The sequence below is a fragment of the Moschus berezovskii genome, chromosome 6, assembly GCF_049115385.1.
Source record: "Moschus berezovskii isolate FMDL1 chromosome 6, NW_MosBer_1.0, whole genome shotgun sequence".
NCBI classification, from domain to species: Eukaryota; Metazoa; Chordata; class Mammalia; order Artiodactyla; family Moschidae; genus Moschus; species Moschus berezovskii.
In genome coordinates this window covers 71,650,690-71,722,778 of record NC_142465.1, presented here as the reverse complement: position 1 = coordinate 71,722,778, position 72,089 = coordinate 71,650,690, and positions in this window count along the sequence as shown.

The following is a 72,089-nucleotide window of genomic DNA, read 5'->3' as shown; positions in this document are numbered from 1 at the left end:
GTGTGTGGGCAGAGGTCAGCATGAGAATCTGATCCCAGCATCACTCCTCAAAGTGGTTCCACTACCTTCTGCATATACAACTGGACAGACCTCATCTTGGCAAACCACACAAGCTTGGCCTGTAATGTTATGTCCTTGGGTTGTTTTTTTAATCTTTTTGCTTCTTTTTTCATAGTGGAGGAAAAAAGATGATTCTTGCAAAGCATACTTTTGTCAAGTGGAGGAAAAATTAATTTCTGGAAGCATATTTTGAAGTGAGTTAGTTTTATTTTCCTTTACCATAGGAAAAGATCCGATCAATAATCAAAAATGCCTCTGAGACTTTCTATAGAAAATGTGTCCCATTTTTGTTCTTTGTAAACAAATGTATCATCTAGCCAAGGGTAGTGTTCCAGTGAGAGCAATGAGAGACATGAGAAGCTGACTTAAACCTAAGGTGTATCCTAGATACCTACTGGAGTCAAGTCCAGCTGAGCTCAGCCACACCCAGCAGACCCAGAACCCAATCTACAAGTGTTATTCAGTCACTCAGTCGTGTCCCACTCTTTGTGACTCTGTGGACTGCAGCACACCAGGCTTCCCTGTCCTTCACTCTCTCCTGGAGTTTGCTCAAACTCATGTCCACTGAGTTGATGATGCCACCCAACCATCTCATCCTCTGTTGCCCCCTTCTCCTTCTACCCTCAATCTTTCCCAGCATCAGGGTCTTTTCCAATGAGTCAGCTCTTTGCATCAGATGGCCAAGGTATTGGAGCTTCAGCTTTAGCATCAGACTTTCCAATGAATATTCAGGGTTGATTTCCCCTAGCACTGACTTGTTTGATCTCCTTGCTGTCCAAGGGACTCTGAAGAGCCTTCTCCAGAACCAAAGTTTGAAAGTATCATTTCTTCAGTGCTCAGCCTTCTTTATGGTCCAATTCTCACATCTCTACATGACTACTGGAAAAGCCATAGTTTTGACTATACGTACTTTTGTCAGAAAAATTATGTCCATGCTTTTTAATACACTATCTGGGTTTGTAATAGCTAGTCTTCCAAGGATCAAGCATCTTTTAATTTCATGACTGCAGTCACTATCCACAGTGATTTTGGAGCCCAAGAAAATAAAGTCTGTTTCTACAAGTTGGAGAGTGAAAAATACTGATTGTTGTAAAACATTGTGATCAGGGTTGTTTGTTACCTGACATTGTCACAACTGCCTGCTGTCACCCTGTTTGTTTAATCTATATGCTGAGCACATCATGAGAAATGCCAGGCTGGATGAATTACAAGCTGGAATCAAGATAGGCAGGAGAAACATCAACAACCCCAGATATACAGATGATACCATTCTAACGGTAGAAAGCCAAGAGGAACTGAAGAGCCTCCTGATAAGGGTGAAGGAGGAGAGTGAAAGAGATGGCTTAAAACTAAATATTAAAAAAACTAAGATCATGGCGTCTGGTCCCATTGCTTCATGGCAAATAGAGGGGAAAAGATGGAAGTAGTGACAGATTTCCTCTTCTTGGGCTCTAAAATCACTGCAGATGATGACTGCAACCATGAAATCAGAAGATATTTGCTTCTTGGCAGGAAAGCTATGACAAAACTAGACAGCATGCTGAAAATGAGAGACAGTACTCTGCCGACAAAGGTCTGTATAATCAAAGCTATGGTCTTCCCAGTGGTCATGTACAGTTGTGAGAGCTGGACCATAAAGAAGGCTGAGCACCAAAGAATTGATGCCTTTGAACTATGTCTCTGGAGAAGACTCCTTAGGGTCCCTTGGACAGCAAGGAGATCAAAGCAGTCAATCTTAAGGGAAATCAACCCTGAATACTCATTGGAAGGACTTATGCTGAAGTTGAAACTCCAGTATTTTGGTCACCTGATGTGAACTTTTGGGAAAGTCCCTGATGCTGGGAAAGATTGAGGGTAGAAGGAGAAGAGGGCATCAGATGATGAGATGGTTGGATGCCATCACTGATGCAATGGACATGAACTTGGGCAAATATCAGGAGATGGTGAGGGACAGAGAGGCCTGGCTTGGGGTTGCAAAGTGTTGGACCTGACTGGGAAACTAAACAGCAACAACAATTGTCACAATATATCTTACTAATCCACATGGATGAAGTGGGGGTAATTTTTGATGACTGACCAATTTGAGGACTATTGGTCAGGTATTTTGTAGAATGTCCGCCAGTTAGGGTTTGTATGATGTTTGGCTTAAGATTAGACTAGGATTGTGGGTTTTGAGGAGAAGGATCACAGAAGTCCCACTCTCATCACATCATGTCAAAAATAGATGCTATCAATATGATTTAACAATGTTGATGTTGACCTTGATCACTCAGCTGAAGTAGTGTTCATCAGTGAAGTTATTCTTTTTGTTCCCCTTTCCAGACTGTACTCTTTGAATGGAAATCACTATGGACAGCCCACACATAAGAATGGGAACACACAGTCCACTCTTTTAGGGTGAACACCATTTCTATGTTTTTGCTAGTGTAAGTTACTGATGTTTTAATTGATTTTTATATGTGAAATTTGTGAGTTCTAATAGTTTTTTGCATTTCTTGTGTTTTTATTATAAATCATAACTCCATCAGTTCAGTTCAGTTCAGTTGCTCAGTCGTGTCCGACTCTCCGCAACCCCATGAATCACAGCACGCCAGGCCTCCCTGTCCATCACCAACTCCCAGAGTTCACTCAAACTCATGTCCACAGAGTCAGTGATGCCATCCAGCCATCTCATTCTCTGTTGTCCCCTTCTCCTCCTGCCCCCAACCTTTCCCAGCATCAGAGTCTTTTCCAGTGAGTCAACTCGCCGCATGAGGTGGCCAAAGTATTGCAGTTTCAGCTTTAGCCTCAGTCCTTCCAATATGAAAATTCTGCCTTTTCTGTTTCAGCCCTTATATCTAATTTTTAAAAATGTTTATGTTGGAAAAAACCTCCAGGAGTGTATTGATCAACCCTCATTAGGTTACAATATGATAAGAAAGACTATCAAATCTCAGAGGTTTCCAAAATCAAAGACGTGATTACATCTACCTATTGGTAACAATTGGCTGTAAATGGATGCACTCTCGCCTCCTTTCTTTTGGAATTCAGTGGAAGAAGCAGCTCCCATCTGAGAAATAATAGCCTTCTGATGGCATAGGGGAAAAGGCAATTGCAGAACCACTCTTCAGCTCAGTTCAGTCACTCAGTCATGTCCAACTTTTTGCATCCCCATGGACTGCAGAACGCCAGACTTCCCTGTCCAGCACCAACTCCCGGAGCCTACTCAAGCTCATGTCCATCATTTTGGTGATGCCATCCAATCATCTCATCCTCTGTCGTCCCCTTCTCCTCCCGCCTTCAATCTTTCCCAGCATCAGGGTCTTTTCAAATGAGTTGGTTTTTCACATCAGGTGGCCAAAATATTGGAGTTTCAGCTTTAGCATCAGTCCTTCAAATGAATATTGAGGACTGACTTCCTTTAGGATGGACTGGTTGGGTCTCCTTGCAGTCCAAGGGATTCTCAAGAGTCTTCTCCAATACCACAGTTCAAAAACATCAATTCTTTGGCACTCAGCTTTCTTTACAGTCCAACTCTCACATCCATACATGACTTCTGGAAAAACCATAGCTTTGATTAGACAGACCTTTGTTGACAAAGTAATGTCTCTGCTTTTTAATATGCTGTCTAGGTTGGTCACAGTTTTTCTTCCAAGGAGCAAACATCTTTTAATTTCATGGCTGCAGTCACCATCTTCAGTGATTTTGGAGCCCCCCAAAATAAAGTCTCTCACCAAGACCATTTGTGCACCAGGACTCAGGAGAAAGGAGCAGTGACCCCACAAGAAACTAACCCAGACATGGCAACTCTTAGAGCTTCTCAATGGATGTGGCAGAGCCAGACTTGATAACAATGCCCTGGGAAGTCCACTCTGCTAATGGGAGGGTCCCAGGGGAGAGCTGGCTAGAGATGAGCCTGGTAGAGAGGACAGGGGGTAGTTAGGAAAGGTATTATAAGATTGCAAGCTTCCACAAACACTAGGGAGAATGATAATGACAATGTCACCCCTGTCTTTCTCCAGTGTCTAAGAAAATGACTGAAAATGTTCATTAAATATAATGCTTGCTATATGTTTTTGGTAGCTTGTTACCATGTTATCAAAGTTATCTCCTATTTGTAGCTTTAACTTTTTAAAAATTTGGCTTGGTATTGGAATTCATTAAAAAACATTTTTCTAACATACACTGAGGTGAACATGTAATTTTTAAAAAATGTCTATCTTGATTTTTGTAAAAAGACAACTGTTTGATTATGATACATTTCTTAAAAAATATTATTTGAGGGTTTTGCCTCTATTTTATTAAGTGAAATTAATTCTAATCTTCTTATATGTCTTTATCTAATTTGGGGTATCAACTCATAGCCTTGTGAAATGTATTGGGTTCCTTTCTGCATTGTTTTTAGCTCTGTAACAGTTTATCTAAGATCAGGATTATTGGTTCCTTTGAAATTTAGCATAGAACTACCTGAGCTTAGGGTTTTGGGGAGCAGAGGGAAAGGATCTTAGGCATACAATATTAATATCTTTAACATGTTGGTGCATTAGTTTTCTTTTTCTTCTTGCTTCAATATTGGCTTTTTACATTACTTTCCAAAACTTAATGTGGTTAATATATGTTTCAAAATTACTGGTATATAGTTATTCATGATATTCTTGTATAGTTTAAAAGGTATCTGTTACATTTTTTTAATAATTCTGTTAACGTGTTTTTTTCTTTTATGTCAGACTTTCCATTAAAATAATTATTCCTGAAGCTTTTAGATGAAATAACCATAGAAACAAGTTTCTTCTTTTCTGGATGATGGAAAATGGAATGTAGGAGATGCTGATAAAAATATGGAATTTAAGGATTTAAATACAACTGAACTTGGGTAAGGCATTTACTTTAAATTTTAGAAATAAACTATAGATGGGAAAAATGAGTGATTTTTTTTCTCTAAAGATCATCTCTTTTCTCATGAAAGAAAACTCTAAAATGGAATGGAGCAGTTAATATAGACCCAAGCAATTAAAATATCATGAGGAAAGAGAGTTCAACCCTGGCATATCAGTTAGGACCTTGGAAACTAAAAGAGATCAGTTTTGAATTGAGCATAAAGTGTTTGACTAGATCGAAAGAATAGCGGCTGGAAACTTCTGCTTATCAAATTTGAAGAGGGTGTAATTCTGGGTTTTTTTTTCTTCCAGACAGAAAATGCTAAACCTTGAGAAGGATTCATTTATTCCATCCAAATGAAAATATAGTTTAAAATAAGTGCGCGTGTGCACACACACACACACACACCAGAAAAACAAATACTTCTTTCTGCTTTCGAACTTTAACTTTCTAGTTAAAACAATCAGTATCCGGAGGAATTCTGCAAGTGTGTTAGTCTGAAACAGCACATACATTAGTGCTGCTTCAGACCCATGAAATAATCATGTAAGAGGCAAGGGCTTCTCTTCCCCTTTCCATTCCCGTCCCCGCCCCCCGCCACCTCTTCCTTGTCTCCCTTCTTATTCTCTTTCTTCTTCTTTTCCCTAATTTCTATTTTCTTTAATTATGTTATTCCCATACCACCTCCTTATTCTTACCTTTTAGACCTTTAGACACAGCACCCTAGTATATTAGTAAACTAGACCTATTTTCAGTCATGACACTAAGAATGAAAGAATCCAGACCTTTCATTTCGTAGATGAGAAAATATGCCCTGAGAGTTAAATTATGTGCTCAAGACTACAGAGTGGATGATGGAGTTAAAGTTCCAGTTAGGATGTGTCCTCTAGCAGAGTGGTACACTCTCCATTATCATAGATTATGCCCAAACATAATGCTATGTTCATTTTTAAACTGATTATTAAAAGCAATCATTTATGTCTATTGAATTTTGCCTATAGCTTTAGTTAGATAGTGTATAATGTATGCAAAACACATTCTTGTTTTTTTATTGCCTTTTTTTTAAACCTTAGTGATTCTACATGGAAGAGGAGGGTCATAGTCTTTCTCTTATCAAACTGAACCTGGGCAAGGTTTCCTAGTTGTCACCTAGTGGGTCAGTGGTGGGTCTAAACTGGAAACATGAATTTCAGCTCCCAGATGGTAGGAGACTGAGTCACGCCAGCATAGAAAGAATGACTAATGTCCTAACAGCTATACTTCATCAGGTGTTGGAGCAAAATAACCCGTGTTTAAAATATTCTTCTATTTCATGTCTGCTGGGAACACATAGGGAGCATAAAAATAAACTGGAACAAATGAGCAAACTAGACTTTACCTATGCATATAATGAATGTGTGATTTATTGGAAGCAGAGAGCCTGGAAAAGTACTTGAGGAAAAGGCTTGGGTGACCATTGACAGAGAAGAAAGTCATGCTTGGTTAGTCAAGGGGTCTGCCCTGTCCTCCCTGTGGCTTTCACTAGGTGTGTCCCTGGGCCCTAAGTCACTTCCCCTCCCTGGGCTTCAGTTTTCTCCCGTGTAGAAGGAGGAGTTCAGACTCACTGCTCTTTAAATTCTCTTTAGAGCAAGAGACTTTCAATGATTCAAGGCCTACAATCCGATCTAGTCTTGACCTTGTACTATTTCCTGGGAGTCTGTTTTCTGTCATTCTGTATCAGATATCAGAGGCAGTACAGTAGAGTTCTTCAAAGCTCTGTTGAATTTTTTTTCCTTTTTCTCTCTCTTTTTTCTTTCTCTTGATAGCCTTTCAGTAGATAGGCTATCTATTCCTTTTGTGTCTGGTAAACTCCTACTGATCCTCTAAAACCCATCTTAAGAGTGACCTCTTGAACTTAATTCAATCCATTCCCAAAGTAAATAACTGCTTTTCTATGTTTGCACAGTATTTACATTATTTTTCTATCAGAGTGCCTACTATATTGTATTGTAAATATTTGTTGCCAAGTGCTGATATATCACATAGCTCCCCTGCTCAAAATCCTTTAGGGACAGCTCATTAATTTCAGAATAAATTCCAAACTCAATCTGAAATCCAGAATCCTTTGTGGTATAAACCCTGAGAACCTCTCATTTCACATCTTGCCATCCAAAACTCTTTCATTCATAAAACTGGAATTTTGAAAAGGGCTACATCTCTAGCTCATTATTTCCCCAATGCCTTGAGTAATTACCCACCCCCGACTCTTTCCCACTGCAGATGTCACCACTCATAAGAACCTAACCTGAGTCTGCCTGGCTTCCCAGGGGCCCTCCCACGGTGTTCCATGGATCATTACCACCCTACTGAGGCCCCTGCACTGGATTTGTTTTTCCCCTACTAGACCATGACTTCAGAAGTTCTGGATCTTCTATCTGTATATCCCCAACACCCACCTGAATGCCAGGGACTTTCTAGGTGCTCAGCAAATGCTGTTGAGTTTAATAAATTAAGAACAGCCATGGCCAATGGTGATTCTGATAGACATTGCATGAATATTAAACACTGATTTATAAACCTATAACAAGATAACAGAAAAGATAACCTGTAGGTCAAGAGATGTTCATGGAACAGACATTCCAAAAACCGTGATTATGGTCATTACTATTGCGATTGTTTGATTCTTCTTAGTTTTGGAGGGTGAAACCCAACCTGAACACACTGCTGTGCAGTTTGACTTGGGGCAGAGCTCTTCCCAGGGATTCGGCCCAATTGTCCCTCCCAAACAAAGCTGCAGCCATGCAGCACCTTGGCTTTACCACGTTATTTGTCTATTTAGGGCATTTATGTGCTGTCACTGAGCTGTGTTCTCTCAACTCTGATTTTGTATTTGAACTCAGCAGCTGTAATATAATATTTTGAGGTGGTGTATAGTTGTTTTAAAACAGCACTTCATTCTGTAGGTTACAAAACTAACAGAGACCCTTAAAATACCGCAAAGATAATGAGGACAAAAAGCAAACACCTCCACAGTTGTAGTCAGAAGTCATGTCCCTCCTCGTTTCTGGTTACTCTCCCTCTTAATTCCTGGCAGCCCTGCATTCATAGAGCTCTGGTCGCCAGCACCAAATGGTAATTTATCATCTTTCTTGGCAGGCTTCCTGCTTCATCCTGCACCTGCCTTCTTGAAAGAAAACAAGACATCAGATACTTACTCAAATAATGGAATAGCTGATCAACTAGGTTTCCACACAATAGTGAGTTATCCATGATAAAAGAACAACTTTTTTTCATGTGTTATATGTGACATATGCATCCTTTCTCTTAAGATTTATGAACCCATGTCTATGAGTATTGTTAATATAATCAAACCTTTTACAGCCTCACTCCGAAGCTTAAACTTACTGTCAATTGGCTGCTAGAGGGGAGTCAATCAATTTCATAAATGCTTAAACACCTGCACTTTCTTTGGATCGGGGGTAAAAATCAATACCAAGTCCTGATTTTTCTCCAAGTATAATGCAACCAAATCTTGCTTACAAGTTCGGGAGGACTTGTAATTTAGACAGCCGCACTTAAAAGACATTGTGAGCCTAATCCTGAGTGGTGGTGGTGGTGTTTGTTTTTTTTTAAATCACTTCTTTAAAAAAAACGTCCTGAATCCTAATGAAAGAGCAAGACCCTCAGGAAAAAAATAAGTGAAACGGGTACTGCCACTACCATTTAGAATTAAGTTCCCTGTTTGTATGTGTGTGTGTATGTCCTGTAACAAACATTTATTACTATGTGCCTGTTAAGTAAATGTGATACCACTCCATAAAATATGCGAGACAGATAGATATGAGACAGAGGCCCAGCCTTCAGGATACTTTAGTCTAGGAATGGATGAAGACATTTAAACAACTTCCTCTAATTGTTATATAAAACAGAATAATTGCTGGGTATCCGGGAAAAGAAAAGAAGGATAAAAAGCAAAGGAAAGGAAAGAAAACGAATAAAAAAGAAAATAAAAGGAAAGGATTGTTTGTAATGCTTGTTGCTTCTAGCTAGGCTAGAAGTTCCATTTCTGTGATCACATTTAATTTTTGTAATATGTGGTGAAAATACAGAGGGAAGTATAAATATTCTTAAAGGCTGTTAATTCCTTTTTGTTGCCTATTTCTCCTTTTTTTAAAAAAAAGGTATTTCAAAATGCAGAAAAGCAAAATCTCAGAGGAAGAACTGTTTATTCATCAGAAAATATTAATTAAAATTCACCTTTTTCCCCTTCTGCTCTGTGTTTTATTGAAACGGTATAAATAGAATGTTGCAGATAAACTTGAAGCCACCTCCTTTCCTTTTTCCCATTCCACTCCTCACCCTTCCTGGCTCTCTAGAGGTAACCCCTCCTGGAATTCAGTGTTTCCAGTTCAGTTTGCATGTTTCTAAGTTGACCCCACTTGCTTACTCCTTGTACTTGTCATCTGTGAAGTCATGTTATTAAAACTAGCTATTTTTCCTACCCCACTGGGCTTTTTTGAGCACTGAATAAAATCCCGATGTGAAAGTGTCTTGTAAGGCTCTATGTTACTATTGAAACATTATTTATTGTTATTCTTAGAAATAATTCTAATTCTTTTCATAAACAACTGCAGTACCCTTTACATGCTTAGAGTTTGCATAAATTCACACACATACATATATTGCAGCTATCTTTTTGTTCCTCAGTAAATGAATCCACTGCAACGTGAGAGACCTGGGTTCAATTCCTGGGTTGGGAAGATCCCCCGGAGAAGGGAACTCCAGTATTCTGGCCAGGAGAATTCCATGGACTGTATAGTCCTTGGGATTGAAAAGAGTCGGACATGGCTGAGCAACTTTAACTTCACCTATACCCATGTGAATGAGCATTGTTAGAATCATGCCGGGCCCACACTGGGTACTGGATCAATTTGTTGTTCTTAGAATGCCTGGCATCTCTGTTTCCAAGAAATGCTTGGCAGCTTGAGGCTAATGTCTATTTTTATTTCTTCTGACCCCTCATTAGCTGGCACAGTGTTGGTGAATTGACTGGAACCAGATGTCCTTCCTTCCTGGTAGGGATGATGTCTTATTGGAGCCTGGAAAGTTATCCAGTGAAGCATGGATGAACTGGAGAATAACAAGAGAAAAAGCCAATGATGCTGAAAGCAGCTACCCCTGCCTTCTCCTCTGCTCTTTGCTGGCTTCTTCCTAGATATGAATCTGGAATTGTCCCTTGTTAGCTTATATCTGTTTCATAATCGTATTTTCTTTGTGGTCAAGTTGCAAAGCAAAATGGCTGCCAAGGGTTAGGAGAATCATTGTTTGGCCTTCCTTGGAATTTTCCCCAGGTACCCTAGAAGGTTATTTTTCCACTTTTTACACTTGGTGTGCTGTTTGATAGTGTGACACCTGGTGACTGGAGTTTTCTAGCTCTCCACCTGCTCACAAAATATGGTATTTCTTTGATCTAAAAATACTCTTCTTGTAAGATGTAAAAGAGGAAAAAAACAAATTAAAAAGTTTAAATAGTCAAATTAAGCAAGCAGCATTAAAGATTAACCTGGGCACCATCTGATGGCTGCTTTTGTTCCCCTCTCCTCCACATCCAGGAAGAGGAAGAGGCAGCCCCTACCTTTTCACATGTTTATCTTGACTGAATTGACAGTCCCTTGCTATTTTCTTTGTTATTTCTTTGAATTTCTTCAGAATTTAAAAACCACAAAGGGATACAAATGGAACTATTTTAACCATAGAGAGAAAAACATCTTGCTGATCAGACTAGATAACCAAATAGAAATTAGCCATTCTGACTCCTCTGGTAATGCAGTGCGTACATATGCTCCTGAATGGCAGTCCTCGGCTGGACAGTCCAAGGGTGGGCCAGCTGACTAATAACATAAAGACCCAGACATAAATATGACCAGTCCTACAGATTTTGTTCCATGGCATTTCCTCCTCCTATTTTGGATATCTAGTTTTCAGGACTTTGGTCTCCTTTCTATATAAAAATATGTTCTTCTATGTAATTATCATGATTTGATGTTTTTTTAGAAGTATTTTATTTATTTATTTACTTGGCTGCCTTGGGTCTTAGTTATGGCACACGGGCTCTTTATAGCTTCATGTGGGGTCTTCTGCTGTGGTGCAGATTCTTTAGTTGTGGTGCTTGGGCTCAGTCATTATGGCATGTGGGCTTAGTTGCTCCATAAGCAACATAGGATCTTAGTTCCCTGACCATGGATCAAACCTGTGTCTCCTGCTTTGCAAGACAGATTCTTAACCACTGAACCACCAGGGAAGTCCCCATGATTTGACCTGAACGAAACCTCTTCAAGAATGCACTTGTTATGTGCTTTTAGAAGCTTTTCGTAGAAGTTCATTAAAAAGAAGACACAGTGTCTGTGTTCAAGGAGTGTGAACACTACTGTAGAGGATGCTGGTAAACTTGTCTGGGCAAAGATCTTATCCTTTGCTTGCATGGTTGGTAGGTTTCCTGGTGAGAAGGGTCTTCTGTCAAAAGCTGGTGAGAAGGAGAGTTGTTTAAGATGAGTATCAAAGTTGGCCTTGATCAACAGACCTCCCAAAGCAAGAGGTTCAGGATGGTGATAAATAGAATTGTTGCAGCAGCATGAGTCCCATAAAAGTCAAAATGAATAAATAAACTAGCCTAAGAAATTTCCAAACAGTGATGGTGGGCAGTGTGTATGGACTGTCTTTTCTCCACTAGATGCTAGCTCCTGCTCTCTCCCCTGCCTTGTCCCCATGTGAGTCTCAGTCCCTTAGAAGCAATACCTGCTGATGTCATTTTGTTCAGTGTCTTGACAGTATCATCTGCAAAATAATATCAGTAAAATTAGTTCCCTTTCCTACCCCATAGGATGTTTTTTCATTTGAAGTATAGTTGATTTACAATATTTGTGTTAATGTCTGCTGTACAGAAAAGTAATTCAGTTACACACACATATATATTCTTTTTTAAAAAAATACTCTCTTCTATCATGGTTTATCACAGGATATTGAAATGTAGTTCACTGTGTTATAGAGTAGGACCTTGTTGTTATCCTTTACACACACACACACACATATAATAATTTGACTCTGTTAACCCCAAACTCCTACTCCACCCTCCCCCTTGGCAACCACAAATCTGTTCTCTATGCCAGTCAATCCATTTCTGTTTTGTAGATCAGTTATTTTAGATCCACATATAAGTAATATCGTATGGTATTCGTCCTTCTCTTTTTGATTTACTTCATTTGGTGTGATAATCTCTAGTTCCATCCATGTTGCCACAAACGGCTTTTTCTTTTTCACTTAGTCACTCAGTTGTATCTGTCTCTTTGTGATCCTATGGATTATAGCCTGCCAGGCTCCTCTGTCCATGAGATTTTCCAGGCAAGAAAACTGGAGTGGGTAGCCATTCCCTTTTCCAGGGGATCTTCCCCACCTAGGATTGAACATTGGTCTGCTACATTGCAGGCAGAGAGATTATTTCCTTCTTTTTGTATGTGGCTGAGTAGTACTCCAGTGTGTGTGTGTGTGTGTGTGTGTGTGTGTGTACCATTATCTTTATCCATTCCTGTGTCAGTGGACATTTAAGTTATTTCTGCATCTTGGCTATAGTGAATAGTGCTGCTATGAACACAGAGGTGCATGTATCTTCTGAATTATAGTTTTGTCTGGATATGTGCCCATGAGTGGGACTGCTGGATCATATGGTAATTCTATTTTTAGTTATTTGAGAAACGTCCATACTGTTCTCTATAGTGGCTGTACCAACCTACATTCCCACCAACAGTGTAGGAGGGTTCCCTTTTCTCCTTTTCTCTACACCCTCCCATGGCGTTTTCTTGAACATCAAATAAGATACTGGCTGTGAAACTACTTTGTCAACTAAAAATGCCTATTGAAATAATATTTATTGTTTTATTATATAATTCTAAGTTTATTAGAATAGAACAGAATGAAATGGAATCAAAATATATAAAGCGTTTACCTACCATTTTGGTAGAAGATAAACAGGGCAGGGACATTATATGTGCTGTTTATGGCTGCATTCCTAGCACCTAGAATAGTGTCTGGAACACAGAAGGAACTAGATAATGATTTGCTGAAGGAAAACAAGTGTTTCAAAAAAATGAGTGAAAAAATTTTGCTTGGGGCCATTTGCATAGGTATACATGGAGATATAAAGATAAATAAGGAAAAACTGTAAGAGATAAAAGTAATCATCCAATCAAATGAAAGCCCCATATGATCAGAGAGTGCTTTAGCTTTAGATTTTAATTTTGGAGTTTTAAATAAACGCAATTCTTTTTGCTTGTAAGTCCACTCATTTTCTATTTTTCTATGGGTTAGACCCTACAAATCCCTGACTTTAAGTAAACCAGTCAAATCAAAAAGAGCAAGTCACATGTTAAATTGTAGATTGTTGAACGGGAAATGTCAGGCTACAGAAATTTGTAGGTTAAACTAATTTGGAGTATATGGAATAGCATTAAAAACCATTGTTCAGTCAGCTAGTAAATACATCAGAGGGTCTGCTGTGTGCCTGGACAGTGCCAGGGACCACGGCTGCCGTGGTCCATAGGGCTTTTCCTTTGTCCATCCTGGATGGTTGGCTCGTTTCCTTCCTTCATGGGACATGGTAGTCAAATGGGTAGTATGCTCTGAAAGAAACCTCTCTCTTTTCTAACCATTTCAGCATCGTCTCTGGGAACATTTAGTTCATTTTACAAAGGACACCAATGACCTAGTTCATTTTACAGCCACAGGGCAGAAGCACAACTGTGACCTAAAGCCAGGTGAACCTTTTAAGTGTGGGTTTACTCTAGGCATGGCAACCCAACCCAGTATTCTTGCCTCGAAAATGCCATGGACAGAGGAGCCTGGCAGGCTACAGTCCATGGGGCTGTAAAGAGTTGGACATGACTGAGCAACTAACGCTTTACTCTAGGTATATGATTTAAAAGCATCGCCACTCTCAGATTTAAAGCTAACAGTGCAGAACATTAAATAAATATATTTCCAAGATAGGATATGTTTTGATGGCATGAGCTTCATGAGAACTGGTTTTTATAGAGAAGGGGAGGACAGCATTTTGCAGGTCCCCGTGAAATACACAGAGGACATATAACCCACCCAGGCCGGGTGGTAAAGGATGAGAAAGAAACTCCTATCCCTCTCTAATGAGGAATGCCCCAGGAGACAGGTTTCAGCTCAAAAGCAAAGTGTGGGAGATATTCAAGGAAGAGATTGGCAATGTATAATACTGACCAGGCAGCCCTTCCCAGGCTGCAGTAGAAGGATTTGGAGTCACAAAAGAGTGTGAGAAATGAGATCAGACTAGGGGACAGACAGAGACATAGAGGAATCAGAGTCCGGGTTATATGGGATGTCCTGGGATCATATATAGTTATGAAGGGGCATGCTGGGGTTCGCCTTATGATCCCAAATGCAGGTTAGGTAAGGCTGAGAGTGGGTGGCAGGGAAGGAGAGGGACTCCTGACTAGAAATGTGACCAGGCTACCAAGGGTTATTATCCTTTAGGAACTTTTCTTGCTCTGTGGGTGCCCTTCAAGTTCAGTCCAGAAAGGAAAGATAACTATGACAAGTGAAAAGAGCTCATTAAAAAGTTTAAAATAGAGAGGTATTATGGCTTCATTTAAACAACTTTCCCCCCACTGTGGATGTCAGTTCAGCTTGGCCACCTGCTGGGTCTACCTTGACTAAAAGGTATTCTTTTTACAGTAACATTCGTTTCACTCCCCTTAGTATATCTGCATACAAGTTTGTTTTATAAAATTGGATACACAGAAAAAGTAAAAGAAGAAAATTAAAATCACTGGTTGCTTACTCTGAAGTAGCCATAGTTATGAGTCTGCTTTCTTCAGACTAGAATGGACTGCCGCACACATCTAATTTCATTTTACTAAACTCTGTGCAAAGGAGAAAAGGAAAGATATAAGCATCTGAATGCAGAGTTCCAAAGAATAGCAAGGAGAGAGAAGAAAGCCTCCCTCAGTGATTAATGCAAAGAAATAGAGGAAAACAACAGAATAGGAAAATCAAGAGATCTTTTCAAGAAAATTAGAGATATCAAGGGAACATTTCATGCAAAGATGGGCTCGATAAAGGACAGAAATGGTATGGACCTAACAGAAGCAGAAGATATTAAGAAGAGGTAGCAAGAATACACAGAAGAACTGTACAAAAAAGATATTCACGACGAAGATAATCACGATGGCGTGATCACTCACCTGGAGCCAGACATCTTGGAATGTGAAGTCAAGTGGGCCTTAGAGAGCATCACTATGAACAAAGCTAGTGGAGGTGATGGAATTCCAATTGAGCTATTTCAAATCCTGAAAGATGATGCTGTGAAAGTGCTGCACTCAATATGCCAGCAGATTTGGAAAACTCAGCAGTGACCACAAGACTGGAAAAAGTCAGTCTTCATTCCAATCCCAAAGAAAGGGAATGCCAAAGAATGCTCAAACTACCACACAATTGCACTGATCTCACACGCTAATAAAGTCATGCTCAAAATTCTCCAAGCCAGGCTTCAGCAATATGTGAACCATGAACTCCCAGATGTTCAAGCAGGTTTTAGAAAAGGCAGAGGAACCAGAGATCAAATTGCCAACATCCACTGGATCATGGAGAAAGCAAGACAGTTCCAGAAAACATCTATTTCTGCTTCATTGACTATGCCAAGGCCTTTGACTGTGTGGATCACAATAAACTGTGGAACATTCTGAAAGAGATGGGAATCCTAGACCACCTGACCTGCCTCTTGAGAAACTTGTATGCAGGTCAGGAAGCAACAGTCAGAACTGGACATGGAACAACAGACTGGTTCCAAATAGGAAAAGGAGTACGTCAAGGTTGTATATCGTCACCCTGCTTATTTAACTTCTATGCAGAGTACATCATGAGGAACGCTGGGCTGGAAGAAGCACAAGCTGGAATCAAGATTGCTGGGAGAAATATCAAGAACCTCAGATATGCAGATGACACCACCCTTATGGCAGAAAGTGAAGAAGAACTAAGAAGCCTCTTGATGAAAGTGAAAGAGGAGAGTGAAAAGGAACATTCAGAAAACAAAGATCATGGCATCTGGTCCCATCACTTCATGGGAAATAGATGGGGAAACAGTAGAAACAGTGTCAGACTTTATTTTTTTGGGCTCCAAAATCACTGCAGATGCTGATTGCTGCCAGGAAATTAAAAGACGCTTACTCCTTGGAAGGAAAGTTATGACCAACCTAGATAGCATGTTAAAAAGCAGAGACATTACTTTGCCAACCAAGGTCCATCTAGTCAAGGCTATGGTTTTTCCCATGGTCATGTATGGATGTGAGAGTTGGACTATAAAGAAAGCTGAGCACTGAAGAATTGATGCTTTTGAACTGTGGTGCTGGAGATGATTCTTGAGAGTCCCTTGGACTGCAAGGAGATCCAACCAGTCCATTCTAAAGGAGATCAATCCTGGGTGTTCATTGGAAGGACTGATGCTAAAGCTGAAACTCCAATACTTTGGCCACCTCATGCAACAAGTTGACTCACTGGAAAAGACTCTGATGCTGGGAGGGATTGGGGGCAGGAGGAGAAGGGGACGACAGAGAATGAGATGGCTGGATGGCATCACCGACTCGATGGACATGAGTTTGAGTGAACTCCGGGAGTTGGTGATGGACAGGGAGGCCTGGTGTGCTGTGGTTCATGGGGTTGCAAAGAGTCGGACACGACTGAGCGACTGAACTGAACTGAACTGAAACTGTGTACTATTTTACCTTTTCAAAACTTAAGCATTATACTGAGTAAGTTTTTTTGCATAACTGCACCTCATTTCAAACTGTATCATATTCTGCCATATAGGTGTCACATAATTTACGGTTAGGCATTTTGATAAAAAGCCTGTCATAGAGTCTTATATCTGAATCTTTATGTGTATCTCTGATGATTTCCCCAAGATAAATCCCTAAAAATAGAATTACTAAACAAAAGGTACAAATACTCTTATGTTTCTTGACTGTGACTATAAGCATTCTTAATCCAGGTTTATTTCTTTTCTATTAGAGTCACTGTGTCAAGCAGCAACCAGTAACCATTTCCAGGTATCACGAATGTCATATTCTGATGAATTTCTCATCTATGAACATATTAGAAAATTTAAAAAGTAACTTCTTACAGAGGAAAGTCCTGAAACCAAAGTCAAGATATCTAGCTGTAATTTTTCACTGTGGTAGCAACCAGCTATTTTCCCTTAGGCCTGACACTACTTCTACAGACTCTTGAAAAATTCCCTCATTGTCTTTGAAATCAGTGTGTTGAATTAGTAACCCTCAAGGTTCCTTCTAGCTATCAAATTCTAAGAGCTTATTTTTTTCATAATTCTGTAAAAAAAAAAAAAAGCTGTTTCAAGAGAAATAGAGTAATAATGTGTTTCTGGCAGATAACATGAAAGTTACAAACTTTGATATAGAAAGTAGTTAAATTTTTGAAAGTTTAATTAAACAAATTTTATTCTGCTCAAAGAATAAATTACTGCTTGTCTTCTCTGGGTAATAATCTTTGTTAAATTTTATGGAAGACAAAAAATATAAACAAAAGATTTGCAGAACTTTTACATGCATCAGTTATGAATTTTGGTGGGAGAATTTTAAAATAAATAAGAATTACTATAACATTTACCCTTAAGGTGATTGTAATCTCATAGAGACAGTTTGTGGACCCAGGTAACATAGCTCAAATGAAATGGTTAAGAAAAATTTAAAGGTGTAAATGATACCATTAAGAAATTGTATAAGAAAGTGTTAGGCTAATCCCAAGTGTAACTCTTAAATTTCTTGAAGACAAAATCAGAAGAAATCATATTATATTTTTAGGAAAACTACCCTCACTTTTGTTAAGATAGGAGAATTCAGGGGAACACTAAGACAAATATGAAAATGACCTGAGTTTGACAGTGTTACTGAGACCAAAGACATGCCTTCAAATTCTCCATTTAGTAAGGTGGCAAAACTCACCTTAACTTCTTGGAAATGGTTTCTGAAAAAGCCATGCAAAAGCAGATATGCATTTGGGATAGTTTGCCTGATAGTTTCATATTTTGGCAAAGCACTAAAGATCTCTTTGTCCACATTTAGTGAGAACCATGTGATATCCAGAAAACTAATCTCTTAGATCTTGTTATTTGGGCACTTGTTCTTTAATATTATTGTTGTTGAGTTTTAATTTGCTTGGTCACCTTGTACTCTCCTCCACTGGTTAGCATATCCTCATTTTCCCAAAGAGCACTTGAGTTAAAAACCATTTACTTAAGACAACCTTTAATGCCCATGACTTAGAAAGTTCATTCAAAAGCCAAAAGAGCAGAACTAATATACAAAGCTCAGTGGATTTGGTTGCCTGGGCAAGTTGACTTGCCTTGCATATGTGAAGATATTAAATTCCTAACCAGTTAATTAAAAGAGCTTCTTCATGTGTCAGTGTAAGACCTGGTCTATAAATGGGGCATTAAGAGTTGACTCTTGTTTCAGGAAACAGCATCCTCTCCAAGTTTCTCACACTTTAAAAAATTTGTTTTTTAGAAGTGCCTGCTAGTCACCTGTGCATTTCTTGTCAACAGGCTGAATAGTGTATTAAAAAAGTAAAGTTGACCTACTTCTATAAAGGTATTTTGGGGAGAAAGAACTGGTTGGTTTTAATTAATTCAGATTATATAATTTTCCCTTTACTCTGATTTTAATATTGTAAATGTACCCATTCAATTTCAAACAGAGCAAAGACAATATTTTATAGAAAGACTGTGGAGGAGTCATCAAGAGATCAAGTGCTTCAGTTCAAAAGACATAGATGTAAGTCCATGCTCCATTACTTCCTAGCTAATTGACCTTGACCTTGGGTAAATTACTAATCCCTTGTACCCTCAAATGCACTAAGCATAAAACAAGGGTGATACACTGTCCTTGTAAGGTTGTTTTCAGGATGAACTCCCATAATTCATATATGTTGAGTAAGAGTATCAGATTATGATAAAGGTTCTAACAGATTATTACATTTGGCCCTGAGACAGAGGGATACCTGAAAATTTTTGAAGTACTTTTGTGAATATTATTGCATTTTATCCTCAAATGAGTTAAGAAGGGTGAAGTCACTAGCCACTGACAAAAGACAACACTACAATTGACTTCTACCTTCCATGCCAAAATTTTTTCACTCTACCTTAATGGAAAATCTAAAAAAAGGCCTGTACTGTTAGGAAACTGAACATTCTAAAATTTAAATTTATTTTATTTATAACAAAGTTATGATTCCAGGACAGCAGTAAGGTCTTATTGAGTTAAAGATCTCTAAGTCAGGAAGATTGATCCCCTAGAGAAAGGAATGGCTACTCACTCGAGTATTCTTGCTTGGAAATATGGACAGAGGAGCCTGGTGAGCTACAGTCCATGGGGTCGCAAAGAATTGGACATTACTGAATGGCTAACACTTTCACTTTCAAGGTCTTATAATAGTGAAATCTGAGCCCTGACATAATGCTGGATTCCAGACTCTAAAACAGAATCAAATAAATCAATCATGACTCAGGATTCAAATTCCCATTTATGTGTTTCTGTTTTTGGATTCTTTGACCTATTCAATTGGTCTATTCGTCCATTATGCTACCAAAACCACCACTATCCTAATTACTACAATTTTGTTAGGAATTATAATGTCTGGGAGGTTGAGGATACTAGCTTCTTTTTCAAAACTGCTTGGCCATTTAATCTCTCATGTGAATTTTAGGATCAACTTTTTGTAGGGTTTGATTGAAAATTGTCAAATTTATAGATTAATTTGAGGAGATAATATTTTTATGATGTTGAATCTTGTTATCTATGAGCATAGTTTATCTCTTCTTTTATTTCAATCACTTTTTGAATCTTGCAATAAAGTTAGAGAAGGCTCAGTATGATGTTTCAATATGTAGTTTCAAATTCTTTTTTTTTTTGTTTTAAGAAAGCTTTCTATTTTGCTCCTTTGCTTTGGTTCTATTCTTCAGGAACTCCTAGTATCTGTATATTAGATAATCTTTGCTCATCTTTGTATTTGTCACTTTCTTTGAAACTTTTTTAAAAAAGTCTTTATTTCCATTGATTTAAAAAAATTCACTTTTCACCTTCTATCCTTTAGCTCATTAGCTGAATGTTTTTTCCAAACTGTATCTTTCTATTCTTGTCTTCATTTCTTAGAGGATATTTTATTTCTAGTTCTTTCCTGAGTTTTAGCACTTAGATTCTCAGCTTTAACAATTCTGATATATGTTCTTTTTTCATATTTTATGTCATCTTCTTAATGTCTTTTAATTAATTTTTAAATAGTAAGTTGCATTTTGTGGACATACCTCTCTGGCATGCTTTCATCATCTCTGAAAATGTTATTATGCTCCATATTATCTCATTTCTTATTATAACATCATATGGGATTTGAACTTGATACTTCTCTGTCGTTCAGTTTTTATGTGAAATTAGTTTTCCTGACCCTTTAGATTAAGGCAGAATTTAGGAAAGCTCTTCTACAAATGTCACAAAGCTCCTCTTTTTGTTATTTTTATGCAATGTTTAAAACTATGGTCTCTTGCTTCCCAAGATTTCCTTTCTCCACTTGAGTGGAAATATTCTCTTTTTTAAACTTAATTTTCTATAATTGCTCAATTTTATTCAACTTCTAGTAGTTTCTCCAGAGTATGGTTCCTTAACTGGATGGAGATCGATTTACATTTTGAGACTTCGTAAGGATTGTTGTTTGTTCACTAAATTGTGTCCAACTCTTTTCGATCCCATGGACTGCAGCACGCCAGACTTTCCTGTCCATCACTGTCTCCCGGAGTTTGTTCAAACTCTTGTTCATTGAGTTAGTGATTCCATCCAACCATGTTACCCTCTGTTATCCCTTTCTCCTCCTGCCTTCAATCTTTCCCAGCATCAGAGTCTTTTCCAGTGAGTCAGCCCTTTGCATCAGGTTGCCAAAGTATTGGAACTTCAGCTCCAACATCAGTCCTTCCAATGAATATTCAGGGTTGATTTCCTTTAGGATTGACTGGTTTGATCTCCTTGCTGTCCAAGAGACTCTGAAGAGTCTTCTCCAGTACCACAGTTTGAAAGCATCAGTTCTTCAGCACTCAATCTTCTTTATTTTTTTTAAAATTTATTTATTTTAATTGGAGGCTAATTACTTTACATTATTGTATTGATTTTGCCATACATTGACATGAATCTTCTTTACAAGGATTAAGCTGCTTCAGCCCTTTCAGTCCCTTACTGCATGCTCCTTGAACTCACTTGGTATTAGAAAGAGAATCCATTCTCACTTTCATCTGGTTTCTCAAATTGACCCACTGTGCTCCCCAGCAAATGACTATTGGCTGTTTGGGATTCTGTTCATCATTAAATACAACCATGTTTGCTTCCCTTCACTTTCTCTTACACAAGTGCCAATACCATGTGATTCTTATGGCTGTTGCCTAGTTTTCTGGTAAATTTCAATTAATCTTTGGTTTTGCTATTTAATTTGTTATGTTTGCTTTAATGTGGAGATTAAATAAGATTGAAAACCACACTGTCACTACCATCTGCTTAGAATATCTAGATTGGACTTTAATGGCAAAAGTGATAACAACAACAAATTCAGAAATTTTTTTTATGGTTCAGTTCAGTTCAGTTCAGTTCTGTCGCTCAGTCGTGTCCGACTCTTTGCGACCCCTTGAATCACAGCATGCCAGGCTTCCCTGTCCATCACCAACTCCCGGAGTTCACTCAAACTCATGTCCATTGAGTCGGTGATGCCATCCAGCCATCTCATTCTCTGTCGTCCCCTTCTCCTCCTGCCCCCAATCCCTCCCAGCATCAGAGTCTTTTCCAGTGAGTTAACTCGTCGCATGAGGTGGCCAAAGTATTGGAGTTTCAGCTTTAGCATCAGTCCTTCCAATGAACACCCAGGATTGATCTCCTCTAGAATGGACTGGTTGGATCTCCTTGCAGTCCAAGGGACTCTCAAGAGTCTTCTCCAGCACCACAGTTCAAAAGCATCAATTCTTCGGTGCTCAGCTTTCTTTATAGTCCAACTCTCACATCCATACATGACCACAGGAAAAACCATAGCCTTGACTAGATGGACCTTTGTTGGCAAAGTATTGTCTCTGCTTTTTAATATGCTATCCAGGTTTGTCATAATTTTCCTTCCAAGGAGTAAGCGTCTTTTAATTTCATGGCTGCAATCAGCATCTGCAGTGATTTTGGAGCCCAAAAAAATAAAGTCTGACACTGTTTCCACTTTTTCCCCATCTATTTCCCATGAAGTGATGGGACCAGATGCCATGATCTTTGTTTTCTGAATGTTGAGCTTCAAGCCAACCTTTTCACTCTCCTCTTTCATTTTCATCAAGAGGCTTTTGAGTTCCTCTTCACTTTCTGCCATAAGGGTGGTGTCGTCTGCATATCTGAGGTTATTGATATTTCTCCCGCCAATCTTGATTCTAGCGTGTGCTTCTTCCAGCCCAGCATTCCTCATGATGTACTCTGCATAGAAGTTAAATAAGCAGGGTGACGATATACAACCTTGACGTACTCCTTTTCCTATTTGGAACCAGTCTGTTGTTCCATGTCCAGTTCTAACTGTTGCTTCCTGACCTAAATATTTATTGGGTTTCCTAGGTGGCTCTAGTGGAAAGACCCCTCCTGCCAATGCAGGAGATGCAAGAGACGTGGGTCCCATCCCTGGGTTGGGGAGATCCCCTGAAGGTGGGCATGCAAACCACTCCAGTATTCTTGCTTGGGAATTCCACTAACAGAGGAGCCTGGCAGGCTATGTATGCTTCATAGAGTTGCAAAGAGTCAGACATGACTGAAGTGACTTACAAGACACAAGACACATACTTACAAGGCACACAAGGCATATTTATAAGGAAAATTTTAATATAAAGGGATAGGAAAAGATTCTCTGTGTGCTTAAAAATCAAAATGTAATTGATATAAGGCTATTTAAATTAAATAGCCCTTAAGACAAAAAGCATTACTAGCAAAAAGAAAAACACATCATTACATAGAAATAATTCATCAAGAATATATAGTCAGAAATCTGTATTCTTTTAAGAAAATAATCCTCAAATTATACAGAGAAAAACTGAATAAACTACAAGGAAAAATTGACCAATATGTAATTTAAATTGTAATTTGTAACATATTACTCCCATGTACAAAGTAATGATTAAAGTTGATCCAATAAAAATATATTTAGAATCATGCATAAGACAATTACAGAATACCTTTTATCAAAGATATATGGAAATTTCCAAAGTATGAATCCGTTGAAAGTCACAAATGAAAACTTAGTAATTGAATTGAAATTACACTGACCACATTCTTCAATCACAAAGCAAAATAATTAGATAAAAAGATTATCTGTCTCTCCATATTTACATGCTTGACAACTTTAAGCACTCATAATGTGTTCTGAAACAAAGAAGAAATCTAATGAAAGTTTAAAATATTTAGAACTTGAGAAGTGAAAGTCACTCAATTGTGTCTAACTTTTCACAACTCCATGGACTATATAGTGAGTAGCTGTTCCCTTCTCCAGGGGATCTTCCCAACTCAGGGATTGAACCCAGGTCTCCCACATTGCAGGCGGATTCTTTACCATCTGAGCCACCAAAGAAGCAGAACTTGAGAAGGAAAACACTAATTGCAAAACTTACAGATGCAGCTAAGGCTGTAAATGCATATGTCCAAAAGAAAGAGAAAACTAATGAACTCAAGAAAATTTAAATCAACTCAAGAAAATTTAAAAAGAGAACTCCAGAATGAACTCAAGAAGGAAGAAGAGAATATTTTGACAGTAACACGTATTCACAAAACAGAAGAAAAGAGTGAATTTTTAAAAGATAAAATATGTTTCTTAGAGGAGAATTATCAAGTGGCCCAAACCTAACAAGATCATAATTGTTTTAGAGTTTGCACAACCCTTGAAGTGTTTGGAGTGTATTAGTTGCTCATTCATGTCTGACTCTGCAACTCCGTGAACTGTAGCACCCTAGGCTCCTCTGTCCATAGGATTCTCCAGGCAAGAATACTGGAGTGGGCAGCCATTTCCTTCTCCAGGGTATCTTCCTGACCCAGGGATCAAACTCAGTTCTCCTGCACTGCAGGCAGTTCCTTTGCTGCACCTTTTAAAGATTCTATTTTGTATCTAGTATACAGTAGTAATGTGGGTTTCCCTAGTGGCAAAGAATCCACCTGCAACGCAGGAGACACAGGAGACGTCAGTTCAGTCCCTGGGTGGAGAAGATCCCCTGGAGGAGGGCATGGCAACCCACTCCAGTATTCTTGCCTAGAGAATCCCATGGACAGAGGAGCCTGGTGGGCTACAGTCCATAGGGTCGCAAAGAGTCAGACACAACTAAAGCAACGTAGCACACACACACACCTACAATAATGTAGAAAAATCTATGGCAGTTTTCTGAGACACTTTGATGCTTTACTTCCCTCAAGGCTGTGTTCCTGTTGCACAAAGATATCCTTCCACGAATTTACTTCTTCTGCTACCAGGAAAACAAATGTTGCATGCATAACATATGACAGTTTTTAGAAAGGCAGTTCAGTCAAACACAACATGGAACAATCCAGTTTCTGGTTAATAATAAGTTTTTCTCTAAAGGAGTCTTGGTTCTACAAATGCATTCACAAGTTAATTCCCATAAGAAACAAGTTCCCCGAGTGTTTTAAAGCTGTAATTCAATTTTTAAAACTTTTGAGGAATAAAACTTGTACCGAAAATAAATTACTCTTCGATACTTGGGAACTTCCCTGATGATTCAGATCATAAAGAATCTACCTGCAATGCAGGAGACCTGGATTCGATCCCTGGGTTAGGAAGATCCCCTGGAGAAGGAAATGGCAACCCACTCCAGTATTCTTGCCTGGAGAATCCCACGGACAGAGGAACCTGGTGGGCTACAGTCCATGGGGTCACAAAGAGTCAGACATGACTGGGTAACTAACACTGCTGCTGCTAAGTCACTTCAGTCGTGTCCGATTCTGTGTGACCCCATAGACAGCAGCCCACCAGGCTCCCCTGTCCCTGGGATTCTCCAGGCAAGAACACTGGAGTGGGTTGCCATTTCCTCCTCCAATGTGTGAAAGTGAAAAGTGAAATTGAAGTCGCTCAGTCGTGTCTGACTCTTAGCGACCCCATGGACTGCAGCCTACCAGGCTCCTCCATCCATGGGATTTTCCAGGCAAGAGTACTGGAGTGGGGTGCCATTGCCTTCTCACTATTACAAATGGTGTACCCAGCAGTAATTCAAATGCTGAAATCTTATCCCTTCAATTTTTCTTCTTAAAGCCATGGACAGATGCACTCGGATGATCCTCAGTGTGAGCACCTCCTTCAGCTTTGAGCTCTTTGGACCTCACTCTTTTCATCCTGCTCCTGGTTTTGGGTACATCTTCTTCTTTTCTAAAGCCACTCTTAACTGTGGTGTAGTCAGCCAGGGAGCAGAGGGAGTAATTGTGTCCGCTAAGCACAGTCTTGAAGGTGGTAACTCTCAACAATTTTCTTGGCTGCTTAAGAGTCTGATGAATGTGTTGTGGAGACACGGAGGAGGCAGTGGGTATTCTGGATTGTGTGATGGGACATCGGTGCCAGGCTGTGATGCTTGCATTGATATTTACTAATACATGAACATTCAAAGTGTTTAAACATATTGACTCATGTAATCCTCACAATGTTATAAGAGTGATGCTCTTATTATTTCATCTTACAACTTGTTCAGGGTCACAAAACTACTAAATGGCAGGGCCTAGATTGGCAAACAAGCAGTCTGTGCTCTCAAACCCCCTGACCCAAAGGTAGAGTCTATTCCATGCTCCACTAACCAGAGTTGCAGGTCCCACACCCAAGCCAGGTGTTGGAATGTGGCTACCCTCAATTAGAAATCTAGGGTCCAGCTTAGATCTCCATTGTCTGGAGTTGAGCTGAACTTCTTTCCAGAGTTTCTCAGGGTCCAACCCCATGACCTCTCCCAGTAGGAAGTTGTGTGTCCTCTAATTTATCCACGTATATGCCCTGCCCTATCCAGTCAGCCCAGGAACGTGATTATTCTGTGTTCTCAGTATTGGAGAAAGTCAACTCACTCCATTGAAGTTTGCATGCTCTGTATCACCAAGGACTGATACCGTGAGGACACCAGCAGGGCTAGGCAAAGATTTGTGGATGAATAAATGAGTGAATGAGTTGATAGGGCACCAGTGTGCTAGGTCCTGTGCTTGTAGTAGTGATAAAGATTGCAAAGATTAATCAGACCCCACTCATCTCCTTAAAGAGCTCATATTCTCGTGAGGAGTTTTTGAAGGTTCATTATCCTCTAGAAATAATTCAGGACATGGATTTTGAAATCAGATAGATCTGATTCACCTGACTGATTGTGTGGCCTTTTACAAGTTATTTTACTCCATTTATTCATCTGTAGAATTGGTATGATACTGTTACCTGCCTCATAGACATGTCATGAGGTTGTTCATTTGCTCAGTTGTGTCCGACTCTTTGCAACCCCATGGACTGCAGAATGACAGGCTACTCTGTCCTCTACTATCTCTCTCTTGAGTTTGCTCAAACTCATGTGTATTGAGTCAGTGATGTTATCTAACCATCTCATCCTCTGCTGCCCTCTTCTCCTCTTGGCCTCCATCTTTCCCAGCATCAGGGGTCTTTTCCAGTGAGTCAACTCTTTGCTTCAGGTGGTCAAAGTATTGGAGCTTCAGCTTCAGTCATTAGTCCTTCCAATGAGTATTCAGGGTTGATTTCCCTTAGGGTTGACTGGTTTGATCTCCTTGCTGTCTGGACTCAGGGACTCTCAAGAGTCTTCTTCAGCACCACAATTTGAAAGTGTCATGAGGATTAAATGAGATAATGCTTGAAAAATTACTGTGTTCCCAAAAGCAGCTGCCTTGGTTTTATTCTTTGCTGGGGACCTGCAGGGACACCATGGGAACTGTCTTTGGCTGGATCAACCACAGAAGTCAGCAGGCATTGCATCCCACTTAAGTATCTGGCATGTTCACCATTCCCTGTTGTGTGAACCTGGATGCTTGGGGAATAAAACCCCCATAATAAAGAACAGAAGTTACCTGTGGGGGGTAACTTTGGAATGAATGGTGAAGGTGACGCTGGGCATTAGGAATACATATGAACATATGAGAAAACAGGAAAGACAGCGTTTTATTTTTTTAATATTTATTTATTTGGCTGTGTCAGGTCTTAGCTGCTGAGGGATCTTCATTGCCTCATGTGGGATCTTTCAGTGAGGCATAAGGGCTCTCTAGTTGTGGCATGAGGGCTCAGTTGCCCTGAGGCATGTAGGATCTTAGTTCTCCGATCAAGGATTGAACCTGAATTCCCTGCATTACAAGGCAGATTCTTAACCACTGGGCCACCAGAGAAGTCTGAAGACAGCATTTTAAAATACAGCTTGATACTGAAGTAGTGTGACCTGGTATAAATCACAATCTACCAGGATGCTGATTCTGTCTCTCATGTTGGCCTCTCCCTTCCCCAGATTATCAACATACTGCATTTCTGTGGCTGTAATGATTGGTTTCTTCCAGGGTGGGTGGAGTCCAAAGCTATACCAGTTGGATTTTATCTCAGAACCACATGTAGGAGCTTTTGGGAAAAAGGTTCACCTTTCCTATTGCATGTGAAAAGTGAGATGTGTGAGATTTAGGGGCAGAGTTAGGGTTAAGCTAAAGCCATCTTACAACAACAAGAGGAGAAGGGAGCCAAGATGGAAAAGAGAAGAATGGAGAGACAGGAAAACCAGGGCCTGGTGACGTTTGAGTGCCTTATGGTGACATGCCTAAATCTAGCTTTGTTTCTGTTTTATGAGCTGATAAACCTCTTTGCATTTTTATCTCAAAGACTCTTAAACTGACTTTCTTAGAAATAAAATATGAGTCCTTTATAAAATTAAACACACCTACATTTAGATATATTTGATTTTTGTAACTGGGGAAAATTTTTCATTTACTTCAACCTCAGATCATGACCCTAGCAATGCAGAAGCTGATGTTCTGTAGGGAATATTGTCATAGCTTGAACAAAAACCGTAGTGGGTGTAACACGACTTTCTTTCTAAATGGCAACGAGCCCTGCTGAGTCAATGTTGACACATGTAACTCTTTCCTGGAAGGCAAGAAAATCCGAAAATTGACTGGCTTGTTCACTCACCCTGGCTTTTGTTTCCTAATGAACAGGTAATATTAGTCTTTCAGTATGATAACATAAAGCAGACCGATTTGCATCACTGGGTATTGTCAACCCTGTGTGTTTGAGTTTGTTCTCTCATTTAATATAAGCTGTACTGAAACTGGGTAGTCTCTGTTTGTTCAGCAGCCTCTTATGAGTGCCTGCCTTCTCTCCTGGTTTGGACCAGGGAAAAGATAGATGTGGGATAATATCTGAGGAGGTTTTCTTAGCAAAATGAACTTTCCCCAATTTTTCATCACGCCAAGGAATTTCAATAGGACCTCTGATATCTTTAGAAATCTAGTCACTCCAGCTTGAAATAGAATTGATGTTAATCTCTTGCTTCATTTGTGTTGAGATCCTGGCCCAGCTAGTCTTAATTAACTACGCTCTTTTGCTGTGTTTTTGAATCATGACATCATATGATTGTCATGCTCATTTATTATCTGATGTTCATACTTGCAAACGTTGATAAGCGCTCTCCAGTCTCTGCTATTTCATCCTCTGAAAAATGGGAATATTCATAAGTAACTTGCAGGTTTGTTGTGAGGTTGAAATGAGAGCAAAAATAGAGAACCTCACTGTCGATCTCCATGAATACTCCTAAGCCTGAATTTCTATCCCTAAACTCACCCCAGTTCTCCTCTGACCTGTTCAGTTCAGTTCAGTTCAGTCGCTCAGTCGTGTCCGACTCTCCGCGACCCCATGAATCACAGCACGCCAGGCCTCCCTGTCCATCACCAACTCCCGGAGTACACTCAAACTCATGTCCACAGAGTCGGTGATGCCATCCAGCCATCTCATTCTCCGTCGTCCCCTTCTCCTCCCGCCCCCAACCTTTCCCAGCATCAGAGTCTTTTCCAGTGAGTCAACTCGTCTCATGAGGTGGCCAAAGTATTGGAGTTTCAGCTTCAGCATCAGTCCCTCCAATGAACATCCAGGATTGATCTCCTTTAGAATGGACTGGTTGGATCTCCTTGCAGTATAAGGGACTCTCAAGAGTCTTCTCCAACACCACAGTTCAAAAGCATCGATTCTTCGGCGATCAGCTTTCTTCACAGTCCAACTCTCACATCCATACATGACCACGGGAAAAACCATTGCCTTGACTAGACGGACCTTGGTCGGCAAAGTAATGTCTCTGCTTTTTAATATACTATCAAGGTTGGTCATAACTTTCCTTCCAAGGAGCAAGCGTCTTTTAATTTCATGGCTGCAATCAGCATCTGCAGTGATTTTGGAGCCCAAAAAAACAAAGTCTGACACTGTTTCCACTGTTTTTCCATCTATTTCCCATGAAGTGATGGGACCAGATGCCATGATCTTTGTTTTCTGAATGTTGAGCTTCAAGCCAACCTTTTCACTCTCCTCTTTCACTTTCATCAAGAGGCTTTTGAGTTCCTCTTCACTTTCTGCCATAAGGGTAGTGTCATCTGCATATCTGAGGTTATTGATATTTCTCCCAGCAATCTTGATTCCAGCTTGTGCTTCTTCCAGCCCAGCGTTCCTCATGATGTACTCTGCATATAAGTTAAATAAGCAAGGTGACAATATACAACCTTGACGCACTCCTTTTCCTATCTGGAACCAGTCTGTTGTTCCATGACCGGTTCTAACTGTTGCTTCCTGACCTGCATACAGGTTTCTCAAGAGGCAGGTCAGGTGGTCTGGGATTCCCATCTCTTTCAGAATGTTCCACAGTTTATTGTGATCCACACAGTCAAAGGCTTTGGCATAGTCAATGAAGCAGAAATAGATGTTTTTCTGAAACTCTCTTGCTTTCTCCATGATCCAGCGGATGTTGGCAATTTGATCTCTGGTGCCTCTGCCTTTTCTAAAACCTGCTTGAACATCTGGGAGTTCACGGTTTACATACTGCTGAAGCCTGGCTTGGAGAATTTTGAGCATGACTTTACTAGCGTGTGAGATGAGTGCAATTGTGCGGTAGTTTGAGCATTCTTTGGCATTGCCTTTCTTTGGGATTGGAATGAAGACTGACCTCTTCCAGTCCTGTGGCCACTGCTGAGTTTTCCAAATCTGCTGGCATATTGAGTGCAGCACTTTCACAGCATCATCTTTCAAGACTTGAAATAGCTCAACTGGAATTCCATCACCACCACTAGCTTTGTTCGTAGTGATGCTTTCCAAGGCCCACTTGACTTCACATTCCAAGATGTCTGGCTCTAGGTCAGTGATCACATTATCGTGACTATCTTGGTCGTGAAGATCTTTTTTGTACAGTTCTTCTGTGTATTCCTGCCACCTCTTCTTAATATCTTCTGCTTCTGTTAGGTCCATACCATTTCTGTCCTTTATCGAGCCCATCTTTGCATGAAAAGTTCCCTTGGAATCTCTAATTTTCTTGAAGAGGTCTCTTGTTTTTCCTATTCTGTTGTTTTCCTCTATTTCTTTGCATTGATCACTGAGGAAGGCTTTCTTATCTCTCCTTGCTATTCTTTGGAACTCTGCATTCAGATGCTTATATCTTTCCTTTTCTCCTTTGCTTTTCGCCTCTCTTCTTTTTACAGCTATTTGTAAGGCCTCCTCAGACAGCCATTTCGCTCTTCTGCATTTCTTTTCCATGGGGATGGTCTTGGTCCCTGTCTCCTGTACAATGTCACGAACCTCCGTCCAGAGTTCATCAGGCACTCTATCAATCAGATCTAGTCCTTTAAATCTATTTCTCACTTCCACTGCATAATCATAAGGGATTTGATTGAGGTCATATCTGAATGGTCTAGTGGTTTTCCCTACTTTCTTCAATTTAAGTCTGAACTTCGCAATAAGGAGTTCATGATCTGAGCCACAGTCAGCTCCTGGTCTTGTTTTCGCTAACTGTATACAGCTTCTCCATCTTTGGTTGCAAAGAATATAATCAATCTGATTTCGGTGTTGACCATCTGGTGATGTCCATGTGTAGAGTCTTCTCTTGTGTTGTTGGAAGAGGGTGTTTGCTATGACCAGTGCATTCTCTTGACAAAACTCTATTAGCCTTTGCCCTGCTTCATTCCGTGCTCCAAGGCCAAATTTGCCAGTTACTCCAGGTGTTTCTTGACTTCCTACTTTTGCATTCCAGTCCCCTAGAATGAAAAGGACATCTTTTTTGGGTGTTAGTTCTAAAAGGTCTTGTAGGTCTTCATAGAACCGATTAACTTCGGCTTCTTCAGCATTACTGGTTGGGGCATAGGCCTGGATTACTGTAATATTGAATGGTTTGCCTTGGAAACGAACAGAAATCATCCTGTCATTTTTAAGATTGCATCCAAGTACTGCATTTCGGACTCTTTTGTTTACCATGATGGCTACTCCATTTCTTCTAAGGGATTCCTGCCCACAGTAGTAGATATAATGGCTATCCGAGTTAAATTCACCCATTCCAGTCCATTTTAGTTCACTGATTCCTAGAATGTCGACGTTCACTCTTGCCATCTCCTGTTTGACCACTTCCAATTTGCCTTGATTCATGGACCTAACATTCCAGGTTCCTATGCAATATTGCTCTTTACAGCACCGGACCTTGTTTCTATCATTGGTCACATCCACAACTGGGTATTGGTTTTGCTTTTGCTCCATCCCTTTATTCCTTCTATAGTTATTTCTCCACTGAGCTCCAGTAGCATACTGGGCACCTACCGACCTGGGGAATTCCTCATTCATTATCCTATCATTTTGCCCTTTGTTACTGTTCACGGGGTTCTCAAGGCAAGTATACTGAAGTGGTTTGCCATTCCCTTCTCCAGGGGACCACATTCGGCTGTGGTCCATGTGATTAGATCAACTAGTTTCCTGTGATTATGATTTCAGTTTGTCTGCCCTCTGGTGCCCCCTAGCAATACCTACCGTCTTATTTCGGTTTCTCTTACCTTGGTCGTGGAAAATCTCTTCACAGCCGCTCCAGCAAAGTGCAGCTGCTGTACCTTACCTTGGACGAGGGGTATCTCCTCAAGGCCCCCCCTCCTGACCTTGAAGGCGGAGTAGCTCCTCTCGGCCCTCCTGCGCCCGCGCAGCCACCGCCTGTTGGACGTGGGGTAGCTCCTCTCGGCCGCCGGCCCTGGCCTCAGGCGTGGGGTAGCTCCTCACGGCCGCACCTCTTTGCGTGGCTCGTTGCGCCCGGGCCGGCGTCTCTCGCGTCGCGTCTGCGCCGCCGGGGCCGGCGTCTCTCGCGCCTGTTAAGAACCCCTTAAACCCATCCCCCATAACAGGCCCCTCCCCAACCTGGTTCAGTGTGTGCTCATTTCTATCCAGCACAATGCAGTGTTTATTTGTAGGTTTTCTGATCATTTTTATCCACTAAAGTGTGGACTACTTTGGAGGGTCAATTGTCTTCTACCTCTATATTCCCAAAGGATGAACCATGTCTAGAACATTAGTGTGCTGTGCTCAGTTGTGTCCAACTCTTTGGGACCCCCATGGACTGTAGTCTGCCAGGCTCCTCTGTCCCTGTAATTCTCCAGGCAAGAATACTGGAGTATCACACGATGCCCTCCTTCAGGGGATCTTCCCAACCTAGGGATCGAACCCAGGTCTCCTGCATTGCAGGCAGATTCTTTACCATCTGAGGCACTAGGGAAGCCCAAGAATACTGGAGTGGGTAGCCTATTCCTTCTCCAGGGGACCTTTGTGACCCAGAAATCAAACCAGGGTTTCCTGCACTGCAGGCAGATTCTTTACCAGCTGAGTTACCAGGGAAGCTCATTAGTAGTGGCCAGTAAATACACGTAAAATGTTAAAAGAAAGAGAAAAGGAACTAACTTTTTAAAGAGTCAGCTATGTACCAAACACTTTTAAAGGCACTTTAACATCATAGTTACATTTAATTCTTTCAATAAATCATTTTCACAGATGGAGAAATTAGGAGAGAAGTGGTTAGTGTAAGATCCTATAACTAGAGTGTATCAAACCAAGAATCACATTCCATTTATATTTGCTTCCAAAAAGATTGGCTCAAAGCTGGTGAAAATTCACCTCTTTCGTGACTTCCTTAATCTTTGAAATTTTCTAGATCACTATTAATACTTACATTTCTCAAAAGGATGAGAAACATTTTGTAATTATGTGTATATATATTTGTATGGAACATTTGTATGAAAGTGAAAGTGTTAGTTACTTAGTCATGTTCAAGTCTTTGAGACCCCGTAGACTGTAGCCCACCAGACTCCTCTGTCCATGGAATTCTCCAGGCAAGAATACTGAAGTGGGTTGCCATTTCCTTCTCCACAGTATCCAGTTCCAGTTCAGTCGCTCAGTCGTGTCCGACTCTTTGTGACCCCATGAATCACAGCAAGCCAGGCCTCCCTGTCCATCACCAACTCCCAGAGTCTACCCAAACCCATGTCCATTGAATCGGTGATGCCATCCAACCATCTCATCCTCTTTCATCCCCTTCTCCTCCTGCCCTCAATCTTTCCCAGCATCAGGGTCTTTTCCAGTGAGTCAGCTCTTTGCATCAGGTGGCCAGAGTATTGGATTTTCAGCTTCAACATCAGTCCTTCCAATGAACACCCAGTACTGATCTCCTTTGGGATGGACTTGTTGGAGCTCTGTGCAGTCCAAGGGACTCTCAGGAGTCTTCTCCAACACCACAGTTCAAAAGCATCAATTCTTCAGCACTCAGCTTTCTTTATAGTCCAACTCTCACATCCATACATGACCACTGGAAAAAACCATAGCCTTTACTAGACGGACTTTTGTTGGCAAAGTAATGCCTCTGCTTTTTAATAAGCTGTCTAGGTTGGTCATAACTTTCCTTCCAAGGAGTAAGCGTCTTTTAATTTCATGGCTGCCATCACCATCTGCAGTGATTTTGGAGCCCAAAAACATAAAGTCAGCCACTGTTCCCACTGTTTCCCCATCTCTTTGCCATGAAGTGATGGGACTGGATGCCATGATCTTAGTTTTCTGAATGTTGAACTTTAAGCCAATTTTTTCACTCTCCTCTTTCACTTTCATCAGGAGGCTCTTTAGTTCTTCTTCACTTTTTGCCATAAGGGTGGTATCATCTGCATATCTGAGGTTAGTGATATTTCTCCCAGCAATCTTGATTCGAGCTTGTGCTTCTTCCAGCCCAGCGTTTCTCATGATGTACTCTGCATATAAGTTAAATAAGCACGGTGACAATATACAGCCTTGAAGTACTCCTTTTTCTATTTAGAACCAGTCTGTTTTTTCATGTCCAGTTCTAACTGTTGCTTCCTGACCTGTATACAGGTTTTTCAAGAGGCAGGTCAGGTGGTCTGGTATTCCAATCTCTTTCAGAATTTTCCACATTTTATTGTGATCCACACAGTCAAAGGCTTTGTCATAGTCAATAAAGCAGAAGTAGATGTTTTTCTGAAACTCTCTTGCTTTTTCGATGACCCAGAGGATGTTGGCAATTTGATCTCTGGTTCGTCTGCCTTTTCTAAAAACAGCTTGAACATCTGGAACTTCACGGTTCACATATTGCTGAAGCCTGGCTTGGAGAATTTTGAGCATTAGTTTACTAGCGTGTGAGATGAGTGCAACGGTGCGGTAGTTTGAGCATTCTTTGTCATTGCCTTTCTTTGGGATTGGAATGAAAACTGACCTTTTCCAGTCCTGTGGCCACTGCTGAGTTTTCCAAATTTGCTGACATATTGAGTGCAGCACTTTCACAGCATCACCTTTTAGGATTTGAAGTAGCTCAACTGGAGTTCCATCACCTCCACTAGCTTTGTTCATAGTGATGCTTCCTAAGGCCCACTTGATTTCACATTCTAGGATGTCTGGCTCTAGGTGAGTGTGAGTGATCACACCATCATGATTATCTGAGTCATGAACATCTTTTTTGTACAGTTCTGTGTATTCTTGCCACCTCTTCTTAATATCTTCTGCTTCTTTTAGGTCCATACCATTTCTGTACTTTATTGAGCCCATCCTTGCATGAAATGTTCCCTTGGTATCTCTAATTTTCTTGAAGAGATCTCTTTCCCATTCTTTTGTTTTCCTCTATTTCTTTGCGTTGATCACTGAGGAAGACTTTCTTATCTCTCCTTGCTATTCTTTGGAAAGCTGCATTCAAATGGGTATATATTTCCTTTCCTCCTTTGCTTATCGCTTCTCTCCTTTTCACAGCTATTTGTAAGGCCTCCTCAGACATCCATTTTGCCTTTTTTTGCATTTCTTTTTCTTGAGGATGGTCTTGATTCCTGTCTCCTGAACAATGTCATGAACCTCCGTCCATAGTTCATCAGGCACTCAGTCTATCAGATCTAGTCTCTTAAATCTATTTCTCACTTCCGCTGTATAGTCATAAAGGATTTGATTTAGGTCTCCACAGTATATCTATACTTAAACATTTGAAAGTCAGACAAGTTGATTTTCAAATTAAAAATGCCTTCTTCATATGGAACCCTTAAATGAATAGTTGCCTTGCCTCAACTTGTTTAGCTATGAAGACTCTGCTGGAAAGAGTCTAAATCAGATTATTTTGAGTACTTTATTGTTGACTTACTGTAATATCAGGTCATGGTATTTGAATAGTGAGTGGAAAACATCATCATGTTGATTTCCATATATGTAAATGAATAATGGAAGTGTGTATTGAGAATTCCTCATATAATGGATACATATTTGATAAGAAAAGCCAATACATTGTTTTAAAAAGACATTGAAATTGTTTTCTTCTATTAAATGCTGCTTCTTATAAATTCTGCATTTACATCTCAAAGGAGTTTTGGATGCTAAACATAGAATAAAACCCTGAGGAATGTATGTACACCAAAGCAATTAATAGAACAGATTTTATAGTCAGAAAGACCTGGATTGAAATAGTCTCTCACTGAAGATTACTTGCAGCATGACCTTGGGAAAATTACTTATCTTTTTTCAAGCTTCAGTCACCTTATCTGTAACAGGGGGCTTATAATACTGTATGCCAGATAGAATTGTTGACAAATTGAAATGATGATACACATAAAAGGGCTGAACACAGAGCTTGGCAATCAATGAACACTTCAGAGCTATTAGCTATTTTTTCTCTTTTAACTTAGTCTTGTTTAGTTCAGTTATAGCTACATGATCATTTTAATACAAGCTTTACTTTTCTGACTGGTACAGCCAAATCCACCTGATAGAGAGATATATAGAGTAGTGAAGAAGCTTGGCTCAGCTGGACGAGAGAGAATCAGGGAGAGTCCCAGTGGGAAAGTGATGGGAGAGGGCAATCTTAAAGAGGGGAGATCTCATGGGAAAAAGAAAGGATTGGGGTGGGTATGCGGAGGACAAATTGTCCAGGGAATATTCATAGGAAGTGGAGGATCAGAGTTTTATTTCTGCTTTCTCATTTCAAACTCGCAGCATTCAAACATTTTATTCCTGAATGGAAAAATGAAGTTACTTCTTGGAATTGTGTGAGAAATATTGGTTTCATAAATTATATACTCATAAAATTTTTTTGCCATAAAGTAAATAGAATATTAGTCAGATTTCTTCACCAGAGCTCAAATTATTATATGGTTTCTGAAACAAATGAAATGTTTCATTTTTACTCTATTTTTTCAAGCAAAAATGAGTCTGAGAAACTGCAAAACACTTAGCTAATGCTGCATTGCAATACTTACATTTCTAATATATTTTCTCCATGTCATTTCATTAAATATTAACTCAAAACATCAACTGATGAGACTATTTGCAACAATTTTTGTGTGTATGTAGAAAATGATACTTGTTACAGTGAAAAAGAGGCTTTCATTTTAGCAAATTAAGAAGTCATGGGTTTAAAATTTGTTATCAAATATTGATTTAATTTATAGTTGATTTTCTTTTAAAGACCATAAAATTTTTTTGTTTCTTTAAAAGCATAGTTTTTCCAAGATAAAATAGTAAAGGAGCTGAAATAAATTATTGAAAATAAAGCAAAATATGATAGTCTTATTTAGTCAATTAAAAAAATTAACTATGCATAATAAAAGTTAAGCATACTTCTTAATGAATGAAAAATAAAGACTGAGAAATTTCAGACCCAGAGGAGTTTTATGTTTTCTTATACTTGTAATAATGAGCCTCTGGGCTCACACTGAGTAGGAAAGGTTTTTAAAAACATAGTCCAAATGGTCATTTTAAGCTTTGCATTTTTATTCTTCTCTGCTTCCTCTTCCCCAGATTCAAAGCCTCCATCTGTTGGGCCCAAAAGTGGGTTGTTTACTCTGACCATATGAACAGATAATCCCTTTCTCCCAGGTCTATGTCTTTAAAAAGATATTAAATCTTTACACGGTTGAACTACTTTTATGACTTCATTTCCAATATTTGGAATGTTTAGGTTCCAAGGGTTATATCCACACTGTCAACAAATAACGACATCGTTTTTAAAAAATCAGTTTAATTAACTTTGGTCACATATGGTACAGAGTCATATGGCATAAGTTCATTAGAATATATTCTGACATACTTCCAAATCATTTAAATCCTAACCCCTTAAAATAGAATTAATTGCTAAAGAGGTAAATTAATGTATGGTAAATGTTTATCCAGTGAAATTTCCCTCAGTAAAATCACTTCAATTTCCAGTTATGCTCTATTAAAACAAACTGTCAAACTGATTTTATCTGGTATTGAGAGGGTTGGTGTCTTCAATTGCATGGCATCTTTCTGCTTTAGTGTTTTTTTTTAGATTATGTTTTTTACACTTTTATTTTCCTATGCTATTTATTTTAAATTTTTATTTATTTATTTTAAAATTGTATTTATTTATTTATTTTGTCAATGCCATGTGGCCTGCAGGATCCTAGTTCCCTGACCAAGGATTGAACTCGTGCCCCTTGCATTGGGAGCACAAAGTCCCACCACTGGACTGCCAGGGAAGTCCTTGCCTCAGTGTTCTTGAAGTGTTCATTTCTCAGAGTTATACAGAATGCTTCCATGTTTTAGCTTTTAAAATACTAGCTTATTTTGGATTTACTTTGAGTGACTCTGTAAGCTTGAAATCAAATTGACTATTTTAGCATAACTCAATAATTGGCTATCAATTGGATTACTGCTGATCATTTCTACTCTGTCAAAAATATGGCCAAATTAAATAAATGCGACAAGTTGACTCACTGGAAAAGACTCTGATGCTGGGAAAGGTTGGGGGCGGGAGGAGAAGGGGACGATGGAGAATGAGATGGCTGGATGGCATCACCGACTCTGTGGACATGAGTTTGAGTGAACTCTGGGAGTTGGTGATGGACAGGGAGGCCTGGCGTGCTGTGATTCATGGGGTCATGGAGAGTCGGACACGACTGAACGACTGAACTGAACTGAACTGAAATAAATGCTGTCCATTAATTTGACTGTTTTATTGACTGATACCCATCTGTCTCACCTGGATTTCCTTCACTCACATTTTGGCCCATGCAGCTCCAAGACCCAACTCAAAGGCTACCGCTTCCCTCTAGTCTCCAAATTTCTATCCTGGACTTCTCCTCTACTGTCTTAAAGAACTTGATCGAGGCATGTATTAGGCATTGAGCTGCCAATAGCTGTTTTTATATGTCCCCTATGTCTTATCTAAATTATTACTCATTGAGGGCCAAGTTGATTTATTTTTTAAATTTTCTCTACATAGAAGCATAGGCGTCTATGCATTAAGGCTCAGTAAATATTTATGGAACAAATTTATTTGGGGCCTAGTATGCGATGAGTTGACTCACTGGAAAAGACTCTGATGCTGGGAAAGGTTGGGGGCGGGAGGAGAAGGGGACGACCGAGAATGAGATGGCTGGATGGCATCACCAACTCTGTGGACATGAGTTTGAGTGAACTCCGGGAGTTGGTGATAGACAGGGAGGCCTGGCATGCTGTGATTCATGGGGTCGCAGAGAGTCGGACACAACTGAGAGACTGAACTGAACTGAATTGATTTGGCTCTTACAATGACTAATCTTTGCAGTAGACTCCACTTTATGTCAAATAATAATCATTATTAATTTTAAAGTGCTTAGAGTGCACCCAGAATTTAACTAGGCTCTTAATTCATGTTATTTCTTTAACCTTTGCTATTACTGTCTATATTAGGGATTGTTTTTATATATTTTTTTCACGTGAAAAATGTGAAGCTCAGAAAAGTTAGTTAACTTGCCTATGATTGCTCATCTAGTATTTGGCAGAAATGGGATTCAATGACACGTCTTTCTGACTCCAGAACTTGTGCTCTTCTGCGAAACAATTATGTCCCTTGAGAATTACTATCATTGAACATGTAAGAACATTGGAGTTAAGAGAGCTTAATAATCTTGCCTAAGACTTCAGTTGTGTCTGACTCTTTGGACCCCATGGACCATAGTCCATCAGGCTCCTCTGTCCATGGGATTCCCCTTGCAAGAATACTGGAGTGGGTTGCTATTTCCTCCTGCAAGGGGAACTACCCAACCCAGGGATTGAACCTGTGTCTCCTATGTTGCAAGCAGATTCTTTACTGCTGAGCCACCAGGGAAGCCCATATAACAAATAACCACTGCTGAAATTTCTCTAGTAGATGTATTTTCCAATGTCTGTTTCTGATTATTTTTTATCTCAAGGTAATTGTATTAGATGCTTTTTATACTGTTGGAGTGGGGTTCAACTTTTGAAAAACACACTCTATTTTTTTAATCGATCCTCTGGGATTACTTAAACAATTTTATTCATTTCAGACGTTTATTGGTTGCATTTGTCCCTGAAACTTGGTGGAAATAAGATAATACAATAATATCCACTTTCCTTTTTTTTTTCCCTTTGCTTCAGTTTATTGCTTCCCATTAAATATGTTCTTTTAAGAGATGAAATAATATATTAACTTCTAAAATCACCTCAAGTAAAGACCTACAGAGCTGTCCATGTACTTTGGAATCATCATTGCTTGTTTAGCAGGAATATTAGTTTAATGATATATATTATATATATAACATATATATTTATATATATAAAGAAATTATTTCCAAGTAAAAGATAAATTGCATTTACGACTTTGGAGTCAAGATAGTAAAGAAGGACATTTCGTGTACAGTTATTTATAATATAGTTTTATATGTCATTAGCACCGTCTTTGATCAATTCTGCCTTAACACTAACTTAGGGATTTTTCACCTCCATTTTCTCCTTTCATAGAATGCCAGGCATTGCTTAGATGAAGAGATAGACAGTTTACCCTCGAAGAAAAGACATTAAAATCGCACAGGTCCACTTATACAAGAATTTTTTTCACTCAGAAATAATATAGCACTATACGATCCCTGGTGTGTTGAATCTGTGGATATGGAGCTGCAGATAAGGAAAACCACATGTTTGGAAGGCTGACTATAAATTATGCCTGGATTTTGGGCTGTTTGTAAGGTTGGTGCCCATAACATCTTTCCTCCTACCCCCATTGTTCAAGGGTCAACTGGATTTAGAATGGACAGATACTAGTTGTCAAAGCAGGTCTTCAGGTACTGAGAATAATCATGTGGGAAGATCTCTGTAGTCCATGGAGTGAATACCATTCCCACACTCGTCTAAGCATTTGTACATGAAGCAGCTGCACACAGACCAACTCACGCTAAGCAGGTGACCTCAGAGGGGATGCCGTGCTGCTGCGCTGGGTGCCTGGAGCAGACAGCCCTCATCTTCTCAGAGGACAAAAGCTCTTTCCTAGAAGAACCCTTCAGAGGTTGACATCAGCCCAAACCCCAGCAGGCTAGGGAATGGGGCCTTTTCCTTTTCAAAAGGGAGGACTTCTAAGATCAAAAATTCTAGGTGGTTGAATGTTTCATTTGGTGACATCAGAAATGTGATCTACTGGAAATGAGAGATATGAAGGCAATCAGAGTTCAGATTCTTTTCTCCTCTTGTCTCTTCTATATCCCCTGTTCTCACCTTGGCTGCATGTTGGAATCAACTCTGGGCGCTTTGGTGAATATGGAAAATTGGGCTGCATCCCCAGAAAGTCTGATGTACAGGCATACCTCCTTCTACTGTGCTTTACTCTATGGTGCTTCATAGATATTGTGTTTTTTATAAATTGAAGATTTGTGGCAACCCTACATTAAGCAATTCTACTGGTGCCATTTTTCTAACAACATTTGCTCACTTAATGTCCCAGTGTCCCATTTTAGTAATTCTAGCAATATTCCAAGCCTTTCTGAAATTATTACATTTGTTTTTTTTTAATTAGAGGCTAATTATTTTACAATATTATATTGGTTGGTTTTGCCATACATTGACATGAATCTGCCCCGGGTGTACATGAGTTCCCCCTTCCAAACCCCCCTCCCACCTCCCTCCTCCCCTTATCCTCCCTCTGGGTCATCCCTGCATACCAACCCCGAGCATCCTGTAACATGCATCAACCCTAAACTGGTGATTCGTTTCACATATGATAATATACATGTTTCAATGCCATTCTCCCAAACCATCCCACCCTCACCCTCTCCCACAGAGTCCCAAAGACTGTTCTATACATCTGTGTCTCTTTTGCTGTCTCGTATACAGGGTTATCATTTGCATCTTTCTAAATTCCATATATATGCGTTAGTATATTGTATTGGTGTTTTTCTTTCTGGCTTACTTCACTCTGTATAATAGGCTCTAGTTTCATCCACCTCATTAGAACTGGTTCAAATGAGTTCTTTTTAATGGCTGAGTAATACTCCATTGTGTATATGTACCAAGAAACTATAAGCAAGGTGAAAAGACAGCCTTCAGAATGGGAGAAAATAATAGCAAGTGAAGCAACTGATAAAGGATTAATCTCCAAAAGATACAAGCAGCTCCTGCAGCTCAATTCCAGAAAAATAAATGACCCAGTCAAAAAATGGGCCAAAGAACTAAACAGACATTTCTCCAAAGAAGACATAAAGATGGCTAACAGACACATGAAAAAATGATCAACATCCCTCATAATCAGAGAAATGCAAATCAAAACCGCAATGAGATACCATTTCACACCAGTCAGAATGGCTGCTATCCAAAAGTCTACATGCAATAAATGCTGGAGAGGGTGTGGAGAGAAGGGAACCCTCTTACACTGTTGGTGGGCATGCAAACTAGTACAGCCACTATGGAGAACAGTGTGGAGATTCCTCAAAAAACTGGAAATAGAACTGCCATATGATCCGGCAATCGCACTCCTGGGCATACACACCGAGGAAACCAGAATTGAAAGAGACACATGTACTCCAATGTTCATTGCAGCACTGTTGATAATAGCCAGGACATGGAAACAACCTAGATGTCCATCTGCAGACGAATGGATCCGAAGTTATTACATTTGTTATGGTGACCTGTGATCAGTGATCATTGATGTTACCATTGTAATTGTTTTGGAGTGCTATGAACTGCATCCATATAAGACAGTGAACACGATGGGTGTTGTGTATGTTCTGACTGATACACTGACCACCCATTTCCCCCCTTCTTTCCCTCTCCTTGGGCTCCCCTCTTCCCTGAGACACAACAGTATTGAAATTAGGCCAGTTGACAACCCTACCATGGCCTCTAGTGTTCAAGTGAAAAGAAAAATCACACATCTTTCACCTTAAATCAAAAACTAGAAATGATTAAGCTTTGTGAGGAAGGCATGTAGAAAGCTGAGATAAGCCAAAAGCTAGGTTGGCCTCTTGCACCAGTTAGCCAAGTTGTGAATGCAAAGAAAAGTTCCTAAAGGAAATTAAAAGTGTTACACATATATGACAAGGAAGTGAAACAACTTGACTGCCAATGGAGAAAGTCCAAGTGGTCTGGATAGAAGATCAAACTAGCCACAACATTCCCTTAACCCGAGCCTAATCCAGGGTAAGATCTGAAAATTCTTTTCAATTCTATGAATACTGAGAGAGGGGAGGAAGCTGCAGAAGAGAAGTCTGAAACTATCAGAGGTTGGTTCATGACGTTGAAGGAAAGAAGCCATCTCTGTCACATCAAAGTGCAAGGTGAAGCAGCAAGTGCTTAGGTAGATGCTTCAACAAGTTATCCAAAGATCCAGTCAAGATAATTAATGAAAGTGATTATACTAAACAATAGATTTTCAGTGTAGACAAAATAGCCTTCTGTGGGAAGAAGATGCCATCTAAGACTTCTATCATCAGAGAGCAGAAATCATGCCTGGCTTCAGCGCTTTAAAGGACAGTCTGGTGCATTAATATTGGTTGAAATGCAATATTCATTTACCATTCTGAGAAATCTTAGGGCCCTTAAGAATTACATTAACTCTACTCAGCCTATCTTCTTTTAATGGAACAACAAAGTCTGAATGGTAGCACATCTATTTACAACACAATTTACTGAATATTTTAAGCCCACTGTTGAGACCAGGAAAAAGACTTCTTTTCAAAATATTACTGCTCATTGAGAGCACATATTGTCACCCAAGAGCTCTGATGGAAATGTATAATGAGATTAATACTGTTTTCATGCTTGCTAATACAACATCCATGCTGCATCCTATGGATCAATGAGTAATTTCAAATTTCAAGTCTTATTATTTAAGAAATACACTCTGCTAAGGATGATACATGCTGCTATGGATGGTGATTTCCCTGATGGATCTGGATAAATTAAGTCTTCTGGAAAGAAAAAAAAAATCACTGTTCTTAGATGTTATTAAGAATTTTCGTGGTTCATGGTAAAAGGTTAAAATATCAACATTAACAGAAGTGTGGAAGAAGTTGATTCTAACTTTCATGGATGACTTTAAGGAATCCAAGACTTCAGTGGAGGAAGGAACCACAGGTATGGTAGAAATAGCAAGGGAAGTCCTGAATTAGAATAGAACAGAGGTGGAACTTAAACATATGACTGAATTGCTGTAATCTCATGATAAAACTACACAGATAAGGGATTGCTTCTTATGGCTGAGCAAATAAAATGGTTTCTTGAGATGGAATCTAGTCCCGGTGAAGGTGCTGCAAAGATCATTGAAATGACTATAAAGGATTTAAAATATTATATCAACTTAATCAATAAAGCAGTGGCAGGGCTTGAGAGGGTTGACTCCAGTTTTGAAAGAAGTTCTACTGTGGATAGAAACTGTCAAACAACACTGCACGTTACAGAGAAATTGTTCATGAAAGAGGAGTCAACAGATGGGGCAAACATCATTGTTGTCTTACTTTGAGAAATTGCCACAGATACCCAAACCTTCAGCAACCGCTGCCCTGATTAGTCAGCAGCCATCAGCATAGGAATAAGACCCTCTACCAGCAAAAAGATTATGACTTACTGAAGGTTCAGATGATAGTTGGCATTTTTGAGCAATAGGTTCAGATGATAGTTGACATTTTTGATCAATAAGGTATTTTTAAAGTAAGGTATGTAAAAAAAGTTAAGGTATGTACATTTTTTTGACATAACTGTTTTTTTTTGTGTGTGTGTGTAATAAAGTTTTATTAAAGTATAAAGGAGATAGAGAAAGCTTCTGACATAGGCATCAGAAGGGGGCAGAACGAGTACCCCCTCGCTAGTGTTAGCAGTGGAGTTATATATTCTCCAATGAATCAAAAGAATATCTGGAGGTTGTAAAGACCTCACCAGACCTACTCCCACAATTTACATTTTTTTTACCGTTTTATTTATTTATTTATTTTTCAAAAACAATTTTAAGAATCTTTACTTAAAAACAACCTTATCTTAAAATAGAGTAACTTTGGTTTTACGAGCAGCAAGCAAAGTACAGAAGCAAAAATGCATTACAGGAGCATTAAGTTCTACATTAGATCACAGCGTCTAATCTGAAATCACACCCATAATATCATTTTTCAGGATATCTGGGAAATAGTTATTTCCCAGGATGTCTGAACCATAGCTACTCTTTTTGACTTTTAATTGTAAAAAAAAAAAAAAAAATTTTTTTTTAATAGCTAAAGCAGATTTCACCATTAATGACATCAGTGTTTTTCTAGGTATGAGAAGATGCAAGAATTGGAACTCATAAAACCTTTTTCTGAAAAGATCTAACTATCTGAAGGGCTGTTCTGCCAGTTTTTTTTTTTTTCAGAGCACAGAGTGCCTCATTCCTGATTTTCACCCTGAACTTCTTTCAGGGGGTGTTCAATGTCAGCAGCTTGCAATGGTCATGATGCAATCTTTGTAGAGGCAGCTGGCAAGTACCAACTTCCAGTCAGCAGGGTCCCTTCATAGCCACATATCTGACCATGTGACACCGTTTCATGGCCATTGTGTCCCGTGGTGCTGGGAAGGCTCATTCCCAGGTCTAGGGAAGTGATGGGCCACTCAATGTGCTAAAATTGGACCAGGCCTTGCAAGTAGCAAAAGTCTCTGGACCACTGTCTTACTAGCCTCCTGGTCCAGGAAAATATTTCCTCTTGTTGCTTTTTCCCATACCCAGAGTCACATTATTACAATTATTGATCTCATATGGAACTGTCAGTTCAGCATTATATCACAGGCTCAGTGAAACCAGTGACATAGAAAATAATATAGCCATAGCTAGCAATTATTAGTAAAAATAAGAATTATAAGTCAAGAACTTTCATTAGATAAAGCCTGGTACACCGCAAGTCACCTGACTTCATTCGTTAAATGATTATAGTCTGGTGTTAATCTCCTGGTTTTACATCATGGAGCATCTGACCTTTATCTGAAGATTGGTTACTGTGATAAGCCTTAGAAACTAACCTAGAGTGTCCTTTTTTAATAACTTAATTAAATCTTTTAGCAGTATCATGTAACAAGGAACTGTCTCAGCAGTGAGTCTTAGTAAACACTCAGTTCAGTTCAGTTCAGTTCAGTCGCTCAGTCGTGTCCGACTCTCCGCGACCCCATGAATCACAGCACGCCAGGCCTCCCTGTCCATCACCAACTCCCGGAGTTCACTCAAACTCATGTCCACAGAGTCGGTGATGCCATCCAGCCATCTCATTCTCGGTCGTCCCCTTCTCCTCCCGCCCCCAACCTTTCCCAGCATCAGAGTCTTTTCCAGTGAGTCAACTCGTCGCATGAGGTGGCCAAAGTATTGGAGTTTCAGCTTTAGCATCAGTCCTTCCAATGAACACCCAGGATTGATCTTTAGAATGGACTGGTTGGATCTCCTTGCAGTCCAAGGGACCCTCAAAAGTCTTCTCCAACACCACAGTTCAAAAGCATCAATTCTTCGGCGATCAGCCTTCTTCACAGTCCAACTCTCACATCCAAACATGACCACGGGAAAGACCATAGCCTTGACTAGACGGACCTTTGTTGGCAAAGTAATGTCTCTGCTTTTTAATATGCTATCCAGGTTGATCATAACTTTCCTTCCAAGGAGTAAGCATCTTTTAATTTCATGGCTGCAATCAGCATCTGCAGTGATTTTGGAGCCCCAAAAAATAAAGTCTGACACTGTTTCCACTGTTTTTCCATCTATTTCCCATGAAGTGATGGGACCAGATGCCATGATCTTTGTTTTCTGAATGTTGAGCTTCAAGCCAACGTTTTCACTCTCCTCTTTCACTTTCATCAAGAGGCTTTTGAGTTCCTCTTCACTTTCTGCCATAAGGGTAGTGTTATCTGCATATCTGAGGTTATTGATATTTCTCCCAACAATCTTAATTCCAGCTTGTGCTTCTTCCAGCCCAGCGTTCCTCATGATGTATTCTGCATATAAGTTCAATAAAACTAGAAACTTAATTTAACAATTTATAAAACTTAATATTCTGTGATTTTTCATTATGGAGGCCCTGTAGCCAGGGAGGCTTTAACCCATCAAATAAAAAATGAGGTTTGTCAGGGAGCTGGGAAAAGCCAAGCAGCCATCTTGGATTTCCCATAGCCCTGACTCTGATTTCAAGCTATTGTTTTTAATTTTCCAATTTAGAAGCAGACTGTTGCCATGGTTTAAGGACATTAGGATGGCACAAGTCTAACAGAGTTTTTGTATAAGCCAAATGAGCTTTTACATGACTACAAACCCGACAATTGGATTAATTTCTAAAACTAGCATAGGATCAGAACTATGGTAGAAAAGCATTTGATTTATATGCAGAGGGCTAAGAAGTCAAGAAAACATTATAAATCATCATACAAATCAGGTCCAGCATCTTGGGCAAAATGTCTACTTCTGATGTCGTCGTCTTCTCATCCTGGTGTAGTGTAGTTTCTTCTGAAAAAAGTCCTTCCATCCAGGTTGGAGACAGTCCTTTAAATTATGTCCTTTTTTTTTTTTTTTTCAGTCCTGGTTGCACATTTAATAGACTACCATGTAGTGTAAACCTGACTTATATACGAATTAGCATGCATGTTATTTATGTTAAGTCACTTCAGTCATGTCTGACTCTTTGCAGCCCTATGGACCATAGCCCACCAGGCTCCTCTATCCATGGGATTCTCCAAGCAAAAATACTGGAGTGGATTGTCCTGCCCTTCTCCAGGGGATCTTCCCAACCCTCTGGGATTGAACCCACATCTCTTGAGTCTCCTGCATTAGCAGGTGGGTGCTTTACTACTAGCGCTACCTGAGAAACTATATATGCATTGGGAAACCCCAAAATTCATGTGCAATAAAACAGACATTGCCTTATTGAAGCAGGCTGGAAATAAGCCCACCATATCTCTGTAACTGAACTAAATGTAGCCTATAGAATGGGATTTTTAAAAAGTTTCCCAGATAATTCTATTGTACAACCAACATTGAAAGCCACTGCTTTGAAGTATCCATTTCTTGCTGATATAATGTATTTATTTTACTTTCTTCTTTTTCTGGTGCTGCCATAGATAATATCCATGTTTCTAACAACTAACTTCAACTTATTTTCTACAGCTGGGAAAAGGAGACAAGCTTAGGTACTTTCATAAAATTAAATCTAGTGACTGAGAATAATTACCAATATATCATTAAGCTTATTGTGGCTAGAGCTTTGCCAACAAAAAGAAAATTTTTCTAATTATCAGAAGGTCATGATAAATCATTAAATGTGTAATTATAACACTATTAATAATATGCCTTTCGGGCAGATTTTTAAATTGCAGATGGTAGGACACTGAATAAAACAGGGCATTTTTCCCAAGTAACTAATTGGAATTATTTTAATGATTACAAAAAGTATGTCGTGAACGTTTTTGAAGAGATCAGGGCATTGACAGCATGAGAACATTTGCCAACTACTGTTTTTTTTTCAGCTAACTTGTCTTCTTCATCTTCACTTAATTTCAAATACATAATGCAGTAAGATTTTCCATAACATTCACATATTCAATGATTTCCCATAGACATCCAGAGTTTATTTCTTAAAATCATTTATTTATTTGGCTGCATAGGGTCTCAGTTGTGGCACACAGGCCCCAGCGCCTACAGATTTCAGTAGTTGGGACATGCAGGTTTAGCTGCCCTGCAGCATGTGGGATCTTAGTTCCCCAAGCAGGAAATGAACCTGAGTCCTCTGCATTGCAAGGCGGATTCTTCACCACTGGCCCACCAGGGAAGTCCCAGAGTATTTAATTATGATTGATTATAGGACAGCAAATGATAAGTAGTAAAGAATGCTATAATGCCAGAGATTATGATTTCCATAATAGATAAGTGCCACCAAAATTAGATTTAAGTATGATTTATATTAATAAACTTCCTTTTAGTGTTTTAGAAAAATTTAATATTAAATATAATTTTATGGTGAATCTTTATGTAAAGTGAATTATTACAAATATATCTTTTGTATATATTTGGATTTCCATATGTTAGTTTTTTTCCCAAAGTAGCTACTAAAATATTGTTTTTCATGTCTTAAAAAAGATGTTTAATCACCTAACCTAAATTGATTGCCATATATTTCTACTCCAAATGTTAAGGTGGCAATATCTTGTGAGTACACATCTGATGCTTGCATTATTGCAGATGGCTAGTGGAATAAAATGACTTCTCAGAAATTAGAATTTTGGTGTTTAGTGACCTTTTGAGACTTTTTTTAGCAGAAAAAAAGAAGTCATTTGGAAACTGTCATAAACATTTTAAATTTTGGCAATATTTTTAAAAATAATATTTCATAGGCTAGTTGAACTTTTCTGTGCAAACTACTACTATAAAAAAAAAGATATTGTCATGGTTATATCAGTATAGAAAATACAATCTAGCTATTATCTGGAGTTTCTGCTGTAAAAAATTAAGACTGATATGAAATCTAGAGAAACACTTCATACTACCAACTGAGAGAGAATAAATTTAGATAAAGCACAAACACAATCTACAGTATCTTTCCATTCAGAATGGGGCTTCCCTCATAACTCAGTTGGTAAAGAATCCACTTGCAATGCAGGAGACCCTGGTTTGATCCCTGGGTGGGGAAGATCTGCTGGAGAAGGGTTCGGCTACCCACTCCAGTATTCTGGCCTGGAGAATTCCATGGACTGTATAGTTGCAAAGAGTTGGACATGACTAACTGACTTTCACTTTCATCTCAGAACAGGTGGGTCTCAGAGCTGAGTTCCAGTGCTGAATTTGGAAAGCTTCTGAGAAGAAAGTTAACAGTTCTTTTGTTGGCTTATTGGAGTCAAGAGGTTGGAGAACCTGTGTGAATCAAGTTCTAAAAGTGGATGGGAATTCCCTGGTGATCCAGTGTTTAGGACTTCCCACTTCCACTGTGGTGAGCTCTGGTTCAATCCCTGGTCAGGGTGCTAAGATCCCACATGCCAAGTGGCTCAGTTGGAAAAAAAGAAAGGAAACCAAGCCAAACCAAACCAAACCAAACCAAACCAAAAGTTCTAAGACATGAAATAGTAAACTCAGTGAGCCAAATGAGGGAGAAGGAAGAAGAAAAAAAAAAAAAAAACACATCCACCATGAGAAAATATTTACCTCTTCAATTGTCTTTGGAAGAGCTTACCAGATAACAAGATTCAGCAAGTGTTTAGTTAAATATATAGGTACAAAACTGGGGCACTTAATGAAGATCGTTCCTGGAAAAGGATTTATAACATAGGCTAAGTAGCCTTGAAAAAAAATGAGTCTAAGGGACTTGCCTGATGGTCCAGTGATTATGAATCCACCTTCCAATGCAGGGCACATGGCTTTGATCCCTGATCGGGAAACTAAGATCCCACATGCTGTGGAGGAACCGAGCTGGAGCACCACACATAGAGAGTCCCTGTGCTTTGATGAAAGATCCCACGTGATCCAATGAAGATCCTGTGTGCTGCAACTAAGAGCTGACATAACCAAATATTGATAAATAAATAAATAAATTTTAAAAATGAGTTTGACATACATTTCAAGCTTGTTTTTGATCCTGTGTGTTTCAGTTGGGCTTCCCTGGTGACTCAGTGGTAAAGAATCTGCCTGCCTTATGCAGGAGACACAGCATCGATCTCTGGGTCAGAAAGATCCCCTGGGGAAGGAAATGGCAACCCACTGCAGTATCCTTGCCTGGGAAATCCCATGGACAGAGGAACCTGGTGGGCCACAGTCCATGGGATCGAAAAAGTATTGAACATGATTTAGTAACTAGAACAACAACAAAGCAATTCTGTTAATGTCAAGCCCTGAGGGCAGACACCATGCTGTCTATACCTCCTTGTCCCTGCAGTGCCATGCAGATTGCCGAACACAGAGCAGATCTTGACTGAATATTTATTAAATGAATGAATGCAGAATTTTAAGATGGGAAAGACTTTTATAGGTAATTTTGTCCAACCCTCTCTTTTAAAGACCAGGAAAATGAAACGCGGAGAGAAAAGTGACCCGCTCGCTACAGTCACATCGCTCTTAAGATCAAAACTCTGGCTGGGACCTGAGATTCCCAAACTCATGTTCCAGTGCTCTTTCTATTTGGCCTTCAGAAGGTAAAGAATTCTGCCAGCTAGTTTTCAAATTGCCCATGGAAAGTGGTCCAAATGGCAGGTGCAGCCACTGGACATAGTTACTTGATCTGTTCAGTTGTATTTACTTTTCAACATGTTTACTTTCCGAACCGGAGAGGCCAGCTCCATTAGGTGAATGACTAATCCACTAAAATGGAGTCTAAATAAATGAAGTGGCATCTCAGCAGTGTGTGATGTGAAGAGGTAGGGAAAGGGAAAGGCAGGAACAGGAGAGGGAGGACACAGGAAGAAATGCCTAATAAAAATTATTTAAAAGCAAAACAGCTACTTTTTTCACCAAGATTTAAAAGCAATGCCATTACACATGACTATTAATTTAATATTATCAGAGCCTAAGACATTACCTAAAATATAATTGCTATTCAATAATTTTGTTGTTGTTTTTTAGTTGCTAAGCAGTGCTAGATGCTTTGAGACCCCATGGACTGTAGTCCTGCCAGGCTTCTCTGTCCATAAGATTTCCCAGGCAAGATTACTGGAGTGCGTTGCCATTTCCTTCTCCAGGTCACCTTCCTGACCCAGGGATCCAACCCATGTTTCCTGCACTGGTAGGCAGATTCTTTACCACTGAGCCATCTGGGAAACCTGTCTAATAATTGAACTTTATTTTTTAGAATATAAAACACTTCTGAAATGAGCCTAATTTTTTTCATATACATTTTATGTCATAACATTTTGCTGAAATAACTGATTGAAAAGCAAAAAAAAAAAAACAACAATGTACTAACTAGAAGTTTGTAGTTAACTAAAACACAATGCACTTTTCCAGTATATTTTTCCCACTGCATTGATTGGCATGTTAACTAATTAATTTATTTAACTAACAAATTTAACTAATTTATTTAATTCCTAAATAATTTTAAAGTAATTTTTTGAAAAATTTCGATTTTTTTCATTAAAAAAATTGTTTATTGAGATATAACATGTATTCCATAAACAGCACCATCTTAAGTTGCATGTAAACTCATTAATTCTTAAAATTTCACATTCTTTTTTCAAATTTATTTTATTTGGAGGGTAATTACTTTACAATATTGTATTGGTTTTGCCATATATTGACATGAATCCGCCATGGGTGTACTTGTGTTCCCCATCCTGAACCCCGCTCCCACCTCCCTCCCCATTCCATCCTTCTGGGTCATCCCAGTGCACCAACCCTGAGCACCCTGAATCATGCATCAAACCTGGACTGGCGATTTGTTACACATTTGATAATATACATGTTTCAATGCCATTCTCCCAAATCATCCCACCCTCACCCTCTCCCACAGAGTACAAAAGACTGTTCTATGCATCTGTATCTCTTCTGCTGTCTCGCATACAGGGTTATTGTTACCATCTTTCTAAATTCCATACATATGCGTTATTATACTGTATTGGTGTTTTTCTTTCTGGCTTACTTCACTCTGTATAATAGGCTCCAGTTTCATCCACCTCATTAGAACTGATTCAAATGTATTCTTTTTAATGGCTGAGTAATACTCCATTGTGTATATGTACCACAGCTTTCTTATCCATTCATCTGCAGATGGACATCTAGGTTGCTTCCATGTCCTGGCTATTATAAACAGTGCTGCGATGAACGTTGGAGTACATGTGTCTCTTTCAGTTCTGGTTTCCTCGGTGTGTATGCCCAGTAGTGGGATTGCTGGATCATATGGCAGTTCTATTTCCAGTTTTTTAAGGAATCTCCACACTGTTCTCCTTAGTAGCTATACTAATTTGCATTCCCACCAACAGTGTAGGAGGGTTCCCTTTTCTCCACACCCTCTCCAGCATTTATTGCTTGTAGAATTTGGATAGCAGCCATTCTGACTGGCGTGAAATGGTACCTCATTGTGGTTTTGATTTGCATTTCTCTGATAATGAGTGATGTTGAGCATCTTTTCATGTGTTTGTTAGCCATCTGTATATCTTCTTTGGAGAAATGTCTGTTTAGTTCTTTGGCCCACTTTTTGATTGGATCATTTATTTTTCTGGAATTGAACTGCAGGAGTTTTTTGTATATTTTTGAGATTAATTCTTTGTCAGAATGCAGAAAATGAAAGTTAATAGCATATGAAATATAAGTGGCTTCTGTGTTGGAAATGGTATTTTATTTTATAATCTTTTTCAATAAATTTTATCACTTCCCCCAAATACAGTAGACTGTAATAATAAATAATGGAATAAATAATAAAGAAATGTAATAGAAATCTAATTAGATATTTAGATTTCTGTAAGTGGTTTTTGTCTCTTCACGATGATTGAAAGATGTAAGAACAGCTTTCTGCCGTGAGCACTTGGTTGTGTCAGTGATTCATTCATCCTTTCACCCATTCAGTAACATGTATAAGGCATCTGCTCTGTCCCAAGTGTTAATATTAGATAATCCAGACACAACGATTACTCAAAAAATAGTTATCCTTGACAACCAGGAGCTCACAGGAGCTCCTGGAAAACTGTACATGTAAGTAATTTCAATACAATATAAGATATGCTTTGATAGAGGCGTGTACGCTTTGCTCCTGTACCAAGGAAGACATGACTCGTTCTGTATATGGAGGACAGTGGGGAAACTCAGAAAAGACTACAAGGAAAGCGTAATGTTTGGAGTGAATCTTGAAGTAGGAATTTATTGTATGTGTTAGTTTCTTAGTCCTGTCTGACTCCTTGCGACCCCATGTACCAGGCGCCTCTGTCCATGAAATTCTCCAAGCAAGAATACTGGAGTGAGTACCATTCCCTTCTCCAGGATATCTTCCCAATCCATGGATCAAACCCACATCTCCTGCATTGCAGGCAGACTCTTTACCATCTGAGTTGCCAAGGAAGCACATAGTATTCCTGTTAAAACAATGATTTTACTTAATTTACAGTATTACATAAAACGTGCTGTAGGCCATTACACTACAGTCCAACTACTGTTGTGTCTGGTTGTATCGTTACTTAACTCTAGTTAATCAGGAACATGTGTGACACTTCTGAGCTTGAGAGTTGGTAGCTAAGGATGTGAGAACTCTGGAATTAGATACCTCATTTCAAATATCCAGCATCCAGACTTTCCAGGACATCTTTCCTTCTGTGTCTTAGTTTTCCATTTACCAATGGTGATAATAATAGAAGCTACCTCTAGAGCTGACGTTAAACCCTGCATGGTCTCACCAGTTACTTCTGGTTGGCATCTGTTCATATCACTTTATGTCTGGGTCATCGAGGCTGTTAGGCATTTTGACAGTCTCTCTATCTGACCCAGAGTTGTTGCGATGGCTAAATAAGAATGATTATATGTATATGTATGGCCGAGTCCCTTTGCTGCTCACAGGAAACTATCATAACATCATTGATCGGCTATACCCCAATAAAACTTACTTTTTTCACTTAGAAAAAAAGAGAAATGCATGCTGTATATGTCAAGGACTTATCTTAGTGTCTGGTGCATGGTACATCATGTGTGCTAAGTCTCTTCAGTCATGACTGACACTTTGTGATCCTGTGGACTATAGCCTGCCAGGCTCCTCTGTCCATGGGATTCTCCAGGCAAGAATACTGGAGTGGACTGCCATGCCCACTTCCAGGAATCTTCCTGACCCAGGGATCAAATCCGAGCCTTTTATGTCTCCTGCATTGGCAGATAGGTTCTTTACCACTAGTGCCACCTGGGGAATCCTGGTGCATGGTAACACTCAGTAAACATTGACATTTTATTAATGAAATATCTGAAGGGTTTTTGCACATGATGGAAGATCTATAATGGTGGGTTGAATGCTTTAGTTTTCAGAGCTGTATTTACTGGTAATATAGCCTCTTTATTTTTTCTGACTTCCTTCCCCAGTTCTTCCTCAACCACTGTTGGAAGTTCAGGCACATTTTGTCTCCAATTTCTACCTTCATCCTGATAAAGCAACAGTTTTTGCCATCTGCATCCTCAGGGTTTCCTTCTTAATTCACCAGACCAATATGGTTTGGAAGAGTATTGAGAAGACCAGTCTTATTTATACCCCCCATACCCCTTTCCAAGAGAAATCACCCACTTCTCTCATCCACAGCTGATTGGACCAGAGATGGATATCTGATTCAAGGAGAGTCAATCTTAAGCTGGCTATCTAACCACCTATGGCCAGTGCAGAAAGATAAGCTGGACTAATCAGCTTCTTTCATGGTGGGAAACATGAAGTGAATTTTCCACCTGGCAGTGTAACTGAAGGTGAGGGCTAACTTAGCATGGCAGCCCAGGGATACTTGCACTTCAGAATTGTGAGAAACCAAAAAAACATGTGGAGGATAGTAGGAGAAAACCAATTTGTAAAAAGAGAAAGATGTCCTGAAAGTGATTAAGAGAAAAGAGACAGGTGAGAGATTAGACAAAAGGAAGAGGAGAAACAAGAACCGAAGTTGTTCCCAAGGACTTCCTGGGACCCTGATGACATTTTGGTGCTGTTCTGATGATGATGATGATAATAATTATAATATGTAGAATTTCTGGAGCATTTTGTATGTTTTAGGCAGTATTTTAAGCAATATAAAATAACTCAGTGCTCACAAGAAATTCACAAGGAAGGTTTTATTTTATCCCAATTTTATAGAGTGCCCATTTGCAGTCTAGTAGAAATCCCTCATGTGCATTTATTCTCATCTATATGTTTTTGAGAAAAAATTCCTAAAAACTTAAGGAGTCATCTTGAGTGCTCTTTCTAAAGCACTCAAGAGAGGGGACTCAATCACCACCTCTAAGGGTTGGTTTGCTACACAATGAAAACAAACTGATACACCTACTATGGGATAAACACATTCATTATCAAGAATCTTTCTAACTACTACATGGGTTAAGCATATGTCCATTTTATAAATAAGGAGTCACAGTTCAGCTAGTGAACCTGCCCAAGGTAGCGAGTGGGTAAATGACAAAGCTGGGTTGAAATTGGTTCCAGGGTCTGGGCTCTTTTCACTGAACCAGTGCTGTCTCTCATCTCAGTTTGGTTTGATCCCCTTTTTCATCTCCACCAGTATCCCCAACCTCTCCCTACACACACCACACATGCGTGCATGCACACATACACACACAGCATTGTAGAGGACTTGACATTTGAAGTTCCAACCCAGCCCACCAGGAAACACCAGCTAACATATTTGCCAAGGAGGTTCTGTCATAACAAATCTATAGGCTGTGTGATTGCTCTCAGGACAAGTTGCACATGTTATACTTCAGAGCACATGAGCTTTAACTCCAATATATCCAAACCCACATGTCAACAAACCACTTAAGGAATATTGACATTAATGCAGCTGTTTAAAATTAAAAACTATATTGTTGTTGTTCAGTCACTAAATTGTGTCTGATTCTTTGCAACTCCATGGCTTGCCTGTCCTTCACGATCTCTTGGAGTTTGCTGAAACTTATGTCCATAGAATCCATGATGTTATCCAACCATTTCATCTTCTGTTGCCCTCTTTTCCTTCTGCTCGCAATCTTTCCCAGCATCAGGGTCTTTTCCAATGAGTTGGCTCTTCACATCAGGTGGCCAAAATAATGGGGTTTCAGCTTCTACATCAGTAGAATTTTCCAATGAAAATTGTATGGTATTTCCTTAACCGAAATAATGTATATTTTGCAGTGTCTGAGCATGGGATGAAGGGTGACATGTCTCTGGACACTCTCCATTGGACATGTGGTTGCATCTGCCAGGTCTACAGTCCTTTTGGTGAGCATGATTTTTTGGTCTTACCGATTTAATGAAAGATTGATTTTCTTCCTTCCTGGCCAAAGATAAACCTCATGAAATGGTGATTTAATTCACAACACAAAGCTTGAAAGCCCTCCTTAAAATTAAAAGGAGTCTTCACACAAAAAAGAGCACGTTTATTCACAGTAATAGACCACTTTATTTTTTCTTAAAAGCAATAGAACTTTGCTAATTCTCACTAATGACAGAGGGTGCCCATTGTAGAAGAACCAATTTTACTGATTACTGAATCGTATAAAATATTCTGAGAAAGAAATGAAATCTTGGTCATTCAAGACCCTGTCGTGGATCCATGTGTCTTGCTGAGAAATAGGCAACCACTGCTGTTTTAATTGAGAGAATAATCAGGTTTGCAGTTTAGTGAACTGAGATAATCACAAATACCATCCAAGTGAAAATGTACATTTCAACGATGATTAAAGAAGACACTTTCAGGTGATAAAAACCGGCAGATCCCATGGCACAAATCAACAGCTCATTGACTTCAAGGTAAGTGTTTTTAGAGGTGTGTTTAGTTTTCAGGCCATTAGGGGAACTAGGTTTCCGGTTATACTTGAAAGAGTCTGTTCATCTGGCAAAATCTGACCCAGTAATTTATTATCTCAGTGTACACTTAGAACCCCCATATTAAAATACATATTAAAATGTCTCATTTGACATGAAAGGTTAAAAGCAGATGTGAAGTTAGAATACTGACTTGACTCACAAATACATATAATGGATGACTAAGATGTTGAAAAGTAGTGGTTAATCAAAATGTTTAAATCGAATGAATTTGTTTATAAAATGAATAAAGAAAATAAAGCATTCAGGACTTCATAAAATATTATCTCAGAGCCCTTTAACAATGACGACTGGAAGGTGGATTCTCCAGAGAAAGTCTTGCATTTGACTGAGAAGAGTTTCTTATTCTTTTTCCAGGGTTACTATGAGCATTTTTGAATTTTTTTGCTGACATACGGCACTACCAGAATTGGCAAGAATTTTAAACAAGCTGTCTCAAAGATAGTGCAGGTATACATATTTTAAGTTCAAATTTCTTCATTACTTTATTTTTTAAAGCACATAAATTCATCATGTAAGTGAGAGGTTGTTGTAGTTGGATCTCCAAGCACAGTATTAACCTTATAGGAATTCACTTGTCATGTGTGAAAGGCATTCCTCTAAAAACTTTGCATTTATGAGCTCTCAATGCTTGCATCAACACTGTTAGGAGTTTTCCAGGTGGCTCAGTAGTAAAGAATCCACCTGCCAATGCAGGAGATTCAGGAGACACGGGTTCAACATGGGACACAAGAAGACATGGGCAGACCCCCTGGAGGACAGCATGCCAATCCACTCCAGTATTCTTGCCAGGAAGATCCCATGGACAAAGGAGCCTGGCAAGATACAGTCCATGGGCTTCCAAAGAGTCAGACACGACAGCGGTTGAGCATGCACACACAACACTGTTAGACAAGTACTAGGATTAAAGCCACTTATAAATGAGGAAAGTGAAGTACAGACAAGTTACATAACTTGATTAAGCTCTCATGCTAGGAAATGGTAGAGTTTGAATTCAGTCCCAGGTGATGTGGCTCACTCTATACTCAGACCTCTACTGCCTTGATACTGCACCTATATATGTAGGCTTCCACAGGAAAAAAAATTCTTCTGAAAATCATTATAAACATTGTTGCTGTTCAGGTGCTAAGTTGTGTCCAAATCTTTGTGACCACGTGAACTGCGGCATACCAGGCTTCCCTGTTCTTCACTGTCTCCTAGAGTTTGCTCAAACTCACATCCATTGAGTCAGTGATGCCATCTAGGCATCGTCTGACACTGTCTAAGTTTGTCACAGCTTTTCTTCCAAGTAGCAAGTGTCTTTTAATTTCATGGTTGCAGTCACCATCCACAATGATTTTGGAGCCCAAGAAAATAAAGTCTGTCACTGTTTCCATTTTTTCCCCATCTATTTGCCATGAAGTGATGGGACCAGATGCCATGATCTTAGTTTTTTGAATGTTGAGTTTTAAGTCAGCTTTTCCACTCTCCTCTTTCCCTCTCATCAAGAGGCTCTTTAGTTCCTCTTTGCTTTCTGCTATTAGAGTGGTATCATCTGCGTATCTGAGATTGTTGATATTTCTCCTGGCAATCTTGATTCCAGGTTGTGCGTCTTCCAGCCGGGCATTTAGTATGATGTACTCTGCATAAAAGGTAAATAAGCAGGGAACATAACTTTGTCTAAAGAAAGATCATCTTAATTATTAATATTTCATGAAAAAAATCAAATTTGAAAGTAACTTCTAAAATGATGAGTATCTTATTGTTTTTTGATCCTAACATTGAGCCTCTCTTGATGCTCTATCTTTAGCCATTCCATTACCATATTGGAGAAAATGTTGACAAATCCAGCTAAGTAGGAAATGGGATGTGATGCATCACAAAGCCTGCCAGGGGTGTGAAATGAGCTGCCAAATTGATTCAAGTTGTTTTAGTACAATAAGTCTGGAACATCTGGGTCTTGAATTACACAACAATTAGTGTAAAAATGTCAGTAGTATTTATGGAAGTCTATTCATATCCTATAATTAGTTTGCTTTATCCCAGAACATTTATGATGTTTAGGCAGACAAATTCTTTCAAAGTGATTTTTAATTAGTAAACTTATAGGCATGAAAGTTTCTGCATTTGAATATGAAAATTTACATATTCTTTTAGTATATATATATTGATACTTTCCTAGGTAGTGTTGGGCTACAAAAATGATCAAGTTGTAGAACCTATGGCTACCAATGGGGAAGGGTCAGGGGAGGGAGAGTTAGGAAGTTTGGGATTGACATGTACACACTGCTATATTTAAAATGGATAACCAACAAAGACATACTGTATAGCACAGGGAACTCTGCTCAATAGTATGCAACAACCTAAATAGGGAAAGAATTTAAAAGAGAATAGATACACGTATATGGAATATCCCCTGGAGGAGGGCATAGCAATCCACTCCAATATTCTTGCCTAGAGAATCCCATGGACAGAGAAGCTTGGTGGGTTACAGTCCATGGGGTCACAAAGAGTCAGAAAGAATATATGTTCATGAAAATATCATGCAATACAAAATAAGACAATTAAAAACTGAGAAATACAGTGAATACTACTGATATTTAGAGAAAGGAGGAATCTGAGAAGATTCTTAAAGGACATAGGGGGTTTTATTTTATGATTTTTGATTAAAGTATAGTTAATTTGCAATGTTATATTACATTCAGGTGTACAGCATAATGATTCAGTATTTTATGATTATACACCATTATGTTATTACAAGATAATAACTATAATTCCCTGTGCTATATAGTAAAGCCTTGTTGCTTATACATTTTACATACAGTTGTTTGTTAATCCCATACCCCTGTTTGTCCCTCCCCTCCCTCCTCTCCTCTTTGGTAACCACAAGTTTGTATTCTGTATATGTGAATCTGTTTCTGTTTTGCATATACCACATCCTCTTCAATGTTTCTTATCTATAAATTTTTTGATGATAGCCATTCTGACAGGTGTGAAGTGATATCTGTTGTTTTGATTTGGCTTAGATGGTAAAGAATCTGCCTGCAATGTGGGAGACCTGAGTTTGATCCCTGGAGTGGAAAGATCCCCGGGAGGGCATAGCAAACCAATCCAGTATTCTTGCTTGGAGAATCCGCATCGACTGAGGAGCCTGGCAGGCTATAGTCCATGGGGTCACATAGAGTTGGACATGACTGAATGACTAAGCACACAAGAATTTGCATTGTTGAGCACATTTTCATGTGCCTATTTGCCATCTGTATGTCTTCTTTGGAAAAAAAGAAAAAACATCTAGTTAGGTCTTCAGCCCATTTTTTGGTTGGGTTGTTTTTTTGACATTGAATTATAAGAGCTGTTTATATTTTTTGGATGTTAACTGTTGTTAGTCACATCATTTGCAAGTATTTTCTGCCATAGTATTTTCATTTTGTTGATAGTTTCCTTTGCTGTGCAAAAGCTGTTAGTTTAATTAGGTCCCAGTTGTTAATTTTTGCTTTTATTTCTTTTGCCTTAGGACACCAATCCAAAAAAATATTGCTATGGTTTATGTCAAATTATGTTCTACCTATGTTGTCTTCAAGGATTTTTATGGTTTCCACTCTTACATTTAAGTCTTTAAGCATTCTGAGTTGATTTTTAACATATGAGGAAATGTTCTTTTTTTAAAAAGATTTATTTTTTTAATTTATTTGGGTGCACCAGATCTTAGTTGTGGCCCTCAGAATCTTTGTTCTTCATTGTAGTATACAAACTGTTAGTTGTGGCAAGTGGGATCTAGTTCCTTGACCAAAGATTGAACCCAGGCCTCCTGCTTGGGAGCAAGAGTCTTAGCCACTGGACCACCAGAGAAATCCCTGAGAATGTTCTAATCTCATTTTTTTACACGTGGTTGTCCAGTTTTCCCAGCACCACTTGTTGAAAAAAAAGTCTTTTCTCCATTGTATATTTTTTTGTTTTCTCCATCGTATATATTCTAGTTTGTTGTAAATTAATTGATTATAAGTGCATGGGTTTATTTCTGTTCTCTCTATATTCTGTTTCATTGATCTTTGTGGTTTTGTGTGTGTGTGTGTGAGAGAGAGAGAGTTGATACCATGCTGTTTTGATTACAGTTGCTTTGTAATATAGTCTGAAGTCTTGGAGGGTTATATCTCCAACTTTGTTATTTTCTCAAGATTGTTTTGGCAATTTAGGATCTTTTGTGGTTCCATATGTATTTTAGAATTATTTGGTCTAGTTCTGCAAAAAATATCCATGCATATTTTGATAGGGATTGCATTAAATCTCTAGATTGCTTTGGGTAGCATGGCCATTTTAACAATATTAATTTTTCCAGTCCCCAAACACAGGATATCCTTTCATTTCTTTGTATAATCTTAGTTTTCTTCATCAGTACTTTATAGTTTTCAGAGTATAGTTCTTTCGCCTCCTTGATCAAGTTTATTCCTAGGTATTGTATTCATTTTGGTGCAATTTTAAACAGAAATTTTTTAAACTTTCTGATATTTCATTATTAATGTATAGAAGCACAATGGATTTCTGTATGTTAATCTTGTATCCTGAAACCTTGCTGAATTCATTTTTAGATCTGGTAATTTTGGGATGGAGACCTTATAGTTTTCTATACAAAGTATCAAGGGATGTGGGGGTTTTAATATGTGTATGTGGATTGGGAGAAGGCAATGAATGGCAAGCCACTCCAGTACTATTGCCTAGAAAACCCCATGGATGGAGGAGCCTGGTAGGCTGCAGTCCATGGGGTCGCTAAGGGTCGGACACGACTGAGCGACTTCACTTTCACTTTTCACTTTCACACATTGGAGAAGGAAATGGCAACCCACTCCAGTGTTCTTGCCTGGAGAATCCCAGGGACAGGGGAGCCTGGTGGGTTTCCGTCTATGGGGTCACACAGAGCCGGACACGACTGAAGTGACTTAGCATCAGCAGCAGCAGCAGCATGTGGATTGGGGAAGGTCATTAAAAGAGAAGGGAGCAGCAGGAGCAAAGGCAAGCCATGTTTTAGTAATATTAAATATGTGAGAGAATTGGGGGAAAGGTTCAAGAAAAGAAGTAAAACATAAAGTTGTACAGAGACCTGTAGTCTTCCAGCGTGCCAAACAGTTAAGTGGGATGTGATGTGTACCAAGGAAGTGGATTTGGGCAGGGTGATATACTATCAAGTGCTCTTTCCTCACTCTTACCACAACCCTCAAAACTTACCATGAGAAATCTTTCCAGAACAGTAATCAAACAAGGAAATTATATAGAAGACTTGATGAATAAAACTAATGAGATTATTCTAATAGGCAAGTGTGGAATATTGCCTAAGCAGTTATAAAGTTATAAAGATGGACTGTATTATATATCATAAAGAAGATATCAACAAATTTAAGAAATAGTGTATATAAGACTACAATTAAAGATTGATATTGAAAAGAGATAATTTTTTAAAACTATACATTTGGAAATCTAAAGTATACTTTGAAATGATTTATGAATTATAGAAGATATGATACTGGAAAGTATAAATATCATGTGATTTATAAAAAACATATTTATAAAACCTGTGGGACACAGCTATAGTAGAAAAATTCACAGCCTTGAATGCTTTTATCTAGAAAAAAGAAAGGTCAAAAGCTAATGAATTAAATATCTAACATAAGTTCTACAAAGAACAGCATAAGAAATCCAGAGAAATTAAAAAGAAATCTGATATATTAATATAACAACAAAATAGATGAAAAATCAAATAAATATAAAACAGAAAATCAACAAAAGAAATCAACAAAACTTAATTCGTTTGGAAGACCAAATGTTCCTGCCTTTGGTAGGATCAATAGAGAAAGAGAAGAAAAACTTCATTGATGTTAGAAATGAAAACAGGGACCTAATTATGAATGCAACATAAATTTAAAAGATAATAAGATAAAAAGACAAGTATCTTTATAACAAAATATTTTGAAGACAAATCTCTAAAAAATTATTACAAATAACCAAAGTAAATTCAAAATAATGTAGAAATCTGAGTGGTCTTATAGTCATTAGAGAAATTATATCTGTAGCTTAAAATCTTCCTGCAATAAAAACACCATGCCCACATGATTTTTATAAACTCTAGAAAATAGTCAACAAATAGCTAATCCCAATATTAGATCTTTCTCCAAGGGGAAATAAAGTTTTACTACCCCGCTTATTTTGGGAATTTGTGTAAGCTTGATACCAGTAAATGAGAAAACTATGAGAGGAAAATTGAATATAACTCATTTATGGAGATTTCCCTGGTGGTCCAGCGGTTAAGGCTTTATCTACCAGTGCAGGTGGTGCGGGTTTGATCCCTAGTCAGGGAACTAATATCCCACATGCCTCATGACCAAAGAACCGAAACCTAAAACAGAAGCAATATTGTAATAAACTTGAACTGTCTGAGCCACCAGGGAATCCCCCGGTAAACTCAATAAAGACTTTTAAAAAAAGTAGTCCACACCAAAAAAACTTTTAAAAAAGTGTAACTCACTCATGAATGTAGATGAAAAATTCTAAAAATTATTAGAAAAGCTCATTTAGAAATGCACTCTGTAATTTGAGCTCATTCCAGAAGTGGATGTTAGGATCATCATTAGAAAATTTATTATTGTAATTCATCATGTAAAGAGATACAGAAAAATTAATACAATTAAGCATATTTGCAAAAAAAATTCTCCTAGCAAACTAGAAATGGAAGAAATATGCTTCACCTGGCAAAAGATAGCTAATAAATATTTACTGCAAACACTAAAGTTATTCCCTTATAGCCATGAAATAAAGCAAAGATATTTATTATCACCATGTCTGATCAATCCTATATCAAAGACTCTAGACAGGAATGACAAGAAAAAGAATTGAAAATTATAAAAATGGGAAAGAGAAAAACAGATGTCATTCCCAGAGAGTATTTAAATAAAATCCAAAGTGATTTGCAATTTAAGAATGAATGAATTAAAATGAATTGAGCATGTTTGTGGACTGAGTGAAAGAAGATGTCTGAGAGGAGGCTGGTGGTACAGTAGAAGATGAGAGAAACGATAGAGCAAGATTCCTGAGAAGGAAGCAGGACAGGTAATGCTCTTGGGCTTGACCCAGCCCCCTCCTGGTTCCCCACACAAGGTAAGTAAACTATTGTGTTCCTAATCTGAGCTAGGGCATCCAGGTAGGGACAGGAAGTAGATTCACTCAGGGATGGGAGAAATTCTCCTTGTAGGCGAAATATATTTACACAAGGGAAATGGGGAAAGTCTCATTTGTAAAGCTAGCATTTCAGGCTTTACCAAGACTGTGGCCTTCCCTTCATCCCTGGCCCCATTCTTATAGTACATTATTACCTGGAAGTACTCGACAATTACCCCCTCCTGTCTGTAAGACCCATGGACATGCTGGTTGCCTTAAAAGTTGCCATATATAAAGTTGTGTCTGCTCTAGATCTTTCCTATATCATGAGCCCTAGAAACTTGCTGAAGCTACTCTTGCTGCTTTCTTTTCTGTTTCATAGACTTTTGACATAAATTTCAAGCATGTCAATCTTTATTACAGGCCACTGAGAGATAAATTCTGCCCTCAAGTTGCTTAATATCAGAAAAGATCCTTAAACTCTGCTATTCAGTTTCCTTGCCCCAAGGTCAAGGAATCGCAGACATTGGCATTGAAAAGGAGAATGGAAAGGGGTTTCCCTCATTATAAATGCAGAAAGTGAAAAGGACCCACTTATTAAGGGGTTTGTCTATGTCCACAAACTCAATGAGAGCCTGAGCAGCTCTGACTCTCTATTAGTGCCTTTCCCTACATCATAATACTACCTTGAGAAACTACTATTTGGGAGATTGGTGTGAAGTATAATAGAATAGTCCAGTACCTCTTGTCAGATCAGTGGTGTCATAAGGTTAGAAATAAAGTGCGCAATAAATGTAATGCACTTGAATCATCCCTAAACCATTCCTCCCACTTCCTGATCTGTGGAAACATTGTGTTCCACGAAACTGGTCCCTGGTGCCAAAACTATTGGGGACCACTGTTAGAGGATATAGAAGATGAAAGTATAGTCCCTGACCTTCAAGGCTGTATAAATGACATAGCAGAGTCCCAGGTAATTATATTATCGAGGTTTTGTTAATGATAAAGTGTAAATAAGTGAGTGCAATATACAACTCTTGAAAACTGGGAATGGATTTTATTCTTTTTATTTCTTTATTTTCCAACATAGTAACTAGCACATAGTAGGTATTCAAAAAATGAATGCTACGTGGATTTTTGTTTTGTTTTTGCAATGTGGATTTTGAACCTCAAAATACTTAATGAATGTTTTGTTTTGTTTTGTTGGTAAATGTGCCTCTGTGTAAATGTGTTTGGATTAAACATTTCCTAGAGTCTAGGACTTAAACTGGATGTTTTCTTTGAGACAAGAGGTTGCTGGTATGTAATATTTTTCAAAATCATGGCTGCATTAAAAAAAGAAATACAAATGATAGAGTTCTCATTCTGTCCATATTAAACATGTACATGGAATGTTCTAGAACCTTCTCTATAGGATAATGTTCCCCCATTTTATTTCAAGCATTCATATGGCTTTGGCCAAAATAAGGCCGGCTGAATCATTTGACATTCAGCTGTTGCTGAAGATGTTGAAACTACAAGCAAACCTGCTAATCGTTGGCAACAAAGCAGCTTAATCCTGGCTGACCAGCGATTTGTTTTGGAGCCTTTGGAGCAACAGAGAGATTCAAGTTGATAAAAAGAGGTAAATAGTCGGTTAGAGATTAGAAGTGGGGGCGGGGGGTGGGGAGAGGGGGAAGGAAAAGGCTTCTTTCTCCCAGACCACACACTGATAGGGAATCTTCCGTGAGCAATTGTTTGAGAATGTTTCATGTTTCTTCCTCCCACCCCTCTCCTTGGCTTCACTGCCCATTCCTCCCCCTTCCTCAACTATGGAAGGTTTGATTGACACTTGTCACCACTGATAGAGAAAGATGCTTCAGGAAAAAGGAGGGGAGGGTCCTTGTCAAAAGCAGCAGTAGTCAAAAGATGATTCCTTCTTTCTGTGTGTTTTGTCTCTCTCTAAATCATTCAAATCTGGGTGGCATCTCGGATAACTGGCATTTTGACACAGCTTAAGGGATTGTCTCACTAACACTATTGAACTGAAGCTGCCACCCTTTTAAAAAATGGATAAAGAAGCTCTTTAGTATAATCGGATGTGTCTATCAGTGAAAAGCAGTTTCACGTAAAAGGCCTTAAAATTTTTTCAGCAGTTATATTTATTTTTGACCTATTATTTTGTTTCACCCATCTGTAAGAGTACTCTTTATGAGCTTAAGAAAGGGCAAAGCTCTTTCTTGGATTTCTCTAAAGAATATGCATAATTGCTTGGTGGATGTTGGTTGTTTATGTGGCTGAAGCAGCTGGTTGAGAAGGTAGACATGGAATTTTCTAGGCCAGAAAATGTTTGCCTTTGTCAGAAAAATTTTTGTGTCAAGTTGTGTGAGGAGTGTTGCAAACTTAGGGTGGTCTGGTTATAGCCCCAGATATGCTACTGCCAAATATAAGGTCTTAGATAAGTCATGGGAGCACACTGAGCCATGTTTACCCCCAATCCCCAGGGAATGAGGCAATAGAGTGGTGGTTCTTAACTCCTTACAGCTTTAGAATTAGGTAATTGTTGGCTTATTTTTTTAATATATACTTTTTAGTAGCATTTTGCCATTCATGGTCTTCTTGAATGGAGACATTAATTGAATTTTAAAACCTTAGTTCAGTTCAACAACTGATTATTGGTGCTTTTGAGGCAGACACTGTGCTGAGTACCTCATGGTGTGTGCATGTCTGTATATGTGTGTGTGTGAGTAGGTGGTGCAGATACTAAGGTGAGTTCCTGCTTCTTATTCTCAAGAACTTGGTAGTTTTCATGTCTCTTGTTGGTTTACTCTCTTATTTCCTGTTAGTAAGATGCTCTGAATGTACAGTTTCTGTATTTAGCAAACAGGATGCCCAGTTACATATGAAATTCAGAACAATGACTAATAGTTTTGCAGTATTTTGAATATACTTAGACTAAAAAAAATTATTCGTCATTTATCTGAGATTTGCATGTACCTGGGCATCCTGCATGTTATCTGGCCACCCTAAATGAATTCACCTCCTGAGCTCTTCCTCAGATTCCTCTGTTGTGGGAATAAGTTCAAATCCAAGGGAAATTAAAAATAGCAGTGGGTAGATTTTTTTTCCTTTGATAGAAATGCAGGAGCCACTGCTACCTCAGGAAGAATCATATTTCTGGATCAAATGTTAGTGTTGCCACCAACCATAATATAGGTTCAGATGAGAGGGAAGGAGCAGAAACAGAAAGGTGTCTTGATGCTTTGCCAGGGTGCCTCTGAGTCCATGCTTGTTGCTCAGTGCCCATGATCTGTGAACTTAAGCACAACTGGGAGAACTCTCCCAACAAGAGATTAAGTGAATAGCATCATTATCACTTTGGTAGGTTGGGTCGTATGCTACAACAGCTGGGGCTGCTGTAGCAAAGCTCTACCAACTAGGTGGCTTAATTAAACAACAGAAATTAATTTTGTCACAATTCTGGAGGCTAGTTCAAGACAAAGGCATTGTCTGGATTGGTTTCTCCCAACGCCTCTCTCCTTGGCTTGCAAATGGCTGTCTTTTCCCTGTGTTTTAACATGGCCTTGCCTCTGTGTGTCTGCATGTCTGAGTCCAAATTTCCTCGCATTATAAGGATACTGGTCATATTGAATGAGAGGCCTCTCTTATGATCTCATGTAACGACATTATCTCTTTAAAGTCCTTATCTGCAAATACAGTTACAATCTGAGGTGCTGGGACTTCAGCATATGATCTGTAGGGGACACAAATCAGTACATAACAGGTAGTATGGAAGGAAGGACTCTCTTTATTATCTCCTCTCTCAGAGGAAGGCTTTTGAGATGTTTGTCTTCTTAGGAAATTTAGAAATTTTCAGTGTAAACAGTTCCAGTCCCAGGTCAGTTCATTTTCCTCATCCAATGTGTACAGAAACTCTTAATTTCTATTTCTTTGTTGAGTCCTGTGTTCCAGGTCTTGGGTATTTTCATCCTGCTCCAGAAAATATCAACTTTGTGATGGATGATGCTTTGTTGGAGGGGTCACTTAGCTAGGTTGTCAAATGGGCCAACCTGCTCTCTGTACCACCAGCCCTCAGATCCAAGCCTTTAGACAGGACCTGAAGGACATTGGGTTCTATAGACACTGTTACCTAGGATCACTGCCTCTTGTGGGCAGTTCTTGGACAGGCAGAGATGAAAAGTGTCTAATCTTCAGGGATTACAGCCTTTTAACTGATCAGTGACTGCTGCTCATCTGTTAGATAACTCATTCCTTCTCCATGAAGAGGATAGGCAAGGTAGAGGGTAAGAAGCCAAGGGTTCTACTCTCTTTGGATCCCTCCATGTGGATTAAAGCCTGAAAATGTTGTGTTAGTATCAGTATCAATATCAATATTTGCTAGTATTGGTATCAGTAGATAGTATTTCTATTAATATTTGCACTAGTATTGGTGTCAACATTATTATCAGTCTCAGAGTCAGTATTTGTTAATGTTAAAATTGGTGTTGGTGTTAGTAATAATGCAATGAAATGTTCATACTAAAATAATAAAATATCTAGAACCATTTCTTAGCACAGAGGCCAGAAAAGGTTCATTTCCTTCTCCTTCATTCTCCCCTTCACTGAAATGTCTCCTTTTGTTTTGGAGAAGGATTGATCATTTCTCTTCCATTTGATAAATACTTATTGAGAATCATTTGAGGGTCAAATGATCCGCCAGTGCAGGGTATTGACTTTGGTGGATGGAGAAGATTTTTGGTGGAGAAGAACTTTGAATAGTAGATTCATTCTTGGGGAACATGGAGGAGCCCCTAACAGAAAAGGGACCACTTTTTGACAGCTTTGGTGGGGTTCGGTCTGGGAGAGATGAGTAGAGGGGTCAGGACATTGGAAACGTGGCATGAATATGGAAACCTTCTCTCCAATGGCCAGCCTTGCGGAGACACAACAGAGAGAATGGAGAGCATTTCTGGGGAGTCAGTGGGACCAAGTGTCTTTGGGTTTTCAGTGGTGTCTCTTTATGATGAGAGTTGTTTCCAAAGACAAATAGTGGCAGTGAGAACATTCTACCTTAAGATGTCTTGCCTGAGGATAACCTGCTTTTCTGCAGGCTTGATTTTGATATTTTTATGTGAGCAGGCTCATTACTCTGGATGTGTGCTCAATTGCTAAGTCGTGTCCAACTCTTTGCAACCCCATGGATTGTAGCCTGCCAGGCATCTCTGTGCATGGGATTCTTCCGACAAGAATACTGGAGTGGGATGCCATTTCCTCCTCCAGGGAATCTTCCTTACCCAGTGATTGAACCCACCTCTCTTGCATCTCCTGAATTGGCAGGCAGATTCTTTACCACTGCCCCACCTAGGAAGCTAAGTACATAACTTATAACTCTGGATACATCTTTCAAATAACAGCTCATCAGCCTACTTTTTAAATATAGAAAACCCCTTGCTAGATAAATTAGAACTTTGTGAGGGGAGGAACTGGGCTGTCAGTGCTGAAATGAAAAGGGACACAGTCTGTAGAAACTGCATTTATCAGTGTTTTGGAAAAAAGGGATCTTTAGATGATTGTTATATGCCTCAAAAAGTTAGGTACTTATTATATAGAGAGGCTCGAGAGAAAGATGATATATGTATAGTTATGGCTGAATTACATGTTGTATGGCAGAAACCAAAAAACATTGTAAAGCAATTCTCCTTCAATTAAAAAATAAGTGAATAAAAAGTTAGATATTGTTCAACAAGCCTTCACAAAACATCTTCAGTGGTACCTGAGTCCCACCAAGACAGAAAAAGAGAGATCACAGATTTGTACCAATAGACTGTACAAAGTGATTTTCCCACTTACGTTCTGTGACATTAGGGAGAACTAATATTCTAAAGCCTATGAATCCTGTCATGGCAGCTTGGATTCAGAAAATCAGGTCCTCCTCAGGCAAGACATCTAAAAAATATTATAAATTATTTTAATTACATAAATACTTAAATATATGTGAATGTAGATACACACACAGACACACACACAGTGGGTTACCAAAGGCCTACAAGCATTTCTGGAGCCAATCAAATTCAGTAGAATGTCTAAACAAATCATATAAATTGTACTTCAGGATATCCAAATAGATGGTAAGGGCAAGTATTTTCCTATATAGAAGTATATAGTAAATGAAGACATAGTAATAGAACTAATAATACCTTACCATTTCTTATCCCCTCATGATTTAGTGGATATAGACAATGACTGTTGGTGGCTGCTGACATCAAGAAAAAGAGAGACAGATGTTGTGTACCTTCTGATAGATGTACTCAACATCATCCATGAATTAGTCTTGTCCTCTCCCCTAAAACTGAAACGGAATCTGGTCAGCCAGAAATAATAGAGGACTGGTGGACCTGAGTTGGTGATGGACAGGGAGGCCTGGCGTGCTGTGATTCATGGGGTCGCGGAGAGTCGGACACGACTGAGCGACTGAACTGAACTGAACTGAACTGAGGAACACAGCAACACCAGAGAGATGCCGTCAGAAAAACTCAGACTATTTAGTACATTAAAGGACAAATTACTTCTTTTCTTTGACAACATTGAAAAAATTACAAGAAAAAGATAAAAGAAGGCCGTAAAATTAAAAGAGAAATCTATCAACCTATTGCATTATATGGAACCACATTTAAGTCCCAATGTGAACAAATAAACTGTAAAAAAGAAAAAACAGAAGCATGTTTATAAAGCAATCAAATAAATACGAACATTGACTAGATATTTAATGATATTAAGGAATAATTTTTAAATTTGGTGGATAATAATGACACTGAAATTATGTTTAAAAAGAGTGAAGTCAGATACTCTTTCACCTAAACACTTGAAACTATAACCAAGTACATGGGGAAATTAAAGAAGATCTAAAAAATGGAGAGATACACTATTCATGTCAATGTATGGCAAAACCAACCAATATAATATTGTAAAATAATTAGCCTCCAATAAAAAATAAAAATAAAAAAATTTAAAAAAACACCAGTAAAAAAAATGAAAAAAAAAGAAAAGAAAATCCAGTATTATGAAGACAGCAATTCTCAAATTGATCTATAGATTTAATGCAATCCAAATGATAACCCTCAGTTCAGTTCAGTCACTCAGTCGTGTCCGACTCTCCGCGACCCCATGAATCACAGCACGCCAGGCCTCCCTGTCCATCACCAACTCCCGGAGTACACTCAAACTCATGTCCACAGAGTCGGTGATGCCATCCAGCCATCTCATTCTCCATCGTCCCCTTCTCCTCCCGCCCCCAACCTTTCCCAGCATCAGAGTCTTTTCCAGTGAGTCAACTCGCTCACCCTAGCATGCTTTAAAAATAAATTGATAGGCTGATTCTAAAATGTATGAGAAGACTGAAGTATTCAGAATAGCCAAAACAGTCTTAAAAAGCACAAGGTTGGAAGTCTTGTACTACCTAATTCAAGGCTTCTATAAAGCTACAGTAATCAATAAAGTATGGTATTGGCATAAGGTCAGACTTATAGATAGGAGGAACAGAATAGGGAGTCCAGAAATAGATGCACACCATATGGCCAAATTTTCCAAGGAATTCATGAGAAGAAGTAACAGATGTGTTACCATTATGGAAAAAAAGAAGCAACATTAACCCTCACCTCACACCATCAACAAAATTTAATTAAAAATAAACCAAATGCTTAATTGTAAAGAGGGAAAACTGTTAAACTTCTAGAAGAAAACATAGGAGAAAAT